Source organism: Pelobates fuscus, chromosome 6 (assembly GCF_036172605.1).
Source record: "Pelobates fuscus isolate aPelFus1 chromosome 6, aPelFus1.pri, whole genome shotgun sequence".
Taxonomy (NCBI): domain Eukaryota; kingdom Metazoa; phylum Chordata; class Amphibia; order Anura; family Pelobatidae; genus Pelobates; species Pelobates fuscus.
In genome coordinates, this window is record NC_086322.1 from 16,254,631 (window position 1) to 16,315,578 (window position 60,948).

Genomic DNA, 60,948 nt, shown 5'->3' on the forward strand with positions numbered 1-60,948 from the left:
CTGCCAGATCTAGACTATGCAATTAAATTGTTTTAGTTTGAGCCCCTGCAAGTTTGGAATGTTCATGCACTGCTGTGTAAAGTGTGTAAAAGGGGCACATCTGTCCTGGGTTACAGCTGACCTCATCCAAATGTACCACTTTAGAGATTCATTGTGTTCAAATTTCAAGATCACTGTGCCTACAGACAATGGTGAAATACATGCACAAACCAAGCAAATGTGGCAAAGGCCCAATATTTCAATTACAATTGGAACAGTTATATATCAAACCCAAGAAACCTTTGGAAAATCATACAAACTCTCCAAACCCCTATCAATCCTCCTCTGCCAGAATGGACAACCAAACCTTTCATCACCATATCTGTAGCAAATGCATTTATAAATAATTTTCATAAAATAGAGAAGAGGGTTGTACTCAATCACAAAAAACACCGGGTGCTAACTGAGTATGGGTCAGCATACCATTTAGAATATATATAAAATAAAATATCTCACTGATTCGACCTGCACCCAGATCTTTATCAAGCTTGATAAAGACCTGGGTACAGGTTGAAACATTGCGGATCCATTAAAGATGCTTTGAATGCATCACAGTGTCGAGGTGGGTAAGTCGAGGTGGGAACGCAAGCAACAGGCCTAGGAGGGAACTGATCGCAGAGCTGACAGAACTGGATCAAAGCTTCACAATGGCAGAAACTCCGATGACAATGGGTAATGAGAAAACCAGAATTGTTCGGGAAAGGCTCTCCCTATACGGGCCGAACCCCTCTATTGAACTGGTACAGCAGCTGATGGCAGAAGCAGATGAGGACATACAAAAAGCTAGAGCCCACGAGCTCAGCCTAGTAACTGCACACTGCACCATCGACACAACGGTAAATCCTGCAGAGACCACCGGGAGGCTAAAGATACCCTATGCGGCTTTTAGACCTTTCCTGGAAAGCGAGGCAGGAATTGATGAATACCTGGCAGATTTTGAGCGACAATGCGCGCTCCACCAGATCCCCAACAAAGAATGGCCCATGATATTATCAGGCAAGTTATCGGGGCGAGCGCTAGAAGCCTTTCGGACCTTGAACTCGGAGGAGGTAACGCAGTACAGGCTGGTAAAAGACACCCTCCTGCGGCTATACGCTGTAAACCCTGACACGTATCGCCGGCAATTCCGAAACACTAAACAGAAGCCCAATGACACTCACATGGAGTGGGCACACTGAATGCGGAGGGCAGCAAACCACTGGTTAAGCGGAAGTAACGCCGTGACCGCTGAGGAAATCCTACAATTATTCCTGTTTGAGCATTTTTATAATGGTATCGAACAACAAGGAAAAGAATGGCTGCGAGACAGGCGACCTGCTACCCTAGAAGAAGTGGCAAAATTAGCCGATGAACACTGTGACTCACGGCTTCATGAACCCACAAACTACCGGCCAACAGCAAGGGTTGAACACAAGGATAACTACAGACCAACCCCTCGCACTGACTTCAGAGCCCCAGTACCCGCAGGGCCCATACGGTGCTCAGGACCACCCAGCAACAACACATCTGACCGACCCAGACCAACGTGTTACCGATGCAAACAACCTGGGCACCTCATGGCAAACTGTCCTCTCAACACACATCAGAACTCCTGGAGTTACAACTCATCTTCTGGTCCCTCTCGCCCTGCAAGAGCACTCTGCGTTAACCAAGAGATACCTATGGAAGAGTATTTGGGACCGCACCACGAAGCAGACCCGGTATACGCCGCTTCTGATAATCGGCAACATCACTGACAGAAGGTATGGCTTGAGGGTCACCCCACAGAGGGACTTAGAGACACAGGCGCTACGATTACGCTGGGCGGGGGTGGATGTATATAAAATTCCTACCGCTAAGGTGCATTTGGATTGGGGAGCGGGAAAGGGGGCCATAAATGTGGGCATAATGGACAATTTACCTGCCAAAGTGCTACTAGGCAACGATTTGGGTCCCATGACTTCGACCTATGCTCCCTCCTACAACAACGAGATTAATCCGGTGACTACCCGAGCACAAGCCCTGACGCAACGAGAATCCTCTCCAGTGCGGGAAACACAGGTAAGACATACCCCGACCTGGACTGACCCCTTGAGTCCTATACCCTGGGACACACCAGCCACTTTTGAGACAGAGTCTAAATCCGACCCGACCTTACAGAAATACAGAGAAAGAGCAGAGACAGGGGGGAGCGGGTCAGATAATGAGACATTCCTATGGGAAAAAGGGAAACTATACCGCATGACGGAGAAACATGGACAGCGCAGGCGTCAGCTAGTAGTGACTGCCTTAGCAGGCCACCTAGCAGTAACCCGCACCCTACACCGCATTACCCACACTTTCTTTTGGCCAGGGGTACATACAGATGTTAGGACTTATTGCAACACCTGTGATGTGTGCCAGCGGGTAGGAAGGAGAGGTGATCACCCAAAGGCACACCTAGTAAATATGCCTATTATAGAAGAGCCGTTCAGCCGAGTTGCCATAGATATAGTAGGGCCACTGGCGACTCCTAGTCCCTGCGGTAAGCGCTACATCCTTACCATAGTGGACTATGCTACCAGGTACCCAGAAGCCGTGGCCCTATCTAACATTCAGGCAGACACGGTAGCCAATGCACTAGTTCAGGTGTTTTCTCGTGTAGGTTTTCCCCAAGAAATACTATCAGACCGGGGCACCCAATTCACAGCCGAATTAACACAGCAGCTGTGGCAGGTCTGCAAGATTAAGTCTCTTCTGAGCTCCCCCTACCACCCACAGACGAATGGGCTTTGTGAGAGGTTCAACGGGACCCTCAAGCAAATGCTAAAAACATTCACACAGGAGTACAGGGACTGGGAACGCTTCCTGCCACACCTCCTGTTTGCATACCGGGAGGTGCCGCAGGAAACGACAGGGTTCTCTCCCTTTGAGTTGCTCTACGGACGCAAGGTATGGGGATCCCTAAACCTGATACGAGAGCACTGGGAGGGAGAGACTGAAAATGACGGAGTCCCTGATGTGCCATACGTACTAGAGCTCCGGGACCAAATGGAGCAATTGGCCAGATCTGTTCAAGCTATTCTCCAGTCGGCCCAGCGGAGACAGAAAGTGTGGTATGATCGGGGGGCACGGAAGAGGACCTTTACCATAAGGCAAAAGGTACTGGTACTTAAACCGGTTAAGACAGATAAACTGCAAGCCTCCTGGCAGGGCCCGTACCAGGTGGTAGAAAAGAGGGGAGACACCACTTACGTTATTGCTAGCTGTCACAACGATAACCTTAGGAAAACCTTCCACGTTAACATGCTTAAAGAATACTTAGAGCGACCCGAGGACATAACAGCAGTATGCTGTCCCCCACAGGAAGACCCCGACAGCCTACCAATCCCGGACTTGCTAGAAAAGTACCCCCGCTCCGATCTAGTAACTCAGGTCCAGATAGGGGACCGACTTAGTCCCACAGAGAGGGAGCAACTCCATAAGCTGCTCCAAGCAAAGAGGGCCACTTTCTCCCAAAAACCTGGGTACACCACTTTAACGATCCACCAGGTGGACACCCCAGGACAACAACCCCTCAGACAGGCCCCTTACAGAATTCCCGAGGCAGTTAGGACTGAGATGAAGAAGGAGATAGATTAGATGCTCCAACTAGGGGTCATTGAGCCTTCCGATAGTCCCTGTAGTCCCAGTAGTGCTGGTGCCCAAGAAGGATGGACAACCCGGTTTTGTGTGGATTATCGGAAGCTCAATGATAAGACAGTGACAGACGCTTACCCGATGCCTAGAGTAGACGAGCTACTGGATCGCATAGCCAGGGGGAATTATTTGACCACCATTGACCTCTGCAAAGGTTATTGGCAAATACCCCTGGCTCAGGAGGCGATCCCCAAGTCGGCCTTCGTCACCCCGTTCAGCTTATACCACTTCAAGGTAATGCTGTTCGGGATGAAGAATGCCCCTGCCACATTCCAGCGCTTGGTGGATAGACTTCTGAATGGCTTCCAGGGTTTTGCGTGCGCCTACCTAGACGACATAGCGATTCACAGTGAATCATGAGAGGAACACTTAGGACACGTGGGGATCGTTCTGGATCAGATTCGGGCCGCTGGCCTGACGCTGAAACCAGAAAAGTGCCACTTTGGAATGGCCGAGGTGCAGTACCTGGCCACTGGGTGGGATGTGGGAAACAGCGACCAGAGCCAGCTAAAATAGAAGCCGTCGCCAATTGGCCCACCCCCATCACTAAGTCCCAGTTCCTAGCCTTTCTGTGAACAGCAGGGTACTACAGACGCTTTGTGCCAGACTATAGTACTATTGCTAAACCACTGACCGACCTGACGAAGAAAAACCTTCCCCGACAGGTGTGGTCTCCCCACTGTGAAACAGCGTTCCAGGCGCTTAAGACTGCACTTGTTAATGCTCCTGTTCTGGCGGCCCCAGCCCTTAACAAATGTTTTATCGTCCACACAGACGCTTCCATGTTCACGCTGGGGGCCGTCCTCAGCCAAGTAGGCGAAGATGGAGGAGAGCACCCGGTGGCCTGCATCAGCCGTAAGCTCTTACCACGTGAGGTCAGCTATGCTGCAGTGGAAAAGGAGTGCTTGGCCCTGGTTTGGGCGCTAAAGAAACTGACTCCCTACTTGTACGGACAAGAATTCACTTTAGTCACAGACCATAACCCATCGGTGTGGCTAAACCGGGTCTCTGGGGATAATGGCAGACTTTTACGGTGGAGCTTATCCTTACAACCATTTAACTTCACTATCACCTACCGACCCGGAAAGCAGAACGGCAACGCCGATGGACTGTCCCGGCAAACGGACATCAGCCCAGCATAATCACTGGTCTGGACAGCCTTAGTCTGACCCACAAAAGAGGAAGTAATGGCCACCGGACCACCAGGGAGCCCACTGGACCACCAGGGAAAGGTAGGCTCTCCCTCCCCATCACCCCCCACCACCATCACCGACCCCAGCCGTACCCCCCACAGCCTCACCACCCCATCACCCTCAGACTCATTCACCATCACCCCCCACCACCCTCAGCCTCACCCCCACCACCCTCACCATCACCCCCCACCACCCTCAGCCTCACCACCACCCCCCACCACCCTCAGCCTCACCCCCCCTACCCTCACCATCACCCCCCACCCTCAGCCTCACCCACCACCCTCAGCCTCACACCCCACCCTCACCCCCACCACCCTCAGCCTCACTCACCATCACCCCCCACCACCCTCAGCCTCACCCCCCCACCCTTACCATCACCCCCACCACCCTCAGCCTCACCCACCACCACCCTCAGCCTCACCCCCCACCACCCTCAGCCTCACCCCCCCACCCTCACCATCACCCCCACCACCCTCAGCCTCACCCCCCCTCACCATCACCACCCTCAGCCTCACTCACCATCACCCCCCACCAGCCTCACCATCACCCCCACCACCCTCAGCCTCACTCACCATCACCCCCCACCCTCAGCCTCAGCCTCACCCCCCACCACCCTCAGCCTCACCCCCACCACCCTCAGCCTCACCCCACACCACCCTCAAGCCTCACCCCCCACCACCCTCACCATCACCCCCACCACCCTCAGCCTCACCCCCCCACCCTCACCATCACCCCCCACCACCCTCAGCCTCACCCCCACCACCCTCAGCCTCACCCCCCCACCCTAACCCCCCACCCTCACCATCACCCCCCACCACCCTCAGACTCACCCCCCAACCCTCACCCTCACCCCCCCCACCCTCAGCCTCACCCCCCAACCCTCACCCTCACCCCCCCACCCTCACCATCACCCCCCACCACCCTCAGCCTTACCCCCCCACCCTCACCCCCCCATCCTCACCATCCCCCCACCCTCAGCCTCACCCCCCACCACCCTCAGCCTCACCCCCCCAACCCTCACCCTCACCCCCCACCCTCACCATCACCCCCCACCACCCTCAGCCTTACCCCCCACCCTCAACCCCCCATCCTCACCATCCCCCCCACCCTCAGCCTCACCCCCCACCACCCTCAGCATCACCCTCCACCACTCTCAGCCTCACACCCCACCACCCTCAGCCTCACACCCCACCACCCTCAGCCTCAACCCCCACCACCTTCAGCCTCACCCCCACCACCCTCACCATCACCCCCCACCACCATCACCACCCCCAGCCTCACCCTCACCCCCCACAGCCTCATCACCCCTCACCACCCTCAGCATCACCACCCCCACCACCCTCACCATCACCCCCCACCACCCTCAGCCTCACCACCCTCACCATCACCCCCCACCACCCTCAGCCTCACCCCTCCTACCCTCACCATCACCCCCCACCACCCTGAGCCTCACCACCCCCACCACCCTCAGCATCACTCCCCCCGCCACCCTCAGCATCACCCCCCCGCCACCCTCAGCATCAGCCCCCCGCCACCCTCAGCATCAGCCCCCCGCCACCCTCAGCATCACCCCCCGCCACCCTCAGCATCACCCCCCCACCACCCTCAGCATCACCACCCTCAGCATAACCCTCCGTCACCACCCTCAGCCTCACCCCACTCACCATCACCCCCTCCTTCTCACATCACCCCCTCTCACATTACCACCTCTCACTCTCACATTACCCCCTCTCACATTACCCCCTCTCACTCTCACTTTACCCCCCTCACTCTCACTTTACCCTCCTCACTCTCACTTTACCCCCCTCACTCTCACTTTACCCCCCTCACTCTCACTTTACCCCCCTAACTCTCACTTTACCCCCCTCACTCTCACTTTACCCTCCTCACTCTCACATTACCCCCCCTCACTCTCACATTACCCCCTCTCACATTACCATCACCCCCCTCCCTCTCACATTACCATCACCCCCCGCTCCCTCTCACCATCGCACCCCCGCTCCCTCTCACCATCGCACCCCCGCTCCCTCTCACCATCGCACCCCCGCTCCCTCTCACCCCCTCTCCCTCTCACCATCGAACCCCTTCTCCCTCTCACCATCACCCCCCCCCCCCCCTATACACACAACACACTTCAAGCAGCTACCCCATACACATAGGGTCTCAGACAAAAACGCAAACATGCTCACAGAGACATACATTCAGACACACAAGGATACTCTCTGTCAGACACACTCTCAGGCACATACACAGGTAGACAGCGCATCAATGTGTATATGTGACACTTTTTTGTTAGTGGGGCCTCATGTTTGCGTTTCGCCTAAGGCCTCATAAAGTCTAGAGCCGCCTCTGATTATACATTATCACTCCCATAGCCAGTAACCTGTGTTTATTATACATTATCCCCCCATAGCCAGTAACCTGTGTTTATTAAACATTATCCCCCCCATAGCCAGTAACCTGTGTTTATTATACATTATCCCTCCTATAGCCAGTAACCTGTGTTTATTAAACATTACCCCCCCCATAGCCAGTAACCTGTGTTTATTAAACATTATCCCCCCCATAGCCAGTAACCTGTGTTTATTATACATTATCCCCATAGTCATTTATTGTTGGACCTAGGCAGCATGATGTCTTAGGCCGGCCCAGAGATGAGTGAGTGAGTGAGTGAATAATATAATATATATGTTCAGGAACATATTAGTAATATATGTAAATTGGGTTCATGCAAAGAGGGTGAAAAGGTATTAAAGAAAAACACACTTATTGCATCAAATTTACAAAGCCAAACTTTTAAAAGCTTTCCTCATTTCTTTCTCGGGATGAGGAATATATCAGCTGTAGACTTAGGATTTCCATCTGCCCAATCTTTTAATAATATGCACTGGAGTGTCAGTGTTGAAGGAGACCGAAGTTGCCCCTATTCTAAATGAAAGACCCGAGACATGGATACAACCCAATCTTAGGAGTAGTGTTCTAATGTAGAAGATGAATTTAGCCGTAGTCAGTGGGATTCAGTGAGAGTAGTGGTGAAATGTGTGTGGCATGACTGAGTGTGGGTAAGTAAGAGTCAAGTATTTTAACTGGGCACTAGTTGTAGGTGGGATAAAGTGGTATAGCGGATGGATGAGTAGTTTGGTTAGTTTTAGAGGTTTGTAGAGAAAGTATATAGTGATCATGATTTTTAGCGATATCCAATATTTTTAAGGTGGTCTCAAACAAACATAAAATGCTATATAAAATTTGTGGGAATATCGAATAGTCGTGTACAATAAATCAGAGAGGGCTCAGAATATCAAACCATCGATCGGTAACCTGGATGAACTAGGGGGTCTATCTGTTTTATTAAATACGCGGTAATATGCTTTTAATGAGATAGGAAGTTAGGTGTGTGATTGGGATAAGTGGTTGTGGCTGTATTTACCTTATCCTGGGACCGACCTGGCTCCTAAGCTTGAGCCACGCGTGTCTGGATCACTCCTGCCTCCACACGAGCCGCATGCGGCTTGATCTCCTCTTCTGACTTAGCCACGTGCACTGACCGCAGTGATCGGTCACGTGGCCCGCCTGGCACTAGGAGCACGGCTCGAGTCACAAGCTCGCTCTTAAAGGGGCAGTGGGAGCCAAAAGTTGATTCAACCACACACAAACGTTTTGGGGGCACAATAGCTTGCATTTAAAAAAAAAAAAAAAAACTTTTTTGACTGTAATATAATAGCAGTCAGCTTCCTTCACACGTGTGCGTTTTAGTGCCTGCCACGGCAGAGTGTCACACCAGTGAAACTCATATCTGGTGTAACAGTAGTGTACATTTAAAAACCCTTGGTGTTGTATGTGGCTGGGTGGAGGAAGAGACCTTCAATGACATCAGTGATTACAAGTAATGGGACATGGCTAGCTTGGTATCCAACCTTGTGCAAATGGGGAGTTTGCGGTTGTGCAAAAGGACTGTTTGCGGTTGTTTGCGGTGCGTTAAACGGGGAGTTTGGTCTGTCACTGTGAAGCGGGCGTAACCCTTAAACTACCTGATCGATATAACATCATACCTGATGTTTTAAAGCACGTTATTCCAAACAATTTAGGAATGTTAGGGTATTTATGCCCTTTATGGATTAAAACCAGACTCTGCATCAACTATGTAATTTTCCATGGGAGTTTTGCCATGGATCCCCCTCCAGCATGCCACAGTCCAGGTGCAAGTCTTTAATTACACGAATTGGCTCCATGGCTGTGCTATCTGGGTTAACATTCACATATACAAACTACCGAATTAACATGTATTCGGTTAAATCTGCACAAATAAGAACCAGGGGGCTGGAGGCTCAGCGGTGCCTGCGCGTAAAAGTGTCCGCTTTTAGTGTACTGATTCTGGGCTGAGCTCCGCTGGCCGTCCGGGGAGCTGCATAACACCGCCACCTAGCGGCCGCTAAGTGTAACCGCGGCCACCCAATAACAGTCAATTAAGCTGCGGTTAACCGCAGCTTCAGGGAGGTAAATTGGCAGCACACTCCAGCTCCTGGGTGGCCAATTAACGGCGCCGGCCGGCTTCCCACGGCTCTGGGGAGGTTTAAAACAGGCTGTTTGTTCGGTAGATAGAATCTACCGAACGGCTGTGCAGAAAGGGAGAAATAAATCCTTCTGCATAGTAAAATTAACCCTTTAGCTGCCGGTCCATAATCCAAAGGCAGCAGGCGGGCGACCAGGCTCCTCCAATGCAATGTGGCGAGATTGGTCTCGTCACACCTTGAAACAACTTTTCCATCACTATTGTGGCCAGAAAAAGTCCCTGTGGGTTTTAAAATTTGCCTGCCTATTGAAGTCTATGGCGGTTTGCCAGGTTCGCCCGTTCGCGAACACTTGCGGAAGTTCGCGTTCGCCATTCGCGAACGGAAAATGTTATGTTCGCAACATCACTAGTCATGTATTAATCCGCACATAAAAATGTGGTTAATGGCATTTACTGTCCTGACAGGAAAAGTTGTGCTGAGCAGCATTGCTGTCCTGACAGGAAAAGTTGTGCCAAGCAGCAATCATGCACATGGAAACCTGGTAATTACTTTTGGGGTCACGGACAATTAAATCCACAGGAGGGTTTAGTTGAGCAGCATTCATGCACACCTGGTAATTGCCTTTAGGGGTCAAAGGCTGGTTACATCCAATCGGATCCAGAGGAGGGGTGTTTAACCCCTTAAGGACACATGACATGTGTGACATGTCATGATTGCCTTTTATTCCAGAAGTTTGGTCCTTAAGGGGTTAAACCCAACTCCCCTCTTGCTCATTGCCCTGTCATGGTTTCATGCCTATGGTTATCCGAGAGTGCATTTCTGATCTTGATTTTCTGGTACATGTATGAATCTCCCCCACCATACTCCCCCTGCTCCCACCATACTCCCCCTGCCCCCACCATTCTCCCCCTGCCCCACTATACTCCCCCTGCCCCCACCATTCTCCTCTGCCCCACTATACTACCCCTGCCCCCACCATTCTCCCCCTGCCCCCACCATCCTCCCCTGCCCCCACTATACTCCCCCTGCCCCACTGCGAATCCACCATCATAGAGTTAATATATTGTATAACTCATTCTGCCGCTTTGTGCTACAATGTAATTAGCTGACCCACAATTGTGACATGTTAAAATAACTAAACTGGCTATCGCTGCAATCCAGACAACCCTTCATCTGTCCGCCTTGTGTTTAAGAGCGTTTCTAGGAAGCCCTACATGAGTAGAACGCTCTTTCCAGCTGTTCCCATCTTCTATAATCTCCAATCCAGTACCAGCACTTCATTTAGCATACTACAATACAAAAATAAAGTGGCTCGATCATCATTTTTCATAAAGGACCACAATTATGGAAAACCTCACAATCACAATCAAATCTTCATCCAGTCTAAAATCCTTCACAAGATCGCTGTCAACATATCTCAGTCCAGAACGCACCAGAATGCATAGTTGATTAAATTTCTAAATCATTTTTGCATGTCAACACAGTCACAGACAGTTCTAGTCCTTTTCTTTCTGTTTTAGCTGTCCAAATGTCTTTTCAAATAATGAACCACATGAAGTACTATTTTATTGACTCCCCCCCCCAAAAAAGGTGTAGTGTTTCAGAAGAACCAAAATGTTTCACCCAGTTTTCCTGTTTTATTTTTATATACCGTGTTTTTCGCTCCATAAGAAGCACTTTTTTTCCTCTCAAAAGTGAGGGGAAATGTCTGTGCGTCGTAAGGAGCGAATGTGAAGCTTTACTTGCCTGTCTTGTAGCGTGGCCCGACAGCACAGCGCGCACCGCGGTACAGGAACTTCAATTTCAGGTTCCGGTTTCCAGTGGGACTAAAAGGAAGTGCGCACTCAGTGTGCACACTTCCTTTCAGTCCCGCCGGAAATCGCAACTTGAAATTGAAGTTCCAGTACCGTGGTGCGCGCTGTAAGGCCAGCCCATGCTACAAGACAGGTAAGTAATTATGGAACAAGGGGAGGGGAGGGGGACAGTATGGGATAGGAGAGAACACTATGGGAGGGGGGGAGAAGACTATGGGAGGGGGGGAGAAGACTATGGGAGGTGGGGGGAGAAGACTATGGGAGGGGGGAGAAGACTATGTGAGAGAGTAGAAGACTATGGGAAGGGGGTAAGACTATGGGGGGAGAAGACTATGTGAGAGAGTAGAAGACTATGGGGTGGGAGAAGACTATGGGAGAGAGGAGAAGACTATGGGGGGGGGAGACTATGGGAGAGGGGAGAACACTATGGGACAGGGGAGAAAAAAATATTCTGAACAAACTGTCCCATAGTAAGAAACAATATGGGACAGTTTGTTCAGAATATTTTTTTTTCTGGGTTTCTTCCTCTAAAAACTAGGTGCGTCTTATGGTGCAGTGCGTCTTATGGAGCGAAAAATACAGTATATTGTAACTTGGATTTAAACTGTTTTACTCACTTGTGAGTATCCATAAAGCCCCAGTATTTGGGCTATTGGTATAGTTGTAATAGAAGTCTGATCTCCAATAACTCCAGCCAGCTTCCCTCCTTCAGTGCAGGAGTAATTCGGTACAGGCTTTCCTGGTCCAGATAAGATCTGTAAGACACTCTTCACAGCCTTCATTTCATTGGAGCATGAGTCATACACGTGATATCCCAGAGTGATATTAGGGAGAATATATGGATTGTGGTTTAAGTCTTCAATAGCAATAAAGAAGGTTAAGAGGCTTTTATACTTGAGAGCACTTGGTCTATGAATATAAGATAACATGAATAATAGTTTTATTTCTTCTGTTTATATTTTTTTCTCTAAACTATTTTTTTCAAGTTAGCATCCACATGTGAAACAAACATGTCTTCATATAAAACAATAATATCAAAACCTTCTACAATGTTTTGAAGGATGTTACTCCTGGTCAACCAAAAATCATTTAAGAGGAGCTTCAGCTTTAAAACATATCTGACAAAGACTTTGATTTAATATTGCTATATAAGTTTTGCAAATGATTCAGCATAAAGTTACTGGTGATGAGGTCATAGTGAGTTAAACACAATGTGAGTTAATGTGCAGACTTTTATTTTTAATTTATTTACTATTTATTTTTTAGGGCTAAAACAGGGAACAGCCATTACAACAATTTGCATTAAATTGGATATTGTCCTTTGGTATTGTAGACATAATATAAATGTCATGGACCCAGGGTTGCAAAGTAGAAGTTCTACTTGCTTGGCTTAGAATTTTACAGGGGACATTTGTTGTTTTATGTTATTTGAATTATATGGGAAAAATGGAGCTGAGTGTTTATTTTTTTGGTAAGGCTGAGAGTCATTTAAGGCAATAAAATAATTAGTTATGGGAAGATGAACTGTACGCACTGTTAATTACCCTATTGTATGCACATGACCCTCTGCACAGCGGCAATAAAGTCTGTATTGTTTAACTCCTACATGTAGTTTTGACTCATGGTGTAGGTTAAAGGTTATAAACAATGGTATAATGACTCGCTACATTTAACTTATGATTGCTGTTCATATTACTTTGAGATGGACATCGGAGTGCTCTTAATGGCACTGAATACTAGACATTTTCATGACGAAATTCATTTTTATGACGAAATTCGGTAAAAAATAATTAATTTTCGTCCATTAGGACAAAAATAACACTGCACATGCGCCAGAAAAAAAAAGCAAGGAGGGAGCTGACAACGCTACTAGCTCCCTTCTTGTAATAAATGTTAACAATTCTTACTTACCTCCCTGTCTTAAAACCTATGGGGGTCATTATGACCCCCATTTTAATAAAAGGGAGGTTAAATCCTCCCGCATGCCGCGAGTAGGGGCATGTCGTCTAAACAGTGAGAAGCCAGTGGCTGCTCGCTGTCATTTAAAACTACTAGTGACTACCCTGGCTGATCTCTGTTTGTGAGGTTCCTGTGCGAATACCTTGCAAGGGAATCTCTTCATATCAAGTTATGAATGCTCCCCCTGTTCTGTAGTTCATATATCCTGAAAGTCATTCGTATAGGTGGTTTGGCAGCAGTCCAAGTTTCACCGGCGTTCGTGCGAGTGCCTACCCGAAAAGAGTTAAAGGCACTCGATGACCAAAATAGCAGCCATTATTTTGTCTCCACGTGTTCGGTTAAATTAAATGGTGGCCACCCAGGTGAAGCATTAATTAATAACTTCCCTTGTGGTTTCGCTCTTAAGTTGCTGGTGTTAACGTTTTAATGGGGTACAGGGGTGGTCCTCGTTCGGGAGATGAAAGGATTCTGTTTGTATGAAGTACTCCAGAATGAAAAAAGGGTAAAAAAAAAAAAAAGGGGGAAATATACAAATAGGTGTTAAGTTCCGCCACAAGACTCTTACACGCACGGATTAAGTCTCTTGCTGCAGGGAGATCCAGTTCTTTTTTGTTTCTCCTCAGTGCTGGGGGCGGGGGGGATTAATTCTCCTGCAGCACAGATTCTATTAAATGAAAGTACTGAAATTAAAAGGTAATGCATTTTGCATTTTCCCTTTTGTTTCGTATATAATTCATATGTAGTACTTTCGTTTATCTTATAGTAAACGAATACTAAAAAGTCAGAAAATTCGGACAAAATCATATCCGATAACGAATGCTACTTTGACTCAGCAAGGTGATATTGGATGGTCTGAAACTAGCCTAGGACGCTGAGAACTAACCGAGGTAATCAATTGAAGGACCTGCAAGCCATTACAATATATCTCTATAACTAAAGCTTAGCTTTTACAGGTGATACTCAAAAAATCTGAATATCGTGCAAAACTTCATTTATTTCAGTAATGCAATGTAAAAGGGGAAACTAATATATGAGATAGACGCATTACATGCAAAGCAAGATAGTTCAAGCCGTGATTTGTCATAAGTGCGATGATTATGGCTTACAGCTCATGAAAACCTCAAATCCACAATCTCAGTAAATTAGAATATTACATGCAATCAATAAAACAAGGAGTGTACATAGAACAATATATGGACTCAGTACTTGGTTTGGGCCCCTTTTGCAGCAATTATTGCCTCAATGCGGCATGGCATGGAAGCTATCAGCCTGTGGCACTGATAGCCTTCAGCTCTTCTGCATTGTTTGGTCTCATGTCTCTCATCTTCCTCTTGGCAATGCCCCATAGATTCTCTATGGGGTTCAGGTCAGGCGAGTTTGCTGGCCAATCAAGCACAGTAATCTCACGGTCATTGAACGAGGCGTTGGTGCTTTTGGCAGTGTGGGCAGGTGCCAAGTCCTGCTGGAAAATGAAGACAGCATCCCCATAAAGCTGGTCTGCAGAAGGAAGCATGAAGTGCTCCAAAATCTCCTGGTAAACGGCTGCGTTGACCCTGGACTTAATGAAGCACAGTGGACCAACACCAGCAGATGACATGGCTCCCCAAATCAACACAAACTGTGGACACTTCACACTGGACTTCAAGCATCTTTCAGTGTGTGCCTCTCCATTCTTCCTCCAGACTCTGGTTCCTTGGTTTCAAAATGAGATGCAAAAGTTGCTCTCATCAGAAAAGAGGACTTTGGACCACTAAGCAACAGGCCAGGTCTGTTTTCTTTAGCCCAGATAAGATGCTTCTGATGTTGTTTGTTGTTAAGGAGTGGCTTGACAAGAGGAATACGACATCGGAAGCCCATGTCCAGGATCCGTCTGTGTGTGGTGGCTCTTGATGCACTGACTCCAGCCTCAGTCCACTTGTGAAAGTCCCCAACACATTTGAATGGCCTTTTCCTGACAATCCTCTCCAGGCAGCGGTCATCCCTGCTGCTAGTGCACCTTTTTCTTCAACACTTTTCCCTTCCACATAACTTTCTATTAATGTGCTTTGATACAGCACTTTGGGAACATCCAACTTCCTTCGCAATTACCTTTTGAGTCTTTCCCTCCTTATGGAGGGTGTCAATGATGGTTTTCTGCACAACTGTCAGGTCAGCAGTCTTCCCCATGATTGTGATTCCTAGTGAACCAGACTGAGAGACCATTTAGAGGCTCAGAAACCCTTTGCAGGTGCTATGGCTTACTTAGCTGATTAGAGTGGGACACTGTGAGCCTAGAATGTGGCACCTTTTCACAATATTCTAATTTACTGAGATTGGGGATTTGGGGTTTTCATGAGCTGTAAGCCATAATCATTGCACGTATGACAAATCACGGCTTGAACTATCTTAATTTACAGGTAATGTGTCTATCTCATATATTAGTTTCCCCTTTTACATTGCATTACTGAAATAAATTAAGTTTTGCACGATATTCAAATTTTTTGAGTATCACCTGTATTATAAGAAAAATTGAAATACATCCTTTTTTTTTTCTTCATGTTTTCATTCTAAGCTCAAGTGTTAGTTTACCAAAAGGAATACCTATGGGGCATAGACCCTTAGTGACTATTTTGGGGTAACACAGTGAGGGTTTATAATCTCACTTCCAGGGTTATAGTGTGACGAAGTGCACTTTGCCACTTGGTCCTGGAGAGGCCTGCTTGCCAGCCTCCTGACCTACACTATGGCCCCTGGGGGATTGTACCCGTTTAAACCAGCATATGGGCTTATGGACTTTTATTGTACGGTGCTGGCCCTTTAACCCCTTAAGGACACATGACATGTGTGACATGTCATGATTCCCTTTTATTCCAGAAGCTTGGTCCTTAAGGGGTTAAAACAGTGTAGGGACATATTGAAACTTTGTGGACACTTTTTATTCCCCTTTGAGTCCCTGGGAAGGTATGGCTCTTCCCCTCCCCCAGCTCCACTGTTCTCCAGCAGGGCGTTGTCCCAGGGACACTGCCAGACCAGTGGGAACTGGTTTGGGCAGGACAAGCCAAACTTGCAAGTGATAACAAAGGACTTTGACCTAACTTTTAAACCACTGAACCTATTCAAGTGAATTTTGGATATGTTTGTCCCTAATACTGGTTAAAATAATATAAAGTTTATGTATGTACGATGTAAACTCACAAAGTTATAAAAATGTATAAAATGTGTAACTTTTCAGCTTGGAGATAATTGTAGATTATGCTAGCTTTAGTGTACCTATAATCTTAATTTTATTAATGACAGGAGGCGAGTATTTGCTTAAGTCTCTCTTTTCTAGAACTCCACAGCAGCACAGAAAACAACCAATCAGAAAAAAGTTAGGTACTATAAAACTCCACTCCCCATGCATCATTTCCTCTTTCAAGCTGCGACAAAAACAGAATAAAAGGCAGAGAAACATCATGGGGAAGAAACGAAGTCCTAGATACTATGAAAATAACGATGTCCATCATCCGAGAGTAACCGTCCTACTAGATAGTGTTGATGGACTGTAAACTGAAACGAGAGAAAAACAGAAACGAACAGGTTGATTATCCAATGAAATGTACTCTGAATAAACATGTAGGTACCCAATGTAGCAACCAAAATTATCCTAATATGAAGATATCCCAACCCTACTTATGAAAAAACCTGTTTCCTAGCAGTCGGTCCATGAGCTGGCAAGCTGACCTGTTAGCCATATTCCAGTAGTTGTATAATATTGAAGGTCAATCTCGGACGTAGGGTCGCGAGGAGAAACTGCCACCATGTCTCAACTCACGATCCGTAAGGCGGCTCCTCCGATCGTGCCAGGGTCCTTCGGCGATGCGGCCTTGCAGGTCGATCTCCAATCTCAAGGAATGCGCCTAAGTCCCCCACCAAAATCGCAACAGAAAAACCGAGGAAGATCTTCCGTTGCTTCCTGTCCTACCCGGTGAGATGTCTCATCCGAGGAAAAATTCATAATGCAGGCAAGAGTGTGGCCAAACCAGCCCTACTCCAAGTGATACCAATATTCCAAATGGACTGTGTAATCCTTGGACGCAGTAGAGAAAAGACTCCAAAGGACGTCCATTCAGGGTTCCGAACTGAACTTGTGTGGAGGAAACGGTGGTCGACTACCCCGGGAAAAGTGAATCCCAGAAATCTTCAAAGGAATGGTAAAAGCAAACTGGAACGCAGATTTCCATCCAGAAATGCACTCGTCCAAGAGTGAAAGATGTCTGTGTAGGAGTCGGGGCACACCAGGTACCTCCATGAAGTCTCGTAGGTCTCCTCGACGGTAGTTGAAAAGCAGGTTAGCATGAATCCAACAAAATGGCTCTCGTGAGGGATAAATAGAGCATAGACGGAGGGTCCTCCTCCGAGGAGACGGGGCAGTCCAGCCGTCTTATCCCAAGATCATAAAGACCGGGGAAGTCAAGACAACCGGGTTTCTGGTCTTACCCTGTGATCCATATGTACGGTTTTACCTTCAGACCGGGAAATAGGCCTTCCATAATCATGTTACCCGAGCAAGGCAGTGCCCGTTTGCTCCATGAAGGTCTCCATATCTCCTGACATCTTGACATGGGAGAAACTGTCTGTGCAGTTTGTTCGTAATGGTCTGGGTATCCAAAACAGAAAGCAATCTCCGTATTACATGGTGCAGAATATGCCAAAAAACCTGCACACTCCTAGTACCGGAGGGCCATCCGTTAGCCGTACCATCTCCAGGAGTGTGTGCATATAAGTGGTAGACTCCCCCCGTTATACCTCTGAGTATTTCTTGCACGTTTTACAGCGGTCCGGATCCATGGATCTAGTCTAAACACGTAATTCTTGCATGACCAGCCAGGCCTCTAGAACGAAGTCAGTAGCGTGGAAGTCAGCTCTAATTGAGTGCAGGAGGGACGCAGCTCTATGTAGTCATCGATGTTTTGCACAGGTACAAGCTTGTGTGATGAACAAATGGCCGGTACAGTAGAGCGTTGAGTGTACGAGAGAGCCGCGCTCTACTACTGTGATCGCATACAGTGAGAGCGTCCGGCTGTGAGCCTGAGCGGGCCGCACTCGTTAGTAACCAACAGCAGAGTCCACATCCGTGACCGGTTCTCTCCATGCGAGTGGGTCCTCCCAACCTGTCCTCTGAATCCAGCCCAGTATCTGGTTGAGGACGAGTGAGGGGCTGCGCCCTCTAATAACAAATCAGTATCCGGTTCTGTATGAGAGGGCTCGCCCTCTGTTCCTGAAAGTAAATATACCCGGATCGAGGGCCGCACCCTCCCGTGGTGCAAATTAGAGTCCCTAGAGGTTCAGGGTGACCAAACTGTAGGGCGCACCAATTATTAATGTCAGCATAAGGCTGAGGGCAATTTTCGGAAACAACGATGGAAAACTATCAACCGACTATCCGGATCCCGTGCGTGCGCGCGGGGTCCAGGTAGACCGTTGGTAGTCCGAGGAAAGCTGGAGACGTTCTCCTGCGATCCACGAATGCCTGGGAGGTCAGAGGAGGTCAAGTCGGCCTCACGACGACCCCAGCGAAAAGGAAAAGGAAGTCAAGAAAAAAACAAAAAAGCAACGACTAACATAGATAAGAAAAATACGCCAATTCTATCTCGGATAGAAGGTAAACAGTAAGCCGGAGCGTAGGAAAAGTAAGTCCCGCTGGACAGGGCCAGGAGCTAACCTAACGCAGGAAAAAACTACTGAACCTAAAGGGGTTCCGGGAGGCAGATACGGAGTAGCTGGTAAAGACAAGGAAAAAAACACCGCTTTCTCCTGTAGGAGTCTGAGTACCGGTCCCTGTTTGTGCGAAGTTCTCCTTGGGGATGTGCCGTCGGCGGTTTGGAGTAAACCGTGGATGTGTCCGGGGTCTTCATAAGAAACTTTGCCCTTCAGGCATGAGGTTTAGGGCTGCCACCCTTCCCACCATATTCAGATGGCCGTAGACTGTTGTCTTCTTGAACACTATGGCAATGGTGTTTGTCTGGACACCTGCCTATCTCCCTGTCACTGGTGGGCACTGGGTTTTTCCTCCGTGATATTACCCCAGGCCTGCGGCCAAAAGAGGCTCGGTACCAATAATGTAGGCCCGCCAGTAGGGCACAGGCCCAGCAGGCCAAACGGACGGACACAGAAAGGATAGCCAAGCAAATAGTCACAGACATAGCAGGCCATTCAAGCAGGCACCGACATAGCAGGCTATTCAATGGGCACAGACATAGCAGGCCAATCAATGGGGCACAGACATAGCAGGCCAATCAATGGGGCACAGAAATAGCAGGCCAATCAATGGGGCACAGACGTAGTAGGCTGTTCCTATGGGCACAGACATAGCAGGCCATTCTTATGGGCACAGACATAGCCGGCCATTCTTATGGGCACAGACATAGCAGGCCATTCTTATGGGCACAGACATAGCAGGCCATTCTTATGGGCACAGACATAGCAGGCCATTCTTATGGGCACAGACCTAGCAGGCCGTTCTTATGGGCACAGACATAGTAGGCCATACTTATGGCACAGGCATAGCAGGCCATTCTTATGGGCACAGGCATAGCAGGTCATTCTTATGGGCACAGGCATAGCAGGCCATTCTTATGGGCACAGACATAGCAGGCCATTCTTATGGGCACAGACATAGCAGGCCAATCAATGAGGCACAGACATAGCAGGCCAATCAATGGGGCACAGACATAGCAGGCCAATCAATGGGGCACAGACATAGCAGGCCAATCAGTGGGTTGTATATTACCATAATATTATCATAAACATGTATTTATATAGCGCCTTCCAATTCCGTAGCGCTTTACAGTGGGTATTGAATGAGTAACAGGGACCTCTGAGTTCGGGTAGAGGTCCCCAAAATTGTAGATCCTCAGGGCGTCTTGTGACATAGGACCCTTAGATAATCAACCCTTTTGACAGCGTAATGCTGTGTGAGTAACTTGAACAGGGACTGGCAGTCCCTAAATGCCCAGCAGGCAAATAGCGTTATCCCAGCTGTATTGGTATAAGTGGAAGTTGTCACAGTGATTACCATGTCCATGAAATTAAGATACATAGAGCGATACTCACCTTAAGCCGTGAATTGGTATGCACAAGCTCACACCGATCTGTTTGATGTCTCAATCGCTAATACAGATACCATCATCATCATATCTGAAAATATTGAATAGAATCAGTGTAGACTGGTATTCCAGATCCAGGTCTGTTAACACTATATGAATGCCATGGACAGTGAGTTCATACCAGAGTAGTCTCCTCAGAGACCCCATAGCTGGACCCGAAAAGCTATATACTGCGGGGCACACTAATCCGAGTTCATAATACCCGCAACTCACAGGAATCTGTGATATACACTGTCAGCAAACTACAGTATCCTGAGATATACACAGCAGTCAAACTCACAGCAATATGTGATATACACTGTCCGTAAAAACACGCATCAATCTGCGATATACACTGTCCGTAAGACACGCAGCAATCTGCGATATACACTGTCCGTAAGACACGCAGCAATCTGCGATATACACTGTCCGTAAGACACGCAGCAATCTGCGATATACACTGTCAGTAAAAAACACCCAGCAATCTGTGATATACACTGTCAGTAAGACACATAGTAATCTGATATACACTGACAGAAAAACATATAGTAATCTCCTATACCCAGTCAGAAAAACACACAGTAATCTCATATACACTGTCAGAAAAACACTTAGTAATCTCATATACACTGTCAGAAAAACACTTAGTAATCTCATATACACTGTCAGAAAAACACATAGCAACCTCATATACACTGAGAGAAAACACATAGAAATCTCCTATACACTGAGAGAAAAACACATAGAAATCTCATATACACTGTGAGACAAACACACAGCCAGTAAAATAAAAACAGTCATAGAAAACCTTTAAAATATTAAGTTTCCATGGGTGCCCAAGCTGGGGTTCGAACTTGTGCTTGTTGGACTGACTGTCTGCTTGCTTATGCAGGCAAACAGCTTATGTCCTGAGCCACCGTTCCTGATGTCTAGAAATCTGACCTATAAAAAGCCCTAAAGCTCACAGCACGCTGTGAGATCTACACTGAATAACTATAGTGATATATATGGGATTGTGGTAAACCTGCTGAGATCCGCCGGGGAATCTCAGCAGGGCAACAAACGCAGAGATCCGACCGTGGAAGGAGGAGGGGCCGTGAGCAGGCGCCCTTTCTCCGGCCGGTCGGATCCACGTGGCTGAAAGAAACCCGGTCGCGGGGTGCTCGCGTCTGACCGCGAGGAACCCCGGGCGCCAGCAGTCTCACACCAGAGCTCGGGGAGTCAGAGGAGGCAGCCAAGCGACTAGTCTCCTGACACCCCGAGCAGAGCGCCCGCAGCCCCACAGGGGAGGGAAACCAATAGAATGGCGCCAGGGAATGGAGAGGGGGGGGGGGGGAACAAACAACAGGAATCCCCAGGGGCCCCCCAAATACCGCCAACATCCCCAAAGACACAGGGGAAACGAGCAAAAAAACGGCAGAAATCCAGAAGCAGAAAGAAAAGTCAAAACGAAAAAATATAAATAATCTGCAAATAAACCCATGAAAAGGATAAAGGCCATAACTAAAACATTTATAGCATAAAAAATATACAAACAATAAGTATAATCAATATAATATGGAATCAAAATAATGATTATGACTAAATACAATGTACATAACATAGGTATATGCTATAACATAAAATATATACATGAAAATGCAATATATATAAGCATAACAACATGACTAAATTAACAAATATACACCCTAAATAAATCATAATAAAACCCAAAGCCACCAGCTAAAATTAGCAGGAGGCAGAGGTACTCTGACCTGTACTGATGCGGAGCAGCAAAGAAAGAGGAAATGATGCATGGGGAGGGGAGTTTTATAGTACCTAACTTTTTTCTGATTGGTTGTTTTCTGTGCTGCTGTGGAGTTCTAGTAAAGAGAGACTTAAGCAAATACGAAGCCTCCTGTCATGTTATAAAATTGAGTAGATACAGTAATTGACTCAATTATCTCCTAAGCAGAGGGGAGGAATATGATGGGTGTGTTTCTATTGTCCCATTGTGTATGATTGGCTGCTGTACTTGCATTGTATGTGTAATGTGTTTATTGGTTGTTCTGAAAAACCCTGTGGGTGGTACTATGTGTGGAAAACCTGCATAAAAGAAGGCCCTTTGATGCCAAATAATACAGTTTTTCTTCACCCTCAATCTAGAGTCCTGTCTCTTATTGGGGAAATTGCTATATCACTACAAGGGATTGCTATGCTCTGCATGCCCCCTTGGATAATCACTTCTAAGCTCTTTTAAGAGCTTGTTCCTGTCTTGCTCTCAGAAGGAGTCTACGGTGGTTATGGTGTCGGCTGGAGTGCTTGGATCCATCAGAAAGCGCTAGGAGCATCCTTCAACAGAGGTACCCAGTCGGGGTGCCAGGTGATCCGTTACATGTAACAACCCTTCTTGATTATTTTAGGGTACTACATGAAGGGATTCAGGCTATCAATACACTCATCTGGTAACTCAACATTTAAGATGATATTTATGAATAGAGAAATAAGACATTCTTTTATCCGTTATGTTTATTGAGTGTGGTTTTAATATTAAGTTTTTTAAGTAAAAGAAAAAAATTTACTTTTCTACACATTTTATTAAAGATGGAATTAAAGTATTTTTTTTTTTAATAATTTATCAACAGATTTTTGATCAGTAAAATTTAAGGGTGTAAATTTAGGATTACATGGAAAACTCCTTAAAATGTCTATGGATTCTTCTATTTTTTTCTTTTACATTTTACAATTTTACAATTTTACAATTTTTGCCAAAATGATTAAATCATTTGGAAAGCGTATTCAACAATATTATATAGATGCCTAAGTACTGCACTTGCTCTGTAGTGATTATGGTGCAGGTGCCCAAACCATGTTAAATAATCAAACTATTTGACAGTTTAAGCACTCACAGCTTCTTCTTCATCTGGTCTCCTTTTAGCACTAGAGATCGATGCCGGTCAAACCAGATTTTGATTGACAGTGTTTTATCCTATAAAGACATACAGCTTCTCCTGCAGGAGAAAACTGGATGTGATGTGGGCACCCGGGGGACTAAAAAGGTTTGACTACTTACTGTGGGATGGGAAAAGGGCACTTCAGGCATCATGACCACTATAGTGGACTGAAGTGGTAACAGCACTTGGAATGTTAAGATTAAGATGCTGCAACACTTTAAAAGGATACAGAAAAACAAATACTCTGAAGTAACTTTGGAAGATTCAAAAATGCCAGAAAACATGCGTGCTAGTTAGTTTGGCCAGGATAATCGCAATTCATCTCAGGTATTTAAGAGACAATTTCCATATCATTGTTTACACGATGATAGAGCCTCTGTGTGCGGAGAAATGTGGAGAAATATATTTTAGTAACTTGTTTCATTTTGAATATGAGAGTGTCTGATATCTGTTAAATAGAAAATGGCAGTAAGAAATGAATGAAGTAAGAAAAGAATGAAGCACTTACTTAGCACACAGCAAACCTTCAGCCATATTAGGCTTTATAAACCGATAAGAAAAAAAATTATTCACACTTAACACTCCTCCGATAACAATGTCTCCATCCTGGAAATATTGAAAGTCCTCCAACCAGGGTGTCAATCTCAGGTCACACGTCATCGCTGAGCTCTGCATTGCAGACATTACACACAGAAACAGCATAAACCAAAGGACATTAACCACATCCAATCCAGTTATATGGAGCAGCATTATATCTCTAGACATAGCAATGTATCAAAATATATCACAACGTATCACAGATCCAGGATCCGGTGACATTCAGAATAATGCCACTTGCAGTTTGAATCTCCCATTATAATGAATCTAAATGATGTCCCTCCTTTTATATAGTAGAGTGTGATGCATTTCAATGGGTGCTGGATATAGCTATGGACCTGTGTGCTGTGGGATATTTGGTCTGTCAGATTAATAACTAGCTTCAAAATATGGCTGTGTTTCTAATTCCAATTCTCTTCACTATGATTATACAGATCTCTATTTCATTCTTTCAAATTTAAACTAACACTTTGCATTTTATATGGTTATTTATTATTACCAGAAATGTTTGCTTTGCATTACACAAATCATTTTAATGGGTGAAATCAACTTATAGGTCTATAGTAGGGTCCTGTTGTGGTGGAGGCCAACTGGTCACCAATTAGTTAGTAGGAGCTAATTCTAATTTGTTTAATCAAACAAATCTAAAAAAAATATTTGGTCCAATAAAAAAAAAAGTGAAATCAAAACTTATCCAGCATTTAACTTAGAGTCAACTTATTATGCTACAAAGGGAGATAGAGAAAACGTCTGCTAGAATTAGGGTATGCAGAGAGTGGCTCACACTCATTCCATGACAGAAAAAAAAATACAAAATGCTATAGAGCAAGACAGGGATGGACATTTCCCAGGTTGGTTGCAGCACTTTTGGCCAGGCAGGTTTAATGCCATATAAATGATTTCATCCCTCGAACTCTGAAAGTCCGAAGGAATTAGGGGGGAGTGTTGGGGCTGGTGCAGCTACATTAAGGCTGCTGTGGCAAGTGGGAACATTGTAGGGAGGGAGATTTTCTGTGATTTTTCTGCTCCGCCCAACATTCAAGCCCTGTCCATGCTCTCAACTTTTGCCTCTGAATTAAAGCTCTGCCCCAGCCTCAGAGAGCTGACCTTGTCTGCTAGTGAGTGAGCTTTGATGAGTGTGTCAGTGAGCTTGTCTGTAGTAAGCATGTGTAGGTGTCGATGAGCTTGCCTGTAGTGAGCATGTGTGTGTCAGTTAGCCTGTCTGTAATGAGCATTAATATGTCAATTAGTGATGTCGCGAACATAAAATTTTCGGTTCGCAAACGGTGAACGCGAACTTCCGCAAACGTTTGCGAACCGGCGAACCGCCATAGACTTCAATGGGCAGGCAAATTTTAAAACCCACAGGGACTCTTTCTGGCCACAATAGTGATGGAAAAGTTGTTTCAAGGGGACTAACACCTGGACTGTGGCATGACGGAGGGGGATCCATGGCAAAACTCCCATGGAAAATTACACAGTTGATGCAGAGTCTGGTTTTAATCCGTAAAGGGCATAAATCACCTAACATTCCTAAATCACAATGGATATGGATTGACACCTGACATATGACATATTGACACCTTGACATATGGATTGACACCTGCCCTCGGAGACCCTGATACACACTGACACAGAGCAGAATAGGGACTGTTCCCCCTACATAGGGTCACTTGGCAGATATGGATTGACACCTGTCCTCAGGGACCCTGATACACACTGACACAGAGCAGAATAGGGACTGTTCTCCCTACATAGGGTCACTTGGCAGATATGGATTGACACCTGTCCTCAGAGACCCTGATACACACTGACACAGAGCAGAATAGGGACTGTTCCCCCTACATAGAGTCACTTGGCAGATATGTATTGACACTTATCCTAGGGATCCCTGATACACACTGACACAGAGCAGAATAAAGACTGTTCAGCGTACATAAGGTCACTTGACAGATATGGATTGACACCTGTCCTCAGGGACCCTGATACACACTGACACAGAGCAGAATAGGGACTGTTCCTCCTACATAGGGTCACCATTTTTAGCCCAAGGCAGCTCATTTCATCAGGCCTTTTTTAGTCGAATGTATCTCCCACTGTCAGTCCCTTCAGGATCCATCCCTCATTCATCTTAATAAAGGTGAGGTAATCTAGACTTTTTTGACCTAGGCGACTTCTCCTCTCAGTGACAATACCTCCTGCTGCACTGAAGGTCCTTTCTGACAGGACACTTGAAGCGGGGCAGGCCAGAAGTTCTATCGCAAATTGGGATAGCTCAGGCCACAGGTCAAGCCTGCACACCCAGTAGTCAAGGGGTTCATCGCTCCTCAGAGTGTCGATATCTGCAGTTAAGGCGAGGTAGTCTGCTACCTGTCGGTCGAGTCGTTCTCTGAGGGTGGATCCCGAAGGGCTGTGGCGATGTGTAGGACTTAAAAAGCTCTGCATGTCCTCCATCAACAACACGTCTTTAAAGCATCCTGTCCTTGCCGGCGTGGTCTTGAGAGGAGGAGGATTACTTTCACCTCTTCCCCTGTTAGATTCCCGTTGTGCTGTGACATCACCCTTATACGCTGTGTAAAGCATACTTTTTAATTTATTTTGCAAATGCTGGATCCTTTCCGACTTGTTGTAATTTGGTAACATTTCAGCCACTTTCTGCATATACCGGGGGTCTAGTAGCGTGGACACCCAGTACAGGTCGTTCTCCTTCAGCCTTTTTATACGAGGGTCCCTCAACAGGCACGACATTTGCACAAGGTTGGATGCCGAGCTACTCATTTCCCGTTCCTCCTCCTCAGTGATCTCAATGAAGGTATGTTCTTCCCCCCAGCCACGTACAACACCACTTGTACCAGATAGGTGACAACGAGCACCCTGGGATGCCTGTTGTGGTTGGTCTTCCTCCTCAAAGCCACATTCCTCCTCTGACTCCTTTTCCTCACAATCCTCTTCCAGTGTTGCCGCAGGTCCAGCAAGCAATGCTGATAAGGCTGTTTCTGGTGGTGATGGTGACCACAACTCTTCCTCTTCACACTCATCTACGGCCTGATCCAGCACTCTTCGCAGGTCACTCTCCAGGAAAAAAACAAATGGTATGATGTCGCTGATGGTGCCTTCAGTGCGACTGACTAGGTTTGTCACCTCCTCAAAAGGACGCATGAGACTACAGGCATTGCGCATGAGCATCCAGTAACGTGGCAAAGAAATTCCCAGCTCCCCAGAGGCTGTCCTAGCACCCCGGTCATACAAATGTTCATTAACGGCTTTTTCTTGTTGGAGCAGGCGGTCGAACATTAGGAGTGTTGAATTCCAACGTGTCGGGCTGTCGCAAATCAAGCGCCTCACTGGCATGTTGTTTCGCCACTGGATATCTGCAAAGTGCGCCGTGGCCGTGTAGGAACGCCTGAAATGGCCACACACCTTCCTGGCCTGCTTCAGGACGTCCTGTAAGCCTGTGTACTCATGCACAAAGTGTTGTAAGATCAGATTACACACATGTGCCATGCACGGCACATGTATCAACTTGCCCAACTTCAATGCTGCCAACAAATTTGTTCCATTGTCACAAACCACTTTGCCGATATCCAGTTGCTGCGGAGTCAGCCACTTTTCCACCTGTGCGTTCAGGGTGGACAGGAGTGCTTGTCCGGTGTGACTCTCTGCTTTCAGGCAAGTCAAACCCAAGACGGCGTGACACTGCCGTATCCGGGATGTGGAATAGTACCTGGGGAGCTGGGGGGGGGGTGCCGTTGATGTGGAGCAAGACGCAGCAGCAGAAGAGGACTCAGCCAAGGAATTTATGGAAGAGGATGGAGTAAGAGGAGTAGAGTAAGGTGGCAACAGGCCTACCTGAAAGTCGTGGCGGTGTCACCAACTCCTCTGCAGAGTCACGCATTCCATGCTTGGCAGCCGACAGCAGGTTTACCCAATGTGCAGTGTAGGTGATATACCTGCCCTGACCATGCTTTGCAGACCAGGTATCAGTGGTCAGATGGACCCTTGCCCCAACACTGTGTGCCAGACATGCCATTACTTCCTTTTTGCACAATCGAGTACAGGTTGGGGATTGCCTTTTGTGCAAAGAAATTCCGGCTGGGTACCTTCCACTGCGGTGTCCCAATAGCCACAAATTTTTTTAACGCCTCAGACTCCACCAGCTTGTATGGTAAAAGCTGGCGGGCTAATAGTTTAGACAAGCCAGCTGTCAGATGCTGGGCAAGGGGGTGACTTTCTGACATTGGCTTCTTACGCTCAAACATTTCCTTGACAGACACCTGACTGTGGGCAGATGAGTGGGAACTGCTCAAGGCAAGAGACGGAGTGGCAGATGGTTGAGAGGGGGCAAGGAGGACAGCAGTGGTTGACATGGCTGAAGATGCTGGACCGAAAGGATGATGGCGGCTTTGAGTTTGTGTGCTGCTTGTACTCATGTGTTGATCCCATAGGCGTTTGTGATGTGCGATCATGTGCCTACGCAAAGCAGTTGTACCTAGGTGGGTGTTGGACTTCCCACGACTCTTTTTCTTTTGGCACAGGTTGCAAATGGCATCGCTGTTGTCAGAGGCAGACACACAAAAAAAATGCCACACTGCTGAGCTCTGCAATTACGGCATTCTGGTGGTGGACACAGCATGCGTTGATTGGCGTGTGTTCGGGCTGACCCCGGGTGCCGATGCATGCTGCCTGACTGTGCCACTAGCTCCTTGCGACGACCTCCCCCTGCTTCCAACTCGTCTCCTCCTGCTCTCTGTCTCCCCATCTGAACTTATGCCCTGTCCTTCTTCTTGCCGAGCAGGCACCCACTTGACATCCATGGATGCATCGTCATCATCAACCACTTTAAGCTGGAGGAGGATGGTGCGTCAAGGTTCCGAGCAGAAGCTGTAGAAGATTGGGTGTCCTGTGTTAGCCAGTCAACTATGTCCTCTGAAAATTGGCCATTATTCTAGGGCAAAAGGGAATCACAGCACCACGACCACGACGGCCCCTGCGGGGTGGCCTGCCTCTGCCTGTCATTTTTTTTTGTATTAGTGGTACTATGCGTGCAAGCTACTGTGAGACCAGATATGAAATGCAATGTGCACTGGCAGAGGTTGGCAGAGTACACGCTGTAGGCCTGACACACCCGCTTGAAGACAAGTAACTGCTATTCAATCTATAACAGTGAAAAAACGTTTTTTGGTTTTAAATGCATGCTATTGTGACACCAGATATGAGTGGCAATGTGCACTCGCAGAGGTTGGCAGAGTACACGCTGTAGGCCTGACACACGCGCTTGAAGACAACTAACTGCTATTCAATCTATAACAGTGAAAAAAGTTTTGGGGTTTTAAAAGCATGCTATTGTGACACCAGATATGAGTGGCAATGTGCACTTGCAGAGGTTGGCAGAGAACACGCTGTAGGCCTGACACACCCGCTTGAAGACAACTAACTGCTATTCAATCTATAACAGTGAAAAAAGTTTTTGGGATTTAAATGCACGCTATTGTGACACCAGATATGAGTGGCACTGTGCACTGGCAGAGGTTGGCAGAGTACACGCTGTAGGCCTGACACACCCGCTTGAAGACAAGTAACTGCTATTCAATCTATAACAGTGAAAAAAGTTTTTTGGTTTTAAATGCATGCTATTGTGACACCAGATATGAGTGGCAATGTGCACTCGCAGAGGTTGGCAGAGTACACGCTGTAGGCCTGACACACGCGCTTGAAGACAACTAACTGCTATTCAATCTATAACAGTGAAAAAAGTTTTGGGGTTTTAAAAGCATGCTATTGTGACACCAGATATGAGTGGCAATGTGCACTTGCAGAGGTTGGCAGAGAACACGCTGTAGGCCTGACACCCCCGCTTGAAGACAACTAACTGCTATTCAATCTATAACAGTGAAAAACGTTTTTGGGATTTAAATGCACGCTATTGTGACACCAGATATGAGTGGCACAGTGCACTGGCAGAGGTTGGCAGAGTACACGCTGTAGGCCTGACACACCCGCTTGAAGACAAGTAACTGCTATTCAATCTATAACAGTGAAAAAAGTTTTTTGGTTTTAAATGCATGCTATTGTGACACCAGATATGAGTGGCAATGTGCACTCGCAGAGGTTGGCAGAGTACACGCTGTAGGCCTGACACACGCGCTTGAAGACAACTAACTGCTATTCAATCTATAACAGTGAAAAAAGTTTTGGGGTTTTAAAAGCATGCTATTGTGACACCAGATATGAGTGGCAATGTGCACTTGCAGAGGTTGGCAGAGAACACGCTGTAGGCCTGACACACCCGCTTGAAGACAACTAACTGCTATTCAATCTATAACAGTGAAAAAAGTTTTTGGGATTTAAATGCACGCTATTGTGACACCAGATATGAGTGGCACAGTGCACTGGCAGAGGTTGGCAGAGTACACGCTGTAGGCCTGACACACGCGCTTGAAGACAACTAACTGCTATTCAATCTATAACAGTGAAAAAAGTTTTGGGGTTTTAAAAGTATGCTATTGTGACACCAGATATGAGTGGCAATGTGCACTTGCAGAGGTTGGCAGAGAACACGCTGTAGGCCTGACAACCCCGCTTGAAGACAACTAACTGCTATTCAATCTATAACAGTGAAAAAAGTTTTTGGGATTTAAATGCACGCTATTGTGACACCAGATATGAGTGGCACTGTGCACTGGCAGAGGTTGGCAGAGTACACGCTGTAGGCCTGACACACCCGCTTGAAGACAACTAACTGCTATTCAATCTATAACAGTGAAAAAAGTTTTTTGGTTTTAAATGCACGCTATTGTGACACCAGATATGAGTGGCACTGTGCACTGGCAGAGGTTGGCAGAGTACACTCTGTTGGCCTGACACACAGACGCTTGCAGACAACTAACTGCTATTCAATCTATTACAGTGAAAAAAATGTTTTTGTTTTTTAAATGCAAGCTATTGTGACACCAAATATGAGTGGTGGCACTGGGCAAGTGGGCACAGTATGCACTGTGAGCCTGACACAGAAGCTGGCAGGCAGGCAGGCAACTGCAATTAGATTACAAAAAAAAAAAACAGACTGATGTTCTAGCCCAAAAAAGGGCTTTTTTGGGTGCTGTCCTTACAGCAGAGATCAGATGAGTCCTTCAGGACTGTAGTGGACACTGAATACACTAGCCTAGCTATACATTTCCCTATCAAATGAGCAGCAGCTACACCTTCCCTCTTCTATCTAAGAATGCAGCTTCAGAATGAATCTAAAATGGATGCTGTACAGGAGGTGGGAGGGTCTGGAAGGGAGGGTCTGCTGCTGATTGGCTGGAATGTGTCTGCTGACTGTGAGGCACAGGGTCAAAGTTTAGTCAATGATGATGAATAGGGGGCAGATCGAACCGCGCATGCGTTCGCCCGCCGTGTCGAACGCGAACACACTATGTTCGCCGGGAACTATTCGCCATCGAACAGTTCGGTACATCACTAATGTCAATGCGCTTGTCGATAGTGAGCATGTGTGTGCTTCAGTGCACTTGTCTGTAGTGGGCATGTGTGTGTGTCAGTGAGCTTCTGTTTAAAGAGCATGTGTGTGTCAGTGAGCCTGTCTGTAGGAAGCAGATGTGTCATTGAACTTGCTTGTAGTAAACATATGTGTGTGTTTGTGAGCTTGTCTTTAGAAATCTTGTGCGTGTTTGTGAGCATGTGTGTGCATCAGTGCGCTTGTCTGTAGTGGACATGTGTGTGTCAGTGAGCTTGTCTTTAGTGAGCATGTGTGTGTCAGTTAGTTTGTCTGCACTGAGCATGTATAGCTTGAAAGGATCTTAATAAGTACAGCTTAATAGAAAGATGAGGCAGGGGGGGTATGATAGAAATATTTACATACATAAAAGCAATCAACACAGAAAAGGAGGATACTATATTTATAAGAAGAAAAACTACCACAACAAGAGGATATAGTCTTAAATTAGAGGGGCAAAGATTGTGAAATAATTTCAGGAAGTATTGCTTTACAGAGAGGGTGGTGGATGCATGGAATAGCCTTCCAGCTGAAGTGGTAGAGGTTACATAGTTACATTGTTACATTCAATAGTTACATAGCTGAAAAGAGACTTGTGTCCATCAAATTCAGTCTTCCTCACATATGTTGTTTGCTGTTGATGCAAAGGAAGGCAAAAAACACATTCTGAAGTGCATTCAATTTTGCAACAAATTAGGACAAATATTCCTTCTTAACCCCAAAATGGCAGTCAGATCTCTCCTTGGATCAAGCAGCTATTACCCCACTAATTAGAAATTATATCCCTGTATGTTATGTTTTTGCAAGTATTTATCCAATTGCTGTTTAAACATATGCATGGACTCTGATAAAACCACCTCTTCAGGCAGTGTTCATATCCTTTCCTTTCAATTTCATATCCTTATAGTTATTACTGTTAAATAAAATCCCTTTATTTGCCTTAGACTAAAACTCGTTTCTTCCAATCTAAATGCATGACCTTGTGTCCTATGTATAGCCCTGTTTATGAAAAGATTTCCAGATAATGGAAATCTGAATATATTTGTATAATGTTATCATATCCCCTCTGAGGTGCTGTTTTTCCAAACTAAGAGATTTTAATGTTTTAACCTTTCTTCATTTCTAAAATGCTCCATGCCTTTGATCAATTTTGTAGCTCGTCTCTGCACTTTTTTACTTTTTTCTCTGATATCCTTCTTTAGAACAGGTGCCCAAAATTGCACAGCATATTCAAGATGTGGTCTTAACAGCAATTTATAAAGAGGCAAAATTATATTTTCATCATGAGAATGTATGCCCCATTTATACATGACAAAACCTTACTGGCCTTAGCAACTGCAGATTGACATTGCATATTGCTGCCCAATTTGTTGTCTGTAACAATTCCCAAATGCTTCTCATGTGTTGTTACCTATAATTCACTACCAGGGCCGGTGCAAGGATTTTTGCCGCCCAAGGCAAAAGTAAAGTTTCCCGCCCCCCCCCCCCATATGACATCACAATGCCCCATGTTAACTAACGCAAGTGCTGCAGTGCCGCCGTGTTTACATTAAAAGGCCTGCAGGGACAGGCTATAGACACCAGAACCACTACATTAAGCTGCAGTGGTTCTGGGGACTAAAGTGTCCCTTTAATGTGAGGTAAATTAGAGATTAGTGCCACGAATAATATACTAGATTGCCTACTTACAATCAGATGAGGATGGTGATGGGCTCTAGCTGCAGTCTGGCTCCACTTGTCTGGTGTAGAACAGGCTCTCTGGAGGCTGTTTGTGTTCTGGGAGAACGGAAAGCAGCTCCATTTTTTAAAGGCTCTTTACACAGCTCATGGTCTGGGCCCCAGGGTCCACCTTCATGTTCCACCAAATAGTTTGTTCACAGGAGTAGGGGATGTCCTGATATGTGTGTAAGGAATGCATTGTGTGAATCTGTGTTTGTATGTGTAAGGGCTGCAATGTGTGTTTCTGTGTATGTACGGGATGCAGTGTGTGCGTCTGTAAGGGGTGCATTGAGTGTGTGTAAGGAATGCATTGTGTGTTTCTGTGTGTGTAAGGGATGCATTGTATGTAAGGGTTGAATTGCTTGTGTGTGTGTGTGTCTGTGTGTGTAATGCATTGTGTGTTTTTCTGTGTGCAAGGGGTGCATTGTGTGTGTGTGATGGATGTCAATCTCTCCCTCCTCCCTTGTCACTCTCTTCTCCCCCTCTCCCTCCCTCGTCACTCTCTTCTCTCCCCCCTTGTCCCTCTCTTCTCCCCCCTTGTCCCTCTCTTCTCCCCCCCTTGTCCCTCTCCCCCCCCTTGTCCCTCTCTTCTCCCGCCTCTTGTCCCTCTCTTCTCCCCCCTCCCTTGTCACTCTCTTCTCCCCTGCGTGTCCCTCTCTTCTCCCCCTCCCTTGTCACTCTCTTCTCCCCTCCCCACTCTCATTCCCCCTCCTAACCCCGTCAATTCCACTCCCTGTCAATTACTTCCCCCCCACCTTGTCAATTTATTTCCCCCCCCTTTCAATTTATTCCCCCCACCCTGCCTGTCCATTTATTCCCCCACCCTCCCTGTCCATTTATCCCCCCCTCCCTGTCCACTTATCCCCCCCTCCCTTGTCACTCTCTTCTCCCCTCCCCACTCTCATTCCCCCTCCTAACCCCGTCAATTCCACTCCCTGTCAATTACTTCCCCCCACCTTGTCAATTTATTCCCCCCCTTTCAATGTATTCCCCCCACCCTGCCTGTCCATTTATTCCCCCACCCTCCCTGTCCATTTATCCCCCCCTGTCCACTTATTCCCCCCTCCCTGTCCATTTATCCCACCTGTCCATTTCCCCCGTCCATTTATTCTCCCTGTCCATTTTTCCCCCTCCCTGTCCATTTATTTCTCCCCCCTCCCTGTCCATTTATTTCTCCCCCCTCCCTCTCCATTTATTTCCCCCCCTCTCCATTTATTTCTCCTCCCCCCCTCTCTCTCCATTTATTTCTCCTCCCCCCCTCTCCATTTATTCCCCCCCTCCCTCTCCATTTATTTCTCCTGCCCCCCTCCCTCCCTCTCCATTTATTTCTCCCCCCCTCCCTCCCTCTCCATTTATTTCTCCCCCCCTCTCCATTTATTTCTCCCCCCCCCCTTTATTCCCCCCACCCTCCCCTACCTATGTTGTAGCGTGGCCGAGCTCTGTACTGTCCATGGGTACAGGGAGCTTTTGTTTCCTGTACCCGGCCGGACTAAAAGGAAGTGAACACTCAGTGTTCACTTCCTGTTAGTCCGTCCGGGTACAGGAGACAAATGCTCCCTGTACCGCGGATCATACAGGGCTCGTCCATGCTACAGTGAGGGAGTGACAGGAGGGAGCGCTGAGCGCTTCCCTCCTGTCAGCTCCTCTCTTCATGCTGCGCCCGGGCGGTGCGCCCTCATGGACGCACCAGCCCGGGCGATGCTGCAGCCGCCTGAGGCTCTCTACAGAGCGCTCGGGCGGCTGCAGCATTAGGGGGGCCGGCGCTCCTGGCGGCGCCCCTTCCCAGGGAGCGCCCTAGGCGGCTGCCTAGTCCGCCTTAATGGTAGCGCCGGCCCTGTTCACTACCATTTAGGGTGTAAGTTGTTTGTGCATTCTTTACCCCAAAGTGCATACCTTTGCCTTTCTCTACATTGAATTTAATCTGCCATTTTAGAGCCCAACCCTTAATCTATCTAAACCCTCTGCAGCAAAGCAATATCCTGGTCACATTTACATTACTTTACAAAGTTTTGTGTCATCTGCAAACACTAAAACATGGTATTCAATGCCTATTTCAAGATCATTTATAAATGCTATGCTTCCTATGGATTTGGAGTGAAATTCAACTGCATGATTAGTGTTAGGAGAACCCTTAGATTTCTTAGAATAATAATTAGGATTAGATAGAGTAATTATTCAATAAGGATTTTATTGGAAGATGATTGTTGAGAACAGTTCCTGTAATTTGAAGAATACAATATGAAGATAATTTGATGAGAAGATAGTTCAATGAGAAGGGTTCCTGTAGCTATAAGGAACACAACATGTAGAAAGTTTGAAGAGAAGAGTTCCTGTAGCTTTAAGGCAACAATATGAAGATAACTTGGAGGAGAGTTCCTGTAGCTTTGAGGAATACAATATAGCGATAATTTGAAGAGAAGAGTTCCTGTAGCTTTAAGGAACACAACATGCAGATAAAGTAATTATATGAGTTCCTGTACCTTTAAGGAATACAATATGAAGATAGTTTGATGAGGAGAGATCCTGTAGCTTTAAGGAATACAATATGAAGATAGTTTGATGAGATTAGTTCCTGTAGCTTTAAGGAACACGAGTAGGAAATAGTGTCTTGTATGATTATACAGAGAGTTTGCAGAAGTGTAATCTGCGAGGACAAGTTTGTTTATGAAATACAATGATAGCTTTAGCATTAATAGCATTCAGGAGGCACGGAGAGAAATAGACGTGCCAGTAGAAAGGAATAATCCAATATATAACTTGCCGTTACTTGGAGGGCTTAAGAAGTAAGAAGTATCCAACGGTAATCCGAAGTCAATTGGAAGGAGAATGGAGATCAGCAGTTTAAACAGTCCCGGTTTGGTACACATATATAAGTTAGCGAGTGATTGGTTGTAGCCGGTCAGAAGATCAGGAAGCTTTCAAAATAACCAAGCACTTTGAATCTGGCGCGGTTCCTCTAAGTAGCATGAGGAAGCCGCGTCAGAGAAGGGGGCACGTCATTGGTCCATGAACCCGGAAGTGTCGGATATTGGAGAAGCCGATAGTTAAGTTCTGACAATAAATATGTTAAATAGAAGTCTGTTTCAAAATAGAACCCTGAGGGACACCACTTGCCACTTTTGTCCAGCTTGAACATGTATCATTAATGACAACACATTGTACTCTACCTTTAAGCCAATGTTCTACCCAAGAACAAGAAAATTAATCTAGACAAATTTATTTTAGTTTGAACACTAACCTATTGTAACATATCAAAGGCCTGATCAAAATCCAAGTAAATCGCATCCACTGCAACATCCTTATTTCTACTTGCTTCTTTGTAGAATGCAATTAGGTGAATTTGACATGACCTATGTTTCATAAAATCATGCTGATTATTGCTAATAACAAAGTACTTCCCATTGAATTCCTGAATATTATCCCTTAAAATATCCCTTCAAATATGTACCCAGTCACAGAGGTTAAGCTCACATGTCTATAATTTCCAGGAAATTATTTTATACCCTTTTAAAAAGTAGGAATGACATCTGCCTTCCTCCAATCCTCCGGTACAATTCCTAAACAAAAGAATCTAAAAAAAAGACTATTTCCACTTTAACTCCTTAAGTACTCATGGGTGAATACCATCAGGACTCTGAGCTGTATTTACATAAATTTTCTATAGCTGCTGTAGCACCTTGTCTCGAGTCATCCAGTCACGTTATCTGCAAGTTTTTGAAAGCAATCATCTGCATAACTCTTGCCATAGGATTCTCATTAATATATACTGAAGAAAATTAGTTATTTAGAATGTCTGCCTTTTCCTGGTTTTCATTAACTAACAGACCCATCTCTGTTTTCAGTGTACCTACACTTTAATTTTTAATTTTTTTAGAATTGGTGTACTTTATTTTTTTTTTCATTTTTTACACAGTGTCAGAGTTTAAACATGCGTAGGATAGGTATAAGGCTAGTCTCAGAAAGAAAAAAGTTACTTGCACACTATTCCAAATCCTTGTGCATATTTATATAAACTGAGGTTTTTAGTTCCATTACAATGACCATTAGATGTAAGCCCACCTGCCACCTTAAGCAAACCTCTTAGGTGGGTCCTACACTAACAATTTACCTTGCATGCTTCAGCTTAAGGCAAAAGAAAATCTCTAACAAGACAGGAAGGGGTATTTTTTTATACCCCTACATATTTATTAACCCTTAGGGAGCAAATAATAAGTATGTAGGAGTTTAACGAAAAAAAAAAAAACCTACAATCTCTAATTAGAGATTTTTGTCTTAAGCTGAAACAAGCAAGATAAATTGTTAGTGTAGGACCCGCGTAAGAGGTTTGCATTGATGTGCCAGGCGGGTAATGGCCATTGCGGTGGAACTAAAAAACCTCCATTTATATAAATATGAACAGGGATTTGGAATAGTGCACACGTAACCTTTTTACTTCGGCTTTTATTATATTTATTGGGGCTGATATGTACTATGGGCATTTCTGCCCCCAAGGAGTAGTGGGAGATTGAGTGACTTTTTTTTGTGTATTTATAAGGCTATCCTAGACTTAACCCCTTAAGAACGGCGGGCGTGCTATGCCTTGCGAGGACCTCACGATCACATGGACGGGATAGCCGTCCACAGCAATGCCACAAACAATTAATAAATGTTTGAAACAGTTTAAAATTACATTATATATACTTAGATCATATATATATATATATTATCTTATGATCTAAATATATTTATACACATATACATGCATACACATACACTGTCTAAGTGTATTTTAATATATATATATATATATATATATATATATGAGAATTTTGTTCTAACTGTATTTTAGAATTTTAGAATACCATTTGCAATAGTAGACAACCCAAATGGGGTATTGCAAATGGGGTATGTCCAGTTTTTTCTAGTAGCCACTTAGTCACAAACACTGGCCAAAATTGGCGATCAAATTAGTTTTTTGCATTTTTCACACACAAACAAATATTAAAACTAACTTTGGCCAGTGTTTGTGACCAAGTGGCTACTAAAAAGGACTGGATGTATCCCATTTGCAATACCCTGGGTTGTCTACTTTTGAAAATTGCACCATAAGCACTGCAGACCCCACGAACTGCCGCTGCTTGGTTGGGGTCTCGCCGTCTCCTACCCACCCTGGACTACGACAAGGCTCCAGGTTCCAGTGAGTGAACCTCTCTTCCTTCCAGAGAGCGAAGCAGGAACAGGAACAAGCTCTTACAAGAGCTCAGTGAAGCTAAGGGAGTATTCAGAGCATAGCAATCCCTGTAGTGATTATAGTTGTCCCCTCCAAACATGAGTCAAGGCTGCGAGTTGAGGGTCAAGTAGAACTGATTTAATGAGCACACAGGCATTTCTTTTTTACAGTTTTCCCCACAAGGTTACCACCCACGTGGACCTTGTGGAGCAGAGGACACAAAGTTACAACAGCCAATCAACACAGTATTGTACAGTTAGACATTCCCAGCAAATGTACACAAACCCTTCCCTCTGCCTGTGATGCAATTACCAAACACAATGCGTTAACTTAATTACCACAGGCAGAAAATATACAGTTTACCCAAAGTCCGAAAATCACCCAGATCAGAGCAGGGGTTCCTGAATTCCATGGAAGTCATATTTGACTGATCGCAAGCATGGCTTTCATGCCCAAAAGAGTTCCACATATTTAGGCTATGCGGTCGGTATGTCTTCTCCTTTAAATAAAGCACAAATTGCACGAACTGATCCATTCATGCATAACATCATTGCAATCGTCTCGTTTGCTAGTTTATTCTCCAAGAATAGCGCTCCATTCCTACGGATATAGCCAAATGCATGGAAGGTAGAAGTCTCAGTGGTGTTCGTGGAAATAGTGGCCGAAAATAGTTCCAGGCGTTCAACGACAAAACACCACTGAGCACGTTCGGCTAAACAAAATGGCAGCTGCCACGTGTTCATTCATACGAATGCCGGCCACCCAGCTGTTCGTCAATTAAGCTGCGGTTAACCACAGCTTCTGGGTGGTTAACAAGCAGCACACTCCACAGGCAGGGTGGTCAGCTGTTTGGCAGTTTGTTCTGTAAACTCCATTTACCGAACCACATAGGGAAAAAGGCACGAACAAGCCTTTTTGCAGTCTGGGATAAAGTGTTAGCCATGGGCCATAGTCATAGGGCAGGAGGTTGGTTATCAGGCTCCTCCAAAAGGCAGGGGCAAAAGGTAGTTTGTCACAATATTCAAACTCTTTTTTAGTGAGAATTATTTGTTCCAGACCCTTAGATAAAAAATAGTGATAGTGAATTTTTTTTTATCGTTTGGGTGGGGTCTGAAGATAGTTTGCCATATACATTCAGATTGTTTCGTTGTCTTAGCGCTTCATTGATATACATGGTTTTCGAAAGCACAACTAAGCCTCCGCCTTTATCAGCTGTTTTGATAATGATATTATTGTCGTTTTGTAGTTCTATCAGTGATTTTTGTTCTTGGCGTGTTAGATTATGATATTTGTATTTTTGTTTTGTTTTTTGTTTCATTTGTTTGATTTTGTCTGAATCATGTAGTACTCACTTCTCAAACACCTCTATAGGGCCTGACTTAAAACTGGAGGTACTTCTTATTATTTGAGGTTCGTTTGTAGTGCCTGGGTCTGAGGTAGAGTTGCCTGGGGTGTTGTTGGGGGTGTTTGATATATTAGATTTGCTAATAAAAAATCTTTTTAAAGTTGCTTTTCTCACAAACTTGTTAATATCTAAAAATGCCTGTAAGGGGTTGAAAGGATTAGTGGGTGCAAATTTTAGACCTTTACTTAAAACTGAAATTTCGGTTGAAGTTCAAATTTTTTTGTGATAAATAAAACATTCCATGTATGTTATCTTTAGAATTGGTTAATGTTGGCTTTTCTCTCTTGAAATCGTCTTCAACTTCTCCTTCCTCTCTACTGAAATGTCTCTTTCTTACTCTTCTTGGGTAAGGTGTTTGGGCAGGTGGGTTGTTGTGTGTATCGATCTATAAAAAATATCAGTTTTAGAATCTATAGATAGTATCTGGTATCTATTTTGGTGGTGAATAGGGGATGTAGTGTGATTTGTATGATTGGACTTTTGGTAAGGGAATCTGTGTCTCTGGGGTCTGGGAATGGAGGTATATGTGTCTTGTCTAAGTGTGGTTTGGACAGAGGTTCACTTACCAAAATTCCAATCATACAAATTAATATTTTAATACATTGAAGAGAATAGGTCCAAGTACAGATCCCTGAGGTACCCCACTGGTGACAAGCCCATGCTTCAAATATAATTAATTGACTAACTCTCTGTTGTCTGTCACTCAGCCACTGCCTTACCCATTCAATAATATTAGAATCCAAACTTAAAGATTGCAGTTAATTGATAGGCCTTCTATGTGTAACAGTGTGTAATACTTCCTATGGATTTGGAGTGGAACTCAACTGCAGAAGTATAGGTAGGAGAACCCTTAGGTTTTTTAATAGTATAATTAGGATAGATAGAATAATTCTTTAAAAATGTTATACTCATTTGTGGATTGATGAGAATAGTCCCATTCATTTGAAGAATACAATATGAAGACAACTTGATGAGAAGAAAAATCAATGAGAAGGGTTCCTGTAGCCTTAAGGAACACGATATGTAGAAAGTTTAAAGAGAAGAGTTCATGTTGCTTTAAGGGAACAATATGAAGATAGTTTGATGAGAAGAGTTCCTGTAGCTTTAAGGAATACAATGTAGATATAGTTTGATGAGAAAAGTTCCTGTAGCTTTAAGGAACGAGACATGCAGATGTAGGAATGTGATGAGTTCCTGTAGCTTTAAGGAATACAATATGAAGATAGTTTGATGAGAGTTCCTGTGGCTTTAAGGAATACAATATGAAGATAGTTTGATGAGAGAGTTCCTTTCTCTTTCAGGAATACAATATGAAGATAGTTTGATGAGAGAGTTCCTGTAGCTTTAAGGAACTCAAGTAGCAATTAATTACTTGGATTTATACGGAAAGTTACATACAACTAATCCGTGTGAATAAGTTCATGTATGAAAATACGATAGATTCCAATTTGTAAGAACTAAGAAGGCACGTAGTGAAATTGGAGTGCCAGTAGAAAGGAATAATACAAATAATATAACTTGTGTTTATTTGGTTAGCTTTATGAAGCTGGGAGTATTCCAAAGGTAATCCAAAGTCAATGAGAATTAGAATGGTGATCAGCGGTTTCAACAGTCCAGGTTCGGTACTCGTAAATAGTAGCTTAGCGAGAGATTGTTTGTAGCAGGTCTGATGATCAGGAAGCTTCAAAATAACTAAGCCCTTTGAATCTGGCGCGGTTCCTCTAAGAGTGCGAGGAAGCTGCATCAGAGAAAGGGGTGTGTCATTGGTCCGTGAACCCGGAAGTGTCGGCTATCGACTTCTCCGATAGTTAAGTTCAGACACAGTGTCAAAAGCCTTACTGAAATCTAGGTAAGCAATGTCTACTGCACCACCCTGATCTATTACTTTGGTTACCCAATCAAAAAAATAAATTAGATAAGTTTAGCATGATCTCCCTGAATAAACTCATGTTATCTCTGATCTTGAAATCCATGTGATTTTAGATGTTCAACAATCCTATACTTTAACATGGTTTCCATTACTTTCCCCACTACTGAAGTAAGGCTTTCTGGCCTACAGTTGCCCAACTCCCCCCTACTACCTTTCTTGTGAATGGGCACAACATTAGCTAACTTCCAATCTTCTGGGACTACTCCTGTTAGCAATAATTATTTAAATAAATCTGTTAATGGTTTTGCTTGGCTCTGAGACTGTGTATTTCTGCTTCTGTGGTCTGTATTCTCCCTGCCAGGGTGCACAGGTCTTCTTTGAAGGCTGCCATTTCTGTGGAGAAGAAGGCCTTATGATCTGTTACCATCATGGTGATTGTGGCAGAACCTACCGCCAATTTTGTCTGTTTTGTCCCTTTTTGTCAGTTTTGCCATTTTCCGTTCAGGAGTTATTGTATACGAACCTCCTCCATTCATCTCCCGAACGAGGACCACACCTCTATTCCATTAGAATGTTCACACCAGTAAATTAAGTGTGAAACTGCAAGGGAAGTAATTAATGTATGCTTACCATGGGCGGCTGACATTTTATCTCCCGAACGTGGGCAGCGGCACTTGGTCGTCAAGTGTCTGGAACTCTTTTCAGCTAGGCACTCGCACGATCCCCAGTAAAGATTAGACTTTTACCTGTTCTACTTTCCAACCAACTATGCGAACAACATTTAGGAGATGAGAACTACTTAACAGGGGGCGCATTCGCACCCTTAAATTAAGACAATCCCTTGCTTGGTGTTTACACACCCCTGAACAGAGACCGGCTGGGGAACCTATTTCCCTGCAACTGTTTTGGGCTAGTGCCTCGTGTCTGGCCGGTTAAAAGTTTACCTTGATGGCATTCCCGTTTCACCTAACCATTTTGAGTGATATTTGGATATGTTATACACTCATATCATGGCTATCCAGGGGTTCCTAGTTATGGGGGAGGCTATTTTGGGGTACTGTATATTTTGTATATATTTTTTGTACCTGAGAGAGAATTGAATTATATGCTTTCCTCATGCAATTATCTCTCAGGCACAAAGGATCCTGGGAATGAAAGCCCTACATTATTGTGTTGGAGACCCAATATAGGTGTCTGTGCATAAAAGCAGTGTGTGGTCTGAAATAAATCAGTTGAATCTCTGAACTATGTTTCATCTGCTTACTGGGGGAATGGATGTTTGCTTGTTTAACCCCTTAAGGACCAAACTTCTGGAATAAAAGGGAATCATGACATGTCACACATGTCATGTGTCCTTAAGGGGTTAATGGTTCTAGATTGGCTGTGAGTAGGAATTATTGGATGTTACCAGTCAGGTTACCTGTGGTCCTCTACAGTAAAATGTTTTTGTGGCCCACTCTGGGTCGGATGTGCACTGATGGAATGTTTTGCTGCTACATATTTGTTGCAGGTGCTCTGTGGGCTCCAGGTCCCCTGAGTCCAACGTGGACTTGAGGTAAGTCTGGTAGCAGATCCACCATTTTGGGCCTGGAGGACTGGGAGAGTAGAAATCCGATATCTTGGGTCTGGCCACCGCTCGACCAGTGGGACTTTCAGGAATGCTTCCTCATCCTTTCCATTGGTGTGTGGTACTGTAGCTGGGGAGAAATTGTTGCCCTAGTGGGTTTAAATTGGGTAAAAGCCATCGCTCGGTTGGAGCTCTGAGAACTTATAACTGATCAGCATGCTGGCTAACCCTGGTGTTACAACTTTGACCAAAATGGCCAATGAGTAGAATGTTGTAAATTCCAATGGTCATTACAAATTATTCATGACATATCCTCTGCCTTTAACAAAGCAAGCAACAACCTTTTCTGGCTCGGCTCTCCATATTCTTAATCAGTGTCTGCTCTTTCATTGTTCACCACCCCGAATGCTCTATTCAAGTCTCCGTTTTTGGTACATGCTTCTTTCTAGTGAGAGACAAATGCAATAGCCTGTATATTAGTTTTATTTCTTTACTGAGGAAATGTTAGAGAAGAAAAACACACAATTGAAATAGATAGACCATAGTTGTATTGTCATGTTTTATCACATAATAAAGACTAGTATACACTACACTGTATGATGTAAATTTAGTAATCCTGTGAGGCAGCTATGTGTACTTTAAAAACAGGCGGGTTTCATAGCAATTTCTTACAAAATTTATAATAATTCATTAAATATAGGATGCATGCATTTTATAGGTGAATCTTTGTATTACCCACTTATCCGTTCTAGTTACTAAAACTATATATATTGCTTATTTATAAATGCAAGTCCTTTTTTCAATAAATGTGTTCTTCTATTTAATTCAGGTCTCCATAAAATAATGTAACATTTTGGGAAAAATATGCATCCTAAAAGTCCAGCACTTGATGTAATTATGGCAAATATCTCTACAGCCACCATGTCCTTCCCTTTGGTGCTTAAATAGGCTGGGATCATTGCAATCCAAACACTGCAGAACACCAGCATGCTGAAGGTGATGTGCTTGGCCTCATTAAAGCTGTCTGGTAATGTCCTCACCATGAAAGCCAGAACGAAGCTCATACCAGCCAAAATTCCCATGTAACCCAATATAGAATAGAAAGCAGTGACCAGTCCTTCATTACATTGAACAATGATCTTTTCTTGGTAAGAGTGTAAGTCCACCTCCTGATAGGGTGGAGATATAGCCAGCCATATAAGACATATTAGAACTTGAACAGATGAGCACAACAACACTACAGAATTCTGCAATTTGGGTCCAAACCATTTTCTCCATGTACTGCCAGGTTTTGACACTTTAAAAGCGATGCACACTATGATCGTCTTGGCCAATATAGAAGACATGGCTATAGAATAGATGACTCCAACACAGGTCTGACGAAGCATGCATATTATATTAGAAGGATGACCGAGGAACAGAAACACACACAGGAAGCTCATCATGATGGAGACCAGGAGGATGTAGCTGAGATTTTGGTTGTTTGCTTTAACAATAGCTGTATCTTGATAAGTTGTAAATATTCGAAATATCACAGCAGTCTTAAGAAAGAATACAACTGACAATGCCACTAGCACCATAGCGATCCAATCACCCTGAATAGACAGGATTTCTATCTGCTTAGGAATGCATTTATCTCTCCTCGTATTGGGCCATTCAGTGTCTGGACATTTGAAGCAACTTTTACTATCTGCAAAAAATAAATTTACATAACAAATTGAAATAACAAATAAAATAAAAAGATATTTAAAATAATAATGCAGAACTGATGATTAGAAGATTAAAGCACAAAGAGGCATGCTTTTCTTTTCCAAGTATGCTCTAATCAGCAAATCTATAAGCATTAGACATGAGTAAAGTGAAAAAACTTTGGTTTGTCTGAATCAATTCATTTGAAAAAAAAATGGTTTGGTTTTGTTCATATGGCCTTTCGTTTTAAGCAAATTTCTTCCAACCAGGTTTCTGGAAAAAAATTATATTGACTAACTAAAGTAAAATGGCTCATTAATTTCTCATTATATTTCTTTCTTGACTCATCCATGTGGCATTTTAATATGATCAATCACCAACTGGCTTTTTCTCTAAAGACCGAATGGCATCTGTCATATTGGGCACAGCCAACCAGCTCTGCACAAGGCTTTCCAGATGGAAACATCTCAACACTATTTAACATTGTCTTGATTTTGAAATACAGCCTTTAAATTAGCCTGAATTAGGTACAGACGGTGGGAACATATCTTCTAAATATTTAAAACTAGCGACTGGGTAGCCATTGTAAAATAATGGGGGTCTATAGTCCATAGTTCTCTTGGGCATCCACCATAGTCATTGGAACAGTGACTTTAAATTAAATAACAGGGGTTTACAGATCCCCCCACTGCCCCCACCTGTTTCCAGCTGATAAGGGCTATGAAATGTTTTAAAACAGGGGGAATTATGCGCCGTTACAGTCCATAATGAATGCGGCGGCGAGGCTCATCTTCGGTCTGCCCGCACCTCCCACGCCTCACCCTTCTGTCAGTCCATCCAATTTAAAATTCTGGCTCTTGCTTTCAAATCTCTACATACTGTAATGCTGCTCCCACCTGTCTATCCTCCCTAATACACAAGTATGTCCCGTCCAGGCCCTTACGCTCTGCTGAAGACTTACGTCTATCTTTTGTCTGTACTCCCACCTCTGATGCTCGCCTGCAAGACTTCTTGAGGGCTGCACCGTTCCTGTGGAACTCACTTCCTTCCTCTGTAAGATGCTCACCCAGTCTCCACTCCTTCAAAAAATCATTAAAAACCCACTTCTTCATAAAAGCGTATCAATTAAACTGTAAATTGCTCCTGACTGATTCCTCTCTTGCAACTGTCAATTAGTCTAATACTATCCTTACCTTTTGTGTCACTTTACCCCACTCCCTCTAGCATGCAAACTCATTGAGCAGGGCCTCAACCCCTCTGTTCCTGAGTGTCCAACTTGTCTGATTACAACTACATGTTTGTTCTTCCAACCACTGTAAAGCGCTGCGGAATTTGATGGTGCTATATAAACAATAACATAAGATAACAAGGAGGTGGGTAGGTAGTGATATGTCCCTCTCATTTTTTTTATTTAAAGTCCCCCATCCGATGTTCTGATGACTATCTTCCTCAATTATTTTACAGGATTCTTTATTTATTAGTTACTTTTTTAATGTGACAGCTTTGCTATTGCTAGACACACATGACTCTTAGAGCAGTGGCAGGACAAATATTACTTAAAATTATAATTTGCTTGCAACAGGCAAGTGGACAAAATTGTACTAATGTGTAGCCTGCCTGAGTCATTCACTCCTGAATTTTGCTACAACAGGTAAATGTGCACTTTGTACTCTGGCTTATTTGTATGGTTATTTGGTGCCATGGGGACTGTAGAGACTGTTTCTCTATTTCCTTATTCTGCTATCTACCAATCCAACCAGCCTGATGTAAATCTGACTGTATTTGGCTGTAGAAAATCTGAGAATTGCCTTTCACTTGGAATTCAGCCATTTTCACTGGAATTTGCCTATCTGGACAAAGTCTGGTATCTATAGAGTAACCCTGTTTAACCACCTGTTTAACCATCATTTAACCACCTTTAAACAATGGTAATCAATTATCACTGCAGCTATTCCCCTATTATATAAACAGATAGTCCTTACCAGATATATTGGAGATCTCTCCCTCTGCACATTGAGCACATTTATGACAGCAGCTGTGTATTTGTGAAATTAGGACCTTTCTGCTTCCGGGCTGGCAGGTTTCAGAGCATCGAGATATTGGAACCTAAAGAGAAAAATGTGTCTGCTTTATTTCCCTGATGCTTGTGTTGGGACTTATGGAAAATTAAAGGAACACTAATTTAAGAAATACAAACCTATGTTTCTAACGTAAAAGTGATCTATGTCCTTTAGACCGCCTATGGTAATTTAAAAGAAAAAGTGTTTTAACTTACAATTATCCCTCTCCTATCCATGTTTTGCTTTATCTTTTGCTTTATCTATGTATAAACAAAATAGTGCCTTAATTATTAATTATTTACTATTGTTTTGGTTCAAAGTGGAAGAAGTCTTTCGGATCACCCAAATTCCACCCATGACAAAGCTGGCTGTTCTCCAAAACGTGTTGTGCTGGGATGAAGTGATTAAACTTCACTTTCTTCCAGCTCCCAGAAAGTATCACAGGGATGCAAGAGAGTAGGTAGAACCAGTGTCTTGCTCCAGTGACCAGTAAGAGGAAGGAGCAGTGGGCTGTTGCGTTTGGTGTCTGAATACAGGAACATATTGGTGAATCATACCAAGAGGGAGCAGAGACTGACATCTGTTCCCACACACTGTTCAGCATAATATACTATGAAAGGCTACCTGTTTCTGCCATTAACAAAAATTGAGAGTGTTCAATAGTGTAGTGAGTGTGTCTGAAGTAAGCATGTGCATATGTGTCAGTGATCTTGTGTGTGTCAGTGAGCTTATCTGTAGTGAGCATGTGTGTGTGTGTCAGTGAGCTTGTCTGTAGTGAGTACCTGTGTGTGAGCTTGTCTGTTGTGAGTTTGTGTGTATGTCAGTGAGTTTGTATATAATGAGCATTTGTGTGTCAGTGAGGTTGTCTGTAGTAAGCATGTCCATGTGTGTCAATTAGCTTGTGTGTGTGTCAGTGAGCTTTTCTGTAGTGTGCCTGTGTGTTGTCGGTGAGTTTGTCTGTAATGAACATGTGTGTCAGTGAGATTTTCTGCAGTGAGCATGTGTTTGTGTCAGCTGACTTTTCTGCAGCAAGAATGTGTGTGTCAGTAAGCATGTTGGTAGTGAGCATGTTGATATGTGTCAGTGAGCTTGTGTGTGTCTGTGTGCTTTTCTGTAATGAGCATGTGTGTGTATCAGTGAGTTTGTCTGTAGTGAGCATGTGTGTCAGCAAGTTTTTCTGTAGTGAGAATGTGTGTGTGTGTCAGTGAGCTTGTGTGTGTGTGTGTGTGTGTGTGTGTCAGTAAGCTTGTCTGTATGGGAGCATGATTGTGACAGTAAACTTGTCTATAGTAAGCATGTGTGTGTCAGTGAGTTTGTCTGTAGTGTGTGTGTGTGTGTGTGTGTGTGTGTGTGTTACAGTAAGCTTGTCTGTAGTAAGTTTGTGTTTGTATACCAATGAGTTTCTCTGTAGTAACCTTGTGTGTGTTTCAGAGTTTGTACTATGTTTGTGTGTGTGTACCACTAAGCTTGTCTGTGTGTGTCAGTGAGATTTTCTGTCAGTGAGCCTATTTGTGTGTATCAGTGAGCTTGTGTTTTTATGTCAATAAGTTTGTGTATCAATGAGATTGTCTGTCTGCTTGTCCGCATGTGAGAATTCTTACTGTATAATTAATTTTTTTAAACTGAAAGAACCACTATTTTGAATTAGAAAAATAAATATACCAATAATATATATATACACACACACACAGGGTTGCTTTGTATCCCCAGTCTAGCTCTGCAAAAAAGGGTTCAAGCATTGATGTCATTACAATTATGCCCCCTCCTGGAAAAAATTCCTGTCAATGCCCATGGCCCTATGCCAATGACTGGCATCTGTTGTGACTCTTACCCATGTAATCTCCCACCGTGGAGACCCTCTGAAGTACTTCTACCTTTTCAAAAGGTTTCCTGTAGAATTGTGATAGGTTGTAGGTGGTTGTCCACCTTGATTTGGAATTGGATATATGCAAATGAGTGCAACAAAGAATCACCATGTTGCCTCATTATTCCATTTCAAACATGTATTCCTTGGAGTTAATGCTTACTGTATACAACAGCTTTGAAATACAACTAGAAAGTCTATGTATGTTATCTTTAGCTAAAGACTCTGTATTCATCCATGATTTACTCTCCTGCGGAGACAAGGTGCTCCTTCTTTAGGAGGCCTTGTATCAGGCAATAAATCTATGGAGCAATCATACAATCTGTATGGAGGTAAAGTATCAGCATGAATCTTACTTGAATTGAAAACCTCTTCAACCTCCTTGTATTACAAAGGAACCTTGGTAAATAGGGGAGTAGCAGTAGGAACATTAGTGGTACCCAGTCATTTAGTTAGTTAGGCATAAGACAGTTACATCTATACTCCTCTACCCATGCCAGTATCTTCCCCTTTTTTCCAAATCTATGTGAGGATTGTGTTTAGCCAACCGTGAAAAACCAAGAATAATTGAACATGAAAGTGAGTAAATAATGTGATAAGTTCATAGTTTAAAGCCCCTATTTATAAAGACATGGGCAATGTCTCCTGTGTGAAAAGAGGCTTTTCAAGAGGTCTACCATCTAAGGCCTCAATGGCCAAAGGTGTAGATCTCTCCCTTAGAAGTCTTATCAAGTCTTGACAAAGGCACATTAGAGTGCCAAAACGTTGTCTGTTTTCTGTGCTCCTTAAATAAAGACTGCCTTATGAGGAACCACCGGTGATCACTAGATCTTAAACTTTCACTCACAGTAATATCTGATACCAAATCTCCACTACACTAAATCTGGTGTGGCTTCCTTGCGAGTTGGCGTCTCAACAACTTGTTTTAGAGACAATCACAGTAGGGAGCTGAGAATATGTGTACTCTTGATACAAACAGTCTTTCATTGTCATTTTAGCTATCTCCTTAACTAGTAGATTATCTAACTCTTCTGTTTGTCCACGGAGCCTATAAATCACACCTACATGAGTTACTGTGGGATTACCAAATTCTAATGTAACCCAAACATATTCACTCACCTCACTAACTTGTATCAGATTAGATTTTATGCCATTCTTCACATACAGGACAACCCCTCTCTTTTGTTTACTTGTCTGTCTTTTGTATATATTTAAAGCCCTGAAGTTTCACTGCCATTTAGGACTTACGTCACATTGTTTATACCTTGCCCGTGACTCACACAGCCTTAAATATAGAAACATAGAAACATAGAATGTGACGGCAGATAAGAACCATTTGGCCCATCTAGTCTGCTCAATTTTCTAAATACTTTCATTAGTCCCTGGCCTTATCTTATAGTTAGGATAACCTTATGCCTATCCAACGCATGCTTAAACTCTTTTACTGTGTTAACCTCTACCACTTCAGCTGGAAGGCTATTCCATGCATCCACTACCCTCTCAGTAGAGTAATACTTCCTGATATTATTTTTAAACCTTTGCCCATCTAATTTAAGACTATGTCCTCTTGTTGTGGTAGTTTTTCTTCTTTTAAATATAGTCTCCTCCTTTACTGTGTTGATTCCCTTTATGTATTTAAATGTTTCTATCATACCCCCCGTCTCGTCTTTCCTCCAAGCCATATATGTTAAGTTCTTTTAACCTTTCCTTGTAAGTTTTATCCTGCAATACATGAACCAGTTTAGTAGCCCTTCTCTGAACTCTCTCTACAGTATCAATATCCTTCTCGAGATACGGTCTCCAGTACTGCGTACAATACTCCAAGTGAGGTCTCACCAGTGTTCTGTACAATGGCATGAACACTTCCCTCTTTCTACTGCTAATACCTCTCCCTATACAACCAAGCATTCTGCTAGCATTTCCTGCTGCTCTATTACATTGTCTGCCTACCTTTAACCCCTTAAGGACACATGACGTGTGTGACATGTCATGATTCCCTTTTATTCCAGAAGTTTGGTCCTTAAGGGGTTAAGTCATCAGAAATAATTACCCCTAAATCCCTCTCCTCAGATGTTGCAGTTAGGACTCTATCAAATATCCTATACTCTGCCCTTGGGTTTTTACATCCAAGATGCATTATCTTGCACTTATGTACATTGAATGTCAGTTATCCACATTATATGTCAGCCTTCCTAACACTAACTTCCTCCTTTAATGTAATTTATGATAGTATACCTGTATGTGTAGATTGTTTGACTATGTTTGTTTGATTGTGTGCCTGCTTATCTCTGCAAATGCATGCCTGAATAATTATGTCTGTGTGCCTGTATGGTTATGTGTATCTATGTCTATATGGCATGGGAGTAAAAAGACAAAGGGCCTTGGAGGGGACACAAAACAGGCTGAGGGGAAATAACCACAGTAAAGGGCTGGGGGAAAAAGAGATACTTAAAGGGGGTTGTAAGAGACACCAAGAGGGTGTAAGACTCACCAAAGGGGGATAAAATACAGAAAGCTTACAATAAAAATAAAAAGGGGATTTACAAGACACACAGGTGAAGATGCATTTATTTTTGAGGGGGGAACACAAAATTCATCTTCACCTGCGCTGCCAAAAATCCTTGCACTGGCCCTGATGATATGGCTGACAAAATGTAATTCTCACCTGATCATTCTTCCATGTTATTAGCTTTGATTCCATGGACAGTTGCTGATCACTAGGTGCCCACGGGTCATAGGAACCAACTTTCTCAATCCTGGTAGAACCATTTATGAAACTTTTCCAGTTCATAATGCGATACCCAGAGACAGTTTCTCCTTTGTCGTTGAAAAATCGGTGTACACCAGGTTTATCCATAACATCTAATTGTCTTAAATAGTGATGTAGCTATAAAATGAAGATATATTATGTTAAAAATGAATTTATACAATATGTTCATAAGATTTTAACAAAAAAGGCAATAATTTGCAGAGTTTATAAACAATGAGATACCTCAAAAAAACACACCAGTGAAAGCTGATATATAGTGGAAAGCTTAGTGTTACCCTTTTAAATCACCAATAAATCTGTCGAAACAAAGATTCCTCCAAATCTTTTAAAAGGTAATTTTAACAGATCTATAGGTAACAGAAAAAGTAATATAGGACAAAACTGTTTAAGCCTTAGACCACATAATACGGTATTGCACAAACAAAAATGAATGATAAAAAGGCTTACCTCTGATATAAGTAACCCATAAGGGAAAGTATTTTTATTTATTTTTGATTCCTCCTCTCTGAGGTCCGCTGTTACCATGTCTCCTTTCCTCCCTCCTCAGATGTCAGATGTACACATTTCATCCTTACAGTGCATGGCTTCCATTGACAATGTTGGCATCAGATGAGGGTGGAGAGAAGGCACGGTAAGTGTGCATGAGGGGCAATCAAGCAGCTGATCTGACAACAAGATGATTGAGCCTTTCTCTTAGTTTCCCATTTTAGAGCTCTCCTATTCATAAAGTATGATTATATATTTTTGTTACAGGAACAAGGTGGTTTGTGATATAACTTAATTTTTTTGCATTTTCTGTTTCATGCCACTTGGAGTGCCTGTATTGAAGGATTAGTCACTAGTACACCCATGTGCAGGTTTGGTGGCGCTAGTCAATGTGACTGGTTTCCTGTTGGTTGAATTCCCACTAAAGAGTACACTTTCAGATATGCATATTTTATGCATTACGGAGGTAACAAGATTAAACAAGTTGAATTGGGAATAAGTATTTACTAATAAACTATCAGGGTTATTCACTAAACTCTGAATGTAAAATCTGAACATTGTTGATCACATCACTATCTGGATTTTTTTACTCAAGGCTGGAACTAGTAAATAGTTAAATAGTCCTCTGCAGCACAAGTCTTATTATATGGTGACTGTCCACTAGTCACTTGCCACATGAAACAAAGTGAGTAAATAAACAAAAATCCTATGGAGATTAATAAGACTCCCCCCAATATCACTGAAGGTTCCCTCCCTTGGCCCCCACCCATGTATGTTGCGTTATAATATACAATAATCTTGCACCACCCACAAGGAGGATATAGAAGAAAAACAATGGAAATATATGGAGTAAGGATAGGGATATATCTAACATTTTCCAAAGACTACAATCTAAAGAAGTTGGGCAAGCTTAGAGTCAGGTCAGCTGCAGATGTTGGGACAGGAAGCACAGCAGCCTGGCCCTGGGTATAGTTAGTAAGTCCAGAAACTAGAATCCAGAATCACCAGAAGGAAACTTGGTCTCTGAGGTGGAGGATCTCATTATTCTCCACCCGGGTCTATTAAAAAAAAAAAAACAATCGAGGCAGCGGGGCCGGGGATTAATGAGTGGTGGGACGGGGCTTATACATACCCAAAGCCCCTGGTAATGCCTACCCAAAGCTGCACAGGAAGAGGGAAGCAGGAAGACATCCCTGCTTCCCCAACAACCAACTGCATCCACTACCCCTTCCAGCCATAATGGAAAGAGGTAAGTCTGTGTGTGTGTGTGACTGTGACTGCCTGCCTGTGTCTTACTGTTTGCCTGTTCATGTGTCTACCTGCCTGTGTATGTGTGTGTGTGTGTGTGTGTGTGTGTGTGACTGTCTGCCCGCCTGCCTGTCTTCCTGCCTGTGTGTGTGTGTGTGACTGTCTGTCTGTATGACTGCCTGCCTGTGTGTGTGTGTGTGTGTGTGTGTGTGCGAGTGCGTGCATGTGTGACTGTCTGCCTGTGTGTGACTGTCTGTCACTGTGACTGCCTGCCTGTGTGTGTGTGTATGTGACTGTCTGCCTGTGTGACTGCCTGCCTGTGTGTGTGACTGTCTGTCTGACTGCCTTTGTGTGTGACTGCCTGTGTGTGTGTGTGTGTGTGAGACTTTCTGTCTGTGTGACTGCCTCCTTGTCTGTGTATGTGTGTGTGTGTGACTGTGTCTGTGTGTGTAACTGTCTGCCTGCCTCTGTGTGTGTGTGTGTGTGTGACTGTCTGCCTGGGTGTGTGACTCCGATTGTGTGTGTCGCTGTAGCTGTGCCGTTGTGTGTGCCTATGCCTGTATGTGTGACTATCTGCCTTTAACTGAGTGTGTGTGTGCGCCTATCATCGTACATGAGTGTCTGCATGCCTGTAACGGAGTATGTGTGACTGTCTGCTTGTAATAGAGTATGTGTGACTGTCTGCTTGTGACTGTGTGTGTGACTGTCTGCTTGTGACTGTGTGCCTGTCTGCCTTTAACTGTTTGTTTGGCTCTGTGACTGTCTGCCTGTAACTGAGCATGTGTGACTGTCTTCCTGTAACTTTGTGTGTGTGTGTGCGTGTGTGTGTGACTGTCTGCCTGTAACTGAGCATGTCTGACTGTCTACTTGTGCCTGTGTGTGTGACTGTATACAGGTGCCGTGAGAGTGGGGAGAGGGGGGGCGCCGTGAAGACTTTTCGCACAGGGCGCCTAATGGCCTAAGACCGACCCTGCCAGGGGGAGATAGTGGCTCACATTAGGAAATCCCACCAGTTGTTGGAAAAGTGAGCAGTGAAAGTCAGCAAAGAGGATCTAATCTGAGCAGCACAGGAACAGGCATTCAGCACCAGTTCAATAGAAGCTGGGGTCTACCACAACAGGCAAGACCTATGGTGATGTATGTGCAAAGAGGCTTTTGAGACAATCCAACACATAGTAACTGGGTGAAAGATGTTAGCGGGGACATCACACACTTAGGGGCACAACCAAGTTGCTGGAATTGTGTACCGTAATATCAGCCTAGAATATTGTCTGGACCTGTCCTGATGGGAGATACCACAAAGGGTAATTGAAAATGACAGGGTAAAGATCCTGTGGGACTTTGTGGTGTTAGATGTACATATCCTCATGTGAGGCATCATTTACTAACTTTAAAACATGGATGGATGGACGGACGGAATAGTCAGTCATAGCTGAGGTCATGGAAGCCAGCGAGAAGCATAAATGAAAGAGTCAAGCAAGGTCTCAGACAGCATAGAACATGATATATGTAAATACAAAAGTCATATCAAGCAGCCAGGTTTCAATCTAAATAAGAAAAAAGTAAAATATAGCTAACCAACTGAGCATACACAATAGAATAGGCTAGAGAGTCAATGAACTACAATAGGACACTGGTATGGAGCAGAGCAGAGATTTAAAAAGCCAACAAAACTTTTACATCAGTTTCCTGCACTGGAACTCACAGGTTTACATTCGAATTGACTTTTGAGATGATCACCATAAATTTTCACATCTCCATAACCTGCAGCATCAGAGAAGTTGTCAGTGGAACGTGAGCTTGAGGGACCAAGGTAAGTGCATCATGCAGTTGTAAAAGCATGGAGATAACTGTTATTACAGTAATGTTTTAATCAAAGCTCAGTGTTTACCTGATACTTGTAATTGGAGATCTGAGTATTCTTTCCTTTTGAATGAGTATTCAGGGCGAAGTGCATATTATTTAATGCTTTAACTATGGCTTTTACTGCCTGATTCATATGAGGAGTGTGTCCATTGTAGTGAACATTAGGAATATCCGAGATACGAATCTTCTCTGTACAGTTATGAAGATTGAAGTGAAAAACAAACATGTAAAAATCAGTATTTTCAGGGTAACGGGAGTAACAATGAAAGTAATACATCCAAATATGATCAAGTAACATGTCCTTTGGGTATTTTATGGGATGAATATTCTCAATAACCCCTTGAAGTTTTGGAATATTTTCCACAATGAATTCAAGAGCTAAACTGCCATTAAATATAAAACGGTCAAAATAAAAAAAATGGTTTAAGGCCCAAGTGGGACCAAGGATAAATGTCTTATATTTGACAAGTTTTAGATAGTTGATGAACATAAATATTGCATATGAAGACAGTGATCCGGTAATAACAATAACCTGGGCATCCGAGCTTTTAATACTGCCATAGTTTCTTTTATCAAAACCATAAGCATTAATTAAGTTATCATTTACTTTTATTATAAATGGCACACAGATTCCATCAGTCAACAAATTGTTTTGCAAAACGTGTGTTTCTTCCTCTCCCATGTCATCATCAGAAGCAAATATCCCAACCCAGGTCCAGCCAAAGTATTTCAGTAGCTTGGATAACACAGAATAGTTAGCTTGATTATTTTGCAGAGTCCGGAAAAAGGTTGGGTAAACATTTCTGTCACTTAGAATCAAACTGGTGGCTCCATAGCTAATCTGGGAGAAATAAAAAGCACACAGAGCTGAAACCTATGCATATTGCAAAGTTGTACGTGGTAATATTGACCCCTTCACAACTGCACACTTTGATTGAAAAAATATTAGTATAACATTTATTTAAAGCAAGTGAAGCATAGCTAGCAAAACAAAAACATATAACGAAGTGTAGCTAGAAAAAAAACATATAACTCAACCATTTTGTTATGCACATTTTTTATTTTTCACTTATTTTTCACTTATTCAGTTACTATTTTACTTTTATAATACTTGTAATTGCTATTTTTTTTTTCATCTTAGAATTGGTATTCCAAGGATGGTTGACATTGCATAGCTTTTAACCCAGGCAGTAGTGCAGCCATTTTTACACGTCAGCACAGTCATTGTCTAGTTTTTTTTCTGGCTGCACAAGTGGATATCTCAAATATTATTTGTTACCAAAATTAAGACAAAAAACAAACAGCACCATGAACTATATTCTGTCAATCCACCTTTATTTTCTAAATTTTTTTCACATTTTTTGCTTTGCACAAGTCTAAAAAGCCATTTTATTTGCCTCCAAACTTGTTTTCCTACTTTGTTTCTCTATTTATAATAACAGACATTAAATTAAAATGTTTTACTCACTTGTGAGTATCCATAAAGCCTCAGTATTTGGGCCATTTGTATAGTTGTAACAGAATTCTCATCTCCGATAACGCCAGCCAGCTTTCCTCCTTCAGTGCAGGAGTAATTAGGAACAGGCTTTCCTGGTCCAGATAAGATCCGTAGGATACTATTCACAGCCTTCATTCCGCTGGAGCATGAATCATACACGTGGTATCCCAGCGTGATGTTAGGGAGAATACGAGGATCGTGGTTAATTTCTTCAATAGCAAGAAAGAAGGTCAAGAGGTTTTTATACTTGATAGCAACTGGTCTACAAAAAATATATAATGAATGAGAATGAGATTTTTATTTATTCTCCTTTTCTATTCTCTAAACTATTTTCCAAGATAACATCCACATGTGAAATGGACATGTCTCTATATCAAGCAATACATTTAAAACCTTCTTCAATGCTTATTTCTAACACCAGCATAAACTTTAAGACATTTAGCACCCTACTCATTTTTCATGTCTGAATGTTCTTTCACTAAAAGCAAATACAAAGATATAACATAGAAGCCTCCAGGTTTAAAATGGGTAAACATAGTAAGGTTAACAGTAATGAGTTGGGAGTATAGCACTATACAATGTGAAAGAACTAGGTCTGATCATATATATTCTTGAGAATTAATGTTGTAATACAACTGAATTCATTGCATCATGTTAAGATCCATGCTATGTCACTCTGTGTAAGCCCTAAGTGTAAATAAGACTTAGTGTAAAGTAATCTTATGGAATTAATGCACAATAACAGGCTCTATTTAATGGTTTTCCATCACTGTTAAGTCTTACTGTGATATGTCTCATTGTTGAAAATGTCACACTTTTTCATTAAAACATAATTTCAGTGCTTGTTTTTGTATTTTCTAAGGGTGCAGAGCTTAGTTCATTGGCTGTGGGCGATCAACTGATGCTTTTAGCTAATGGTCTAGTCGTTTTCATCAAGGTTTAGCTCGGTAGAACAGAATCCCCATACAGGAGCTTCTGATACCCATTAGCATATGGTGTGACTATTTGCATCACGGAACAGGGAACTTCAGGCATCATAACCACTTTAGCACACTGTAGTGGTTCTTGTGCTGGTACTTTATTATTATTATTATTGCAATTTATATAGCGCCAACAGATTCCGTAGCGCTTTACAATATTATGAGAGGGGATTTAACTATAAATAGGACAATTACAAATAAACTTACAGGAAACAATAGGTTGAACAGGACCCTGCTCGATCGAGCTTACATTCTATAGGAGGTGGGGTGTAAAACACATTAGGACAGGAATTTGCAATCAAATAAGGTGGACTGCCCTTTAGGAGAGGGCAAGAGACATGTATGTGAGGTATTGGTTAGTCTTGGAGGCCATAAGCTTTCCTAAAGAGATGGGTTTTAAGGCATTTCTTAAAAGATGCAAGACTAGGGGAGAGTCTGATGGCGGTAGACAGGCTATTCCATAGGAAGGGAGCCGCCCGCAAGAAGTCCTGCAAGCGCGAGTTGGCCGTACGAGTGTGGACAACGGACAGGAGGTGGTCACGGGCAGAGCGGAGAGACCGAGAAGGGACATACCTATGGATCTGTGAGGAGATATAAGAGGGGCTAGAGTTGTTCAGTGCTTTATAGGTGTGAGTTAGTACTTTGAATTGACTCCTATAGCATACAGGAAGCCAATGTAAGGACTGGCAGAGGGGTGAGGTGTGAGAGAAACGACTAGAGAGGAAAATCAGTCTAGCAGCAGCATTCATTACGGACTGTAGGGGTGCAGTACGGCTTTTGGGAAGACCAATCAGGAGAGGGTTACAGTAATCCATGTGGGAAATTACTAGAGCATGGACAAGCTCCTTGGTAGTATCTGGTGCAAGAAAGGGGCGGATGCGGGCTATGTTTTTAAGATGGAATCTACAGGATTTGGCAACATGCTGGATGTGAGGCTCAAAGGTGAGACCAGAGTCAAATATGACGCCAAGACAGCGCGCTTGCAAGGATGGACTGATGTTGGTACCACAAACTTGAAGGGAGAGCGAAAGAGGAGGATCAGTATTAGGAGGAGGAAAGACAAGGAGCTCAGTTTTTGAGAGATTGAGTTTCAGAAAGCGGGAGGACATCCAGTCAGAGATGGAAGAAAGGCAAGCAGTGACACATTGCAGGACAGCAGGGGAGAGGTCCGGGGAGGAGAGATATAGCTGGGTGTCATCAGCGTACAGGTGGTAGTGGAATCCAAAAGAGGTAATAAGTTTGCCAAGAGAGGCAGTATAAAGAGAAAATAGAAGGGGACCAAGGACGGAGCCTTGGGGAACTCCAACCGAGACAGGGCGAGGGGAGGAGGTATCATTAGAAAAGGAGACACTGAATGAGCGTTGGGAGAGATAAGAGGAAAGCCATGAGAGGACAGAGCCACAGAGACCAAGCGATTGAAGAGTTTGAAGAAGGAGAGCATGATCAACGGTGTCAAAGGCCGCTGAGAGGTCAAGAAGAATTAGTATGGAGTAGTGGCCTTTGGATTTAGCTGCGATTAGGTCGTTAGTGACTTTGATAAGGGCAGTCTCTGTAGAGTGGAGAGGGCGGAAGCCAGATTGAAGGGGGTCAAGGAAAGAGTTGGAATTGAGGAAATGAGACACACGGGTAAAGACAAGTCTTTCCAGAAGCTTTGAGGAAAAAGGGAGCAGGCATATGGGACGGTAGTTAGAAAGGGTGGATGGGTCGAGGGATGTTTTTTTTAGTATAGGTACTACAGTGGCATGTTTAAGGTCAGCAGGGACGATGCCAGAAGAGAGCGAGCAGTTGAAGATGTGTGTTAGAGAAGGCACGAGACAAGTGGAGAGAGATCTGATAAGGTGAGATGGGACAGGATCGAGTGGGCAAGTGGTGGGGCGAGAGGAGCAAAGAAGAGCAGCCACCTCTTGGTCAGTAGCTGGAGAGAATGTCTGAAGGGTAGGAAAGGCATGATTTATGTGTGATTGAGAAACAGAAAGGCAAGGAGGGGAGAATTCTTTCCTTAGCTGTTCAATCTTGTCAGTGAAGTAACATGCAAAGTTATCAGAAGTAAGGTTAGTTTTGGGGGTGGCCACAGCAGGGCGAAGAAGAGAATTAAAGGTGTCAAAGAGACGTCTGGGGTTGCGGGAACATGAACTAATGAGAGAGGAAAAATAGGACTGTTTGGCAAGGGCAAGGGCTGCACTGTATGAACACAATATGAATCTATAATGGAGAAAGTCTGATTGGGTACGAGACTTCCTCCAGGAGCGTTCAGCACAACGGGAGCATCTTTGCAGGTAGCGCGTTGATTTAGTATGCCATGGTTGGGGGCGGGTCCTCCTCGAGGTGCTGGTTTGGAGTGGCGCTGCAGTGTTCAAGGCAGATGTAAGAGTAGAGTTATATATGGAGATGGCCAGTGAAGGACAGGAGAGGGAAGGGATGGACAGCAGTTGTGAATCAATGTCAGCTGACAACTGTTGGAGATCAAGAGAATTAAGGTCCCTCCTGAGTTGAGGGGGGTTAGGCTGAGGTTGTTGGGTGAGGGGGTACGCAAGAGCAAATGATAAGAGGTGGTGATCAGAGAGTGGATATGGAGTGTTGCAGATATTAGTTACTGTACATGCATAAGTGAAGATTAGGTCAAGGGTATTGCCAGCTACATGGGTGGGAGAATTTGCCCACTGCAATAGCCCGAGGGAGGAAGTCATTGAAAGTAGTTTAGTGGCTGCAGAGGTCAAAGGTGGGTTTATAGGAATATTGAAGTCCCCGAGAATTAGGGATGGAATGTTAGAAGAGAGGAAATAGGGTAGCCAGGCAGCAAAGTGGTCAAGGAAGAGAAGAGGGGAACCAGGGGGACGGTAAATAACAGCAATGTTAGCAGAGAAGGGTTTGAAAAGGCGAATTGAGTGTATTTCAAATGATGGGAAAGAGAGGGAAGGGGGGGTGGGAAGAGGTTTAAAAGAGCAGTGAGGGGAGAGGAGAAACCCAACACCACCACCTTTACATTCACAGTTTCTTGGGTTGTGGGTAAGTTGGAGACCACCGAAGGACAAAGATGCAGGGGTGGCAGTGTCAGAGGGGGAGAGCCAGGTTTCTGTTAAGGCTAGTAAATCTATTGAACGAGAGATAAAGAAGTCATGGACAGCAGTGGATTTAGTTATATTGCAAACAGAGCATGCATTCCAGAGGGCAGTATTGAAGGAGGATCTAGAGGAACATGAGATGGGTATGAGATTAGTGTGGGTCCTTGGGTTAGTATGTGCTGTGTTTGTTGAGAGGGGACTGGGGTTTGGAGAGACATCACCAGCTGCTAGGAGCAGAAGGATAGAAAGGAAGTGAAGGTGGGAGTAGGATTTGAAGGTTTTGTAGGTTTTGGTACTGTTCCTTTGATCTCTTTATTGGTAAACTATGCATGCCCTTCATAAAATATTGAT

General features: G+C 44.0%; 1 protein-coding gene across 1 annotated transcript; it reads right to left on the reverse strand.

Annotated features, from left to right (window-relative positions):
• Positions 1 to 10,719: 10,719 nt before the first annotated feature.
• LOC134565999 (vomeronasal type-2 receptor 26-like) lies at positions 10,720 to 57,590 on the reverse strand. The gene is made up of 9 exons (XM_063425713.1): positions 57,523 to 57,590; positions 56,526 to 56,817; positions 55,083 to 55,898; positions 51,353 to 51,574; positions 47,166 to 47,349; positions 43,961 to 44,764; positions 42,928 to 43,204; positions 11,832 to 12,123; positions 10,720 to 10,857 (listed from the first exon to the last, which is right to left on the reverse strand). Exons 1-9 carry the CDS (start codon positions 57,588 to 57,590, stop codon positions 10,720 to 10,722), a joined length of 3,093 nt encoding a protein of 1,030 aa, XP_063281783.1.
• Positions 57,591 to 60,948: the final 3,358 nt, after the last annotated feature.

Bases quoted from the DNA above. Each gene is read 5' to 3' on its own strand.
- LOC134565999 (XM_063425713.1), bottom strand. From the start codon at position 57,590: ATGCCTGAAGTTCCCTGTTCCGTGATGCAAATAGTCACACCATATGCT. The intron at 55,899-56,525 runs GTGAGTAAAACA...TATTTCTCCCAG, and splicing joins GGCTTTATGGATACTCACAA to ATTAGCTATGGAGCCACCAG. The intron at 47,350-51,352 runs GTGAGAATTACA...TCCTGTATTCAG, and splicing joins TAACATGGAAGAATGATCAG to ACACCAAACGCAACAGCCCA.